This window comes from Marmota marmota, unplaced genomic scaffold (assembly GCF_001458135.2).
Source record: "Marmota marmota marmota unplaced genomic scaffold, marMar, whole genome shotgun sequence".
In the NCBI taxonomy this organism is placed as follows: domain Eukaryota; kingdom Metazoa; phylum Chordata; class Mammalia; order Rodentia; family Sciuridae; genus Marmota; species Marmota marmota.
Genome location: NW_025999870.1, coordinates 2,309,116 through 2,381,204, shown reverse-complemented (window position 1 = coordinate 2,381,204; position 72,089 = coordinate 2,309,116). Strand labels below are relative to the sequence as shown.

At 40.6% G+C, this 72,089-nt stretch overlaps 1 protein-coding gene and 1 pseudogene across 2 annotated transcripts; one reads left to right on the top strand and one right to left on the bottom strand.

Moving 5' to 3' along the window:
- Positions 1–12,541: 12,541 nt before the first annotated feature.
- Positions 12,542–46,088, top strand: Pmp22 (peripheral myelin protein 22). Of its 2 annotated transcripts, none has more exons than XM_015506110.2 (5): positions 12,542–12,695; positions 16,938–17,046; positions 18,257–18,356; positions 37,075–37,215; positions 44,752–46,088. In XM_015506110.2, exons 2-5 carry the CDS (start codon positions 16,969–16,971, stop codon positions 44,913–44,915), a joined length of 483 nt encoding a protein of 160 aa, XP_015361596.1. In that variant the 5' UTR covers positions 12,542–12,695; positions 16,938–16,968; the 3' UTR covers positions 44,916–46,088. The 2 variants fall into 2 exon arrangements, with proteins under 2 accessions (XP_015361596.1, XP_015361595.1); XM_015506109.2 differs by lacking the exon at positions 12,542–12,695 and adding an exon at positions 15,099–15,271.
- Positions 46,089–49,176: 3,088 nt separating this feature from the next.
- LOC107159498 lies at positions 49,177–71,211 on the bottom strand (annotated as a pseudogene).
- Positions 71,212–72,089: the final 878 nt, after the last annotated feature.

The window sequence follows — 72,089 nt, the reverse complement described above, 5'->3', positions numbered from 1 at the left end:
CTGCTGGTAGATACAGTGTCCGGCAGCCCTTCAAAGGAGAAAGATAGGTAAAGGTCGTTGGAAGCCCAGTGATGCGGGGCAGGGTGAGGAACAGGCACACAGAAATACTAAGATGGGATTTGACAGTATTTGGTTGACATACCAACATTGTCCACTTTAAGCATTAAAAAGAGTTAAGGGAAAAAAAATAAAGTATTTCTAAAATCGGATCATTAGTGGTTAAAAAAAAAGTGATTTTGTTGGGGATCCATATAGTAGTAGTTCTTTATAAGCCTATAATAACTGCATGACTTTGGTTATCTCATTGAATTTCTCTGAGCCTTCATTAATTTGGGATTATAAGGTTACTGTGAAGGTACATAAGAAACTGCAATAAGCATTTGGGACCTGGGACATTCTGGTGCCCATTAACTGCCTTTAGCGTGTCTTCTTTCTGCTTGCTCTTGGTACCCCTCATCCAAGCACCAGCTGCCTCCTGGTATCCCCTGACCTACCAGACTGCCCCAGCAGCAGCCTGCACTATCCCAGGGAACTGCCTCCTTCTAGAATTCTCTCTCTTCATCTCTTGTCCCTCTCTCTTATACCTGGGCTCCTCCTCTAGGGAACTGCTTTCATCTGCCACCACTAGGAATTTTCTGATAAAACTATGCCTATTTTAACACTTGTAACCTAAATAAATGAATCTCCAACTATGACTTCGAGAAGTACCAAAAAAAACTTCAGTGTGCAAACTAGGCATTTGGATTGTGAAAAAATAGCAAGAGGTGAAGAGAAAGGAGGTTTATTGTAAAGAACTTGTGAACTTGAACTGGGAACATAAAGGGACTCAAGAATCTTTACCTCTGTATTATGGTTTGGGTGTGAGGTGTTCCCCAAAAGCTCAGCTGTAAGAAAATGCAAGAGAGTTTAGAGGTGAAATGATTGGATTACGAGAACCTTAACATGATTAGTGCATTAATCCCCTGATAGAGATTAACCGTGGCTGGAAGAGGTAGGTCATTGGGGACGTGCCTTTGAGGTATATATTTTGTCCCTAGTGAATGGGGTCTCTTTGCTTCCTGGTGCCATGTCTTGACCTGCTTTCCTCTTCTCCCACAATGTTCTGCCTCATTTTGGACCCAGAGCAATGAAGCGGAACCCACTGGGAGCTGGGCCCAGAGCAATGGACTGGGACCTCTGAAACTTTGAGCTCTAAATAAACTTTTCCTCCACTAAAATTGTTCTTGTTGGGACTTTTGGTCACAGCAGTGAAAAAGCTGAATAAAATACTAACTTCCAGTCCTCTAGCTAGGCTCACCTAAAATAGCCTGAGGTGCCCCCATCCCATCTGTCAATAACTACCTCTGCATGAAGAACAACCTGTCACAGTTTCCCTGCCTCCTCAGGCAACAGGATTACAATCACATTTACGGTTTTGTGTTGTGAGAGCACATTCGGAAAACAAAGCAAAGCAAAACATTTGGTGAAAGATTCATGCCTGGGACATGCTGGGCCACTTACCTTCTGCTCAGAATTATAAGTTTAACATTGACTTTTTTTTTGGTGGTGGGATGAGTACGGGGGATTGAACTCAGGGGCACTTGGCCACTTAGCTACATCCCTAGCCCTATTTTGTTTAGAGACATGATCTCACTGAGTAGCTTAGTGCCTAGCCATTGCTGAGGATGGCTTTGAACTCACAATGCTCCTATCTGAGCATCCTGAGCTGCTGGGATTATAGCCACTGTGCCCAGCTAACATTGCTTTTATTGTTCAACCATTTTAGTTGAGTCCGAAATGGTGCCATTTATAACTTTATTTGACAATCAGTCGTCAGTTCTCATCTCCATTGACTGTAGATTTTTGAAAGAGGTACAGGGACATAGGTCACCAAAATAAAGAGTTGTTTGGTGAAACTTCATCCTCATGGCACTCCTGGACAATTGCACACAGGAACAATATGGGACAATCCTGATTCCTTTGACTTAGCTTCCTTGAGCCTAGAATTCATGCATGCATCTGGAATTCCATCTCCTTCACAGCAAATCCCCAAATCTCTCTGAGTTACCGAGAGGCCTGCTTCTCGAACGTCACTCCATGGATATGCTTGTGATTGTTGATGATGTATTCTTGGATCACCGCTACATTGATGGAAGAACAGCCCTTCTTCTCACCATCCTCTATGCAAGGCCATTCTTCCAGGCCCAGTGAAAAGGAAGAGTACCAGAGATCATGGTGCTTTTGCCCAATGGAGAAACCAGAAATGCAGAAAACAGACAAATATAAAGGCAACCCAGATCCAATAGATTGTGCTATTTATAGGTCAGAAATGCCAGGTAGCAACCCATCTATCACCCAGGAAGGAAAGTGTTTAGGGTAATAGGTTCTTATTTTGTTCTTATTGCAGGACTTCTCCGTTCCTTTAGAATTCTTTTATATATCTATTATGAACTCTCCCTAGGACTTTCCCCTGACAGATATTGTACTTGTTCTATGGAACCCCCAGAATGCAATGCAGTTTTGGTAAAACACTCAACTGCAGCACAGACATCAAGGTGAGATGTTCCTACAGCTCTTTTCAACTGCACCCAGTGGTCCTTGAAGCAGTTTTAAGGGAAGAATCAGCATCCATTGAATCAATGCTGCCAACAACTCACACCTGGTTATAGAACAATGCTTCCTATTCCAACTATTTTTTCCCCAGCCAATAAGATGCTAAGTGTGGAGAGTTCTTATTTTTGTAATTTAGCACCCTTCCTAAAGAAAAGTTCTATTCTTCATATAAGATTTCCTGCTATTTTATTTTTCCATAGGCCTTGCACTGGGGATGGAAGAAACAGCATTTGGATAAGTGTTCAAAGAAAAGTGTTAATAGTCAAACTCGTGTCATAGATGGGAATTCATGGTACCAGGCCTGGGACTGCATATCTGTAGGGCTGATCTCAGAGTACCCTATAGCAAAGTTACTCAAAGTGTAGGCTGCACAGCAAACCATGCTAGTTTGTAGACTATTACTCGCCTGCCATGAGATAAATGTAGATGAAGAGAGTAAGAATTTAGACAATTTTATTGCAATGTGATGTTCCAAGGGCATCCAAGTGCACTATCAGTGGGCAAGTCTATCTCCCATGACCTGTAGATCATGATGAATTAGACATAAAGAACAAGCCAACAAAATACCTCACCACAGTTAGTTTGAGAAAGCCTGCTCTACAATGCAACTTAGAATTCTCCAAAGTCCTTAGGACTCTTTTTAGACTTATAGGATCAATTCTACCCAGAACCATAAAAGTCTCAGAAAATGCCTGAGTCTCCCGAGTCAAGCAATTCCCACAGAACCTTAGGAATCTTCTCAGTCTCTCTGGATTTGCACTCTCCTATTTTGGAGATGCTGCTAAGTCAACTATTAAATCAATGTTTTCAGATCCTAGAAATGCAGAAGCGAGTGGGAGTTAATTTGCTGTGGCAGGGGTCATTGTCTCTGCCCCAGATGGCATCGAGTCCTTTTCTAAATATAATGATTGGTATCTAATCACAGTTCTAGGAACATGAATGTATCATCTAGCTTCTGCTGTGTAACAAACCACCCCAAATTCATTGATTTAAAGCAGTAAATTATCGGATCTCATAATTCTAAGGGATGGATGGGCTTTCTTTGGCAACTCTTCTTGCCCAGGCCGGGCTCTTAGGTTGTCTCTCTGGGTGGTTCATGTCTAGAGCCTGAGCTTTGATGGCTAGAGTGGTTGGGATCTCTCTCAATGTTGCCTACCAATAATACCCAGAAACTTCCCTGGGCTTGTTCAGTTGATGGTGGAAAAGTCCCCATCATCAAGAGAGCAGGTCCCAAGGAGTAAGTACTTTTATAGCCTCTACTGTGTCACATTGTTAATATCACACTGGCCAAAGCACGGCCAGGTCCAGATTCAAAGAATGGAGGGAGAGACTCTATGTCTTTATGGAGATTACAGAAAAGTTACATTGCAAGGGGCCATGCATATGAGACCAGGAAGTATTTGTGGCTATTTCTGCATTCTAATGAAGAATGAAGTGACTCCTGGCCTATCGTCCTCACTCGGTAAGTATCTGTCGAGTGAATATTATATTTAAAAAGGGCTTCAATTTCCCTTCTCTTCCCAGAGATGAGATTAAGATGGTCAGCATACATTTCTCCCCGAGTTTGGTTCTGCCTGAGGATCGCTTTGGGTGCCAAATACACTTAGTCATCTTCTGTTTACTCTTGCCTCATGGAAGAAGTCAGCACAGTCCAGTGACCTTAGTAAGGGAAACTGCATGGCTTTTGTTTCCTTGATTTAAAAACCCGCTTGTAGAGACCAGGAACTAATGCTGCAGTGTGAAGCTGTTTAAGGCATCCACACAGCATGTATGGAAGGGAGAAGGGTTGAAAATTGGGACCTGAAATTGTAGAATGAAAAATGGCTCCCTCAGTCCCCAATGTGGAAGCATACGTCTTCCACTGTCTGTGTAGTATGCTCGTGGACTACCACCAGGCTTACACACCGGTTTGTGTAACAGCTGATTATTTGCCTCAGCACCATAGCTGAGTAGCCCGTGCATTCCGCCTCATTTTGAGTCTTCCCTCTTAGCTTGATGGTATGAAGACTTTTTTCAGAGGCTTTCAGCTGAGGAGGTCTGTAACTGGCAATCCACGTCAATCACTTTCACCCTGGGTTCTTTGGAAGAAATCCTTCATCTGGGTTATTTGAGGAAGCTGGGGTGGCCTGTGGCCCGTCACCACCAGGATGCTTCTTTTCCTCTAAAGGATAAATGATTTCCTTCATGTCCCTCTTTGCATGCAAGAACACTTGGAGCATCACTGATTTTTCTGTGCCCCCCCCCCCAGTTCCACTATTCCTCTGCATTCATCTCTTTCTGTCTATATGTGGAGGGTCATTCAAGGGACTTTGGGGACTAGTAGAGGAAACAATGTGACAACAAGGGGCAGTAAAACACAACAACTTTTTTTTTGGGGGGGGGGCAATACCAGGGATTGAACTCAGGGGCATTCCACCACTGAGCCACATCCACAGCCCTGTTTTGTATTTTATTTAGAGACAGAGTCTCACTGACTTGCTTAGCGCCTCGCTGTTCCTGAGGCTGGCTTTGAACTCGTGATCCTCCTGTTTTAGCCTCAGGAGCCTCCACAACAACTTTTATTGGTGGAATAAAAGGAGGAATGCCCTTTGTGGCATGGCATTTTTTTCAGGGGTTACAGCTCAAGAGCCACTAACCAAAAGGGGAGGAGGAAAAGGAATACCTAGGGGGAGAGAATATCAGAGAGCGGGGCCTCTATTCCCAGGTGGCATCAATGCCACTCAGCAGTTCTCTGAGTCAGAGAACTCTGAAGGGCTGTAGCCACTGGAGTTCTTATAACCATGAGGCTCTATCTTATCCATGGGTAGAAGATATGGATTGAGATTTCACGGGGTACTTTAAATAAATAAGTTCTACAGGTCTAAAAATATGAGGTTTTTGTTTTGAAATTCCTTTAACAATAACTAGAAGTATAAAACATTTGAATCTGACAGCATTCGACTTTTGAGCTAATAAGTCTCAGCCTGTAGTAAAAGAAATAAACAATTCAATATGCAGAGGCCATCTTGGGCTCATTTATATAACACCTTAACTGGGTCCCAGGGAACTCTTCCAAAGACCATGGGAAGGATACTCCCGCAGTCAAAACACTGTGTTCTTCTCCAAAATACGACAAGAGAGCCCGAGCAGCCATGGGGGGAACAATGTGGCTCTATCTTGGAGCACTGTGTGACCTCAGACCACATCTACCCAATTCCTCACCCCGGGATCACAGAAACAAATCTCTTTGGGATTTCTGCTCAGTGTTGGCCACGACTGATGTTTTCTGTTCCCTGTCTGGGGAAAGTTAACTGGCCCAGAGTCCTTAGTCAACACCTCCTGCCTTCATATATGCCTTTTCTTTTTCTGAGATGACAATAGTCTTATTTCCTACCTTGATGAAGACTAGAATGTCAGGGAAGAAGGCCACTGAAGCCAGCAGGGAGGTCCATGGAACCCAAGTCTTGGTCATAACCTGGGAACAAAGTTTCCAAGGCTCGGTACGTTTAGGAAAGGCTTTGTAATCCAGTCTCCTTCTAGGGAATCACCAAGGCATAACTGCATATCAAGTGACTGAAGTATATAAGAGTGAGACACTGAAAGAAGTCTTCCCTGGGGGAAGACTTGTGAAAATACCTTGGTGAGATGAAAAATTAAGAAAGGTCCTGAGGTCTCCCAATCATTGAGACTCTCACAAGGTAGTGGAACTCAGATATTAATGTTATTTTACTATGGGTGCATACTGTGAGGCTGGGAAATGTGAGAGGGGAGGGGGTGAAAGAAGACAGAGAGGAAGAAAGAAAGAGCTGAGAGAAAGAGAGAGAGAGAGAGAGAGAGAGAGAGAGAGAGAGAGAGAGAGATTGATTCTGAAAAATAAGATGATACAGTAGTAGGTGATGGACCATTGGTATTACACAGGGCTTTCTCCCTTGGTTAAACTGACCATAGTTTTCAGGGTACTTTTACTTATCTGAATCACATGTCAATCATGATTTTGCTGTGGGTAATAAGGATTCTAATCTTCAAAATCACATACCTAAACCAATAAACTTTTGGCACATTAAAAGTCTCTCGAGATAAAGGAAGATCTAGGTCACTTGTTTTCTTTTGAGCATCCGGATATGATTTTAAAAGGACAGAATAAGATTATCAAACTCTAAGTCTACATAAATGCTTGCATTTTACCATCCACATTGTGAGACATACAACTTAGTTCAATAGTGTCATCCTCCCTCTGTGCCTGGATGTGAGACTCCAGTTGAGGCAGTGCAAAAGATGAAGTAGGGCACTTGCCGGTGGTCCTCCTGGCCACTTCTTGGAGTGGACCCAGTGTGTACCTCCTCCTCTTAAGCCAGAAAGTCACAGATTTGTTGTAATGGAGGCCTGAGATGCATGATTATTCATCCCAATTATTCCCATTATATGTTCAACTCCATGCAAATTTGTTTTTCCCATCCTATATCAGAACTTGGAAACAGTGTATTAGTCAGTCTTCCATTGCTATGACAAAATACATGAGGGAGATAACTTATAAGGACGAAAGATTTATTTTGGCTCATGATTTCAGGAATTTCAGTCCATGGTGGGCTGGCTCCATTGCTTTTGGGCCGGAGGTGAGGCAGATCATTGTGGTGGGAAGCACATGGTACAGGAGAGCTTTTGACTTTATGGAATTCAGGAAATAAACAGAGAAAGGAAATGACATGCCCCCAGAAACCTAACTTGCTTCCACCAGGCCTCACCTCCTAAAGGGTCCATCGCCTCCCTATTGTGCCAAAGGCTGAATGCTAAGCCTTTTAGCATATGGCCTTTGGGGGACCCTTAAGATCCAAACCACAATGTGTAGTGTTAAAAGAACACAATTTCATTGGTTCTCCCGACTTTGTAATATTTCAGGTTTTGCTTTTATTATCACATATATATATTTTATTAGCATATATATATATATAATATATATATATTGTCACATGTATATCTGAGACTATACATCTGAGAGAGTTGAGTGGTTAAGAATGCGGTGTCTTGGCTTCCCATGACCAAAGTTCACATTTTGGTTCCGCCATTTACCAGCTTTTTGGGTGTCTTAGAGGGTCATAGCTCTTTCACTGTGGGATTATTGTAGGTATTAAATGAGAGGTTTAGCACAATTTCTGGCCCATAGCAAGTGCCCCCCAAATGATAAGTGTAATGTATCCTCATTTCATTAAATATATTTCCTCCACATTATTTTCAAGACTTACATAGTATTTCATCTCATGACTACACTAAAATTTACCTATTCATTCCTCTAGAGTTTGAGATTTTGGACATTCACATTTTTCTTCATTATAAAAGGTTTCAATAATATCTTTACAGCCATTTTTTTTGCATATCCGTGACTATTTTAAGGTGCATTTCTAAAACTTTAGTTTCTGAGCCCAAAATTTTAAAACAATTACCCCAGGAGGCCCAGGCTCAGCACTGAAGTCCTCTGGATTAGATATTTCCTAGTCTTTAACAATGAAGAGGAAGCATGCTTGAAGCTTTGCCCAGTTTTTCTTTGAACTCTCAAAAGGATTTGACCTTTGCCAGTGACCTTCCATGCTTGAGCTGAGGTTTCACACTTGAGAACTAGTTCGGAGACTTAAAGATGAAGAAAACATCTGCCCTCAAGTTCATTCTAAGTGCAGCTGCTGATCCTCAAGCCAGAGGATCACACAGAACACACATCATGGGGATAATAATGGGGCTGACCTCCCAGATTCTCATCTAAGACCATTTGTGTTCATGCTGTTCTTCTTACTGGAGTTGAATGCTCCATTTCTTGGTATATCTGAATCAAGCGTTCCCTTGCGCTATGTTAGACTTTCCTGTCTACCTTTCTCAACTGCCTTCCCAGTAGTAGTATCCTGGTTTGCAGGGGCCCAGGAAATCCATTCATTCCTATTCCTCTCCTTGCCAACCTTATGTGGCAATACGTGACTCAGCTTTTCCACCTCTGCTAGAGCAGAAGCCTGTCACTTGGGAGTAAAAAGAGTTTTAGAAAAGTTTCAGAGGCTGCTTTCCCAAATACAAATCCATTCCTCACCCTCTCTTGCTTAAATGTAAAATGCTCCATCCTTCCTCCGCTAGCTCAAGAGATGTGAGAGAAAAGACTGTGTTCTCCCCCCTCCACTTGCATCTCTGGAATCCAGCTTCCCTAAGCAACAATGCATTGAGGAACAAAGAGTTCTTTGTACTTTGTACTTGTTTAAGGGTTTCAGTGCTGGGACATAATCATTCTGTGCTTTCCCTCTCCCACAGGTGAAGAGACTAAAGATGCACTTTATCCCGAGATGAAGTTGTGAATTTTAAATATGCCAGCTAGGGAACGGCCTGTGCCACTTTGTGTGTCTGTATGTTGCTTTCTGCCTGTCTTTGTTTATCGGGACTTAGACATGACATAATGTATAATTTCAAACTTAATCTATTTATAGAGGGGTCTGTCATGGGAAATCAAACTAGCTCCTTCTGTTCCTTTCTTTCTCCCTTCTCCTCCTCTTCGTTCTCTCTCTCTCCCCCTTCCTTCCTCTTTTCCTGCCTTCTTTGCTTTCTGCCTCCCCTGCTTTGCTTACTCTTTTACTAAGCTGCTCTCACCCGTGGTCAGAGAAGCCTAGGATGCATCCAAATGAGGGAGAAACCTGACTTTTGAGGACCCTTTCAGACCAGCTGCATCTAGGTCCAGCCAAGAACTCCCACGCAGGCTGCTGGCTTCAGTGAAACAGGAAAGGCTTCAACTGGAGCGTAAACACTGTCCAGATACATGGAGAACCTGGTGTGATAGATGCTTCGACGACCACTTCATCGCCTGGATGACTGCCCAATTCAGACTCGTTTCTAGTTTGCTCTTGGAGGAGTCCACAGAATGGAAAAATCACAGCTTAGGGAACTGAGGATCTGATTTCGAGTTCCTCCTTGGCCTTCACTTGCTGGTCCCTGGAGATAACCTGGTAAATTTCTCAAGCCCCACATCTTCATCCCATGAGATACTATATGCAATAGTATTTTACAAGCTACAAAGTGCAGAAAGGACTTCCTCCTTCTCTGGAGTCTGCTTGGGGTCTTCTCTGCATGGATGACAGTGACAGTCTTAATGACATCAACTGTTTCCCACAAGCAGATTTTTCCCCAGTTGTGGTGTTGCACCCATATGTGAATCGTCCTTCCCACAGGAAGGCATGATTTTGTTGACCGGAAGAGGCAGGATGCTGGAAAGTGGCACCCATGTGATTCTGTGCTTTCTCTCTCCCACAGATGAAGAGGCTAATGATGCGATTTATCCCAAGATGAAGTTGTGAATTTGAAAGATGTCATTTAAGGAATGGTGTAGTCAGTGGATATTCTGGGACACATTCTTGCCTTTTAATGGCAAAGGATATGTGACCACCTAAATAGGTACCCTATGTCAGTATCTTTCATGAAATAAGAAAATTAAATTTTAGAGTCTATGGAAAAACACAGAGAAAGAAGATAGATGTGCTGGACACAGGTAGGAGCGATGTAGGATGCAAGACAGCAAGGGCACTGTAGCAATGTCTTGAGAACATTATTCAAGGTCTTGCTGTGCCTCAGTCTCCCCTTCTTATAAAAGCATTTGACAGTGATGTCTATTCCATAAAGTAAGGATTCAATTATTTGATTCATTGAATTGTTCAGGGTGGTGACTGACTCTTAATGGGCACCAAATAAGTATGGTCTATTCTTAGTATTTTAATCAATAACTTATGGATAATGTGTTGTTACTGCAGCAGAAAAGCACAAAAGTATTAGAATTAACCAATCTGGCTTAACCTATGTTTCCTCAGGGAAGTTTCATAATTCTAATTTTCCCTATGTGTGAGAGGAAGAAAATATTAATGATAAACGTGATTGATTGGATGACTGTTCTATGTGATCATTATATAAGGAAAGTGGCCCAGAGGAATATTCTCCATGGCCCTGCAGACACATTACTCAAAGTAGATGTCCAGGATAGGTGTACCTTCCAGCTAAGAGGGCTACTTGAAACAGAGAGAGAAGACCAGAAAGGTATTTTTCTTATTTGGCTCCATGGAGGTGTGGGGGAGAGAACCCAACCCAGAAGGACTTTCAGGGTTTGTCTTCTAGGGATAGAGGAGAGCAAAAGGGTATGGAAAGCGGGTTCTGGAAAGAGAAGCTCATGGAGGTGGGGGGGAGGGGGGTGCTGGCTGATTGGAACAGTTCTATTCAGTTAGAAGCAAAATCCATACCATCAGCCTTCACCTCACCCAACGCTCTTCTTCCAAATTCTTAGCTCTTGGAAGAGGAATGGTCTTCTCAGATGTGTCCATGTTTGGTCCTGGCCTAAAGGGCAGCAGCCTCCATCATACAATGTTCAGGTCTAATCATGGGGATGCATTTATAGAGAGGTTGGAAAAACCATGATCCTTGGCTCCCACGTGCTCTGTACAGGAGGATTGAGGAGTGCTCCCTTCTCTCTCTCTCTCTCTCTCTCTCTCTCTCTCTTTCTCTTGCACGTGTGTGTGCGCGCACACACACACACACACACACACACCCTGTTTTTCTGGGCAAGGCTAAACCTCAACTTGCGAAACACTGCAGCCCACACTGATCCTTACCTCAATTTGGGTCCCACCGCAGAAGGGAACTGGAAGGAAAACAGGGACATGCTAACTCCCGACAACCTGGCTGGACAATGAAACATTCTGGGGAAGAAGAACCTTACAAATTACCCACACTGAACCCCTTCCCTGACCACCAACAGCAGCATCTCTGGGCACAGGTCTAGGCTAGGTCATTGGTGAAGTTCTTGGGTGGTTCCAAAGAGCAATCAGGGCTGGAACCTCGTTGGAAAAAATAAAGATGACTTAAGAAATGGTAAAAAAAAAAAAAAGTGAAATTGTTTCATTTGGACTGGAAAGAGGCTGGCTATGAGCAGAATAATTGAACAGGGCCTTTGAGACTCACTTCTAGAAGATTAAGGAACCTAGCAGACAGGGACCTCCCCAAATTCTATGGGTAGCTCCAAATTGGGGATCCCTGACATAAGATATGGGAAATTGCCAGAATTCCATGAAATTTGTTCAATGGAACCAAATTCCTTTGTCTTAGAGCACCCACCTAGGAGCTTTGCTTATTCTTTTGCTAAGCTGCTCTCACCTGTGGTCAGAGAAGCCTAGATGGGAATGCTTTTTGAGAGCCTGAAAGAGTGAGAAGCTAAAAAGAAGATCGTGCCTTTGTTTGCCAACTTTTTGTGGCTATCCAATTGCTCTTTCAGCCTACCCTGCCTGACAGGTCAGAATGTTTTCTGTAGAGGTTTGTTTAATTGAATTGAATTAGCTTATGAAAGTCAACATTTAATAATTACTTGATGAAGGGCTCATTAAAGACAGAGCTGGAAGAGCCATTTCTCTGAGCTTTATTCTAATATACTGCCAGTGTGGTATATTGGGGTGGGGCAGGTAGCAGAGATCTTTGCCAACTGAGCAAATAACCTGATTTGGTGATTTTGAGACATTTGCCTCCCTGGGGTGATACTCTGAGAAGTCATCTGTGCCATGTTGGAGTGCTTAAAAGGATGTTGTTGATTTAAAATGAAACTTAACTGTGCACATATAACACGACACACACAGACCCTCACAGAGTAGATTTCATCCCTGCAGAATTCTCTGGGAGTTGAGGGGAGGTGCTAAGAATTGTCTGAACTTCTCTGCTAGGATGCTGGCTGGCTCTCTCAGGAAGAACAGCTGTGGCTCCTGGGTTTCAGGCATACCCTAAGCTCTTGTCTCAGTTGACTGCAGGCTCTCCATTCCCTGCAGAGCCTCTGGGGATCATGCTGTTCTAGAAGGTACATAAAGCTGGACACTGTCTCTTTAAATTGTAGAGACTGAGGCCTTCTCAGGCCACCATGACATATCCCAGCATTGGACCAGCCCCTGAATAAACTGGAAAGACGCTTGGTCTGAGTTCAGTTGCAGGGAACATCTCCAGGAACCTGGTTGAAGGCAGTGGGGCTTAATCTGTCTGTGGGTCACTGGCTGCCCAGTGGGGAGGGCCTTGCCTCCCTATCCTTTGCATTTGACTGCAAAGAAATCTGCGTGGAGGAAGGGGTTACGCTGTTTGGTCTGGTGAGTTTAATTGGCAAATTGTTCCTCTGGGTGGTGTGTTTATTTACAGAGAGTTACCTGATTCCCTAACCCCTGCAAAATGTAAAAGGAAGGAACTTCAATGAAGACAGCACATTTGTGTTGGAATTGACTGGAGAATCAGAGGATTTTTACAAATTTTGGTTAAGAGTTGGATATATACTCTGGCTGGGGAGGAGGAGAATCATCTGAGAGAATCTAGGAAACCTACCACATCCAGACTGAAGAGAGAAAGAGGGCTAGAGGCTTTTTCCCTGATGGGAAATAGCTGGCAAGGGATCTTGGCAAGTAGGTTAGGAAGACCCCTCCACCTGTAGCTGGCTAGGTCCTGGGTGTGGCCTGGTTGGCACTGTATTGAGCAGCATTTCTTCTCTGCTACTGGGAACCAGGCAGGAAGTAAGAGGCTGTAAGAGATGGATGGGTTCACCAGTCTGGAAGCTTAAGGTGTGGCTGTGACCTGAGTAGTTATTGATTAAAATATTGGGTTCAAAAGAAAAGAAGCAGCAAGCTGTTGTGCATTTATAATGCATGAACTTTTCTAGATGTATAATTTATTAAAAAGTTTACTTAAAAAAACAAAAAGTATAGGAAAGAAAATCCTGAGTTAAATATTGCTAATATTTATAAAGCACTTAGAATAGTACTGGATAGGTAGTAGTACATAAATACTTGTCATATAAATAAAAGGCAGAATAGCACAAAACTAGGCAATAATTTCTAGGGCAAATCTGGCTTATAAAATGACCCATGAAGTAGAAAAAAAAATACTTCCATTTCTCTAGTCATTCCACTTGCATATGCACTCTCATGTAATGGCTTTATAAGCTATTTTAGAGTCATGGTGGTTTGGTGTGCATTGAAAAGGGTCAGTGTGAGGGTTAAATGAGATATTATAATAATAGTGGTGACAATTTGGGGTCTAGGTCCTTATTTTATTCTAGATAACTATGCTGACTATTTGATACATGTGGTCTCCTTTAATTATCATCATTTTTGAAACAGGCAGTATTAACTGTCTTTGCAAACAAGAAAACTGACACTGAACTGAAAGCCCTCTTTATAAACAACAAAACTGAAGTGAACTTCAGAAATTGCCCAGATTCACAACAGAAGTAAGTGGGTGATCAGGTTTGTCCAAGTCCAGAGCCAGAGTGCCTATCCAATGTACCACACTGCTTCCCACGGACCCTATATACCAGCATCTGGCATTTAATGGGAATTGAATAAAAGTTTTTACAAGTCTTATTTTTAATCTGAAAAGTTTTTCTTTTAAACCACTGAAAAAAAATTTGCATTTATTTTTACTCAAAGAGTAAGGATATAAGATTAGTTAAAATAACAGCTACTTTCAAATGACAAAATAATATGGAATTCTTTGAGCCATTTAGGGTGATGAGGCCTCATGACACAGGTAGGGAGAATGTGGTGTAAACTGCTGCATTATTAGCACGCGAAGACATTTATCAGCCACGTTCTGGCTCCCTGTTTGGTGCACCAGGGCCGGCTGGAAAGCATCTTAGATGGGCGCACCTGCACAAAGCCAAGTGCTAGCCACTCTCTCCATAGAGCTGGGCGGGCCACACTCAGGCGGCTATGCATCAGCTGATTTCCCTGGCTGCTTTTCCCCCACCTCAAATGGCCGCTTCCCTCACACCCCGTGGCCAGGACGCCGGCCAAGGATGGGAGCCAAGCCAGACTGCCTCAGGCAAACTTCGCCTGGAACTTATTCGTTGGTAGTCTGGTTTTGCCTAGGCTAGGAGCAGCGGGATCCCAACGTAGTGTCCCATAGTCAAGCTGGTTCTTCTTCCTCCCGCTAATTTTCCTCCAAGCAGGGTCCTCTAGATTGGTCTCCAGGAATTTTAGAAGTCAGCACACTTCCTAGATGCAGACACAGAGGGGACCAGTGTGGTGGGGGGAATGTCCAGCTAAAGCGCCAGGGCTAGCCAGGCATGCCTGGGCTCCAGAGGAGAGGGAAGTCTTCCAGCATTTAAGCGCAGGTTCGCTGCTACAGGGAGCAGAATTTGGCCTCAGCCCACGCGTGCGCTCAGTTGGCGCCAGGGCGCCCCGAAGCCCCGCGTTGGACACCCTTGGGGCGACATCTGGCTGGCTTTTCCAACGTGGACTGAGGAGGCCGAGGGGCCAATTTATAAGTTTCCATGAGCACCGCGGAGTCAAGGAGAGGTGGGAGGTGAGAAAAGTTCAGCGGCTTCTAGTCTCCAGTAAAAGTCGCCTTGGTTTTGCAGAGATCGGCTTTTTCCCCGAGGCGCATTAAAGGCCAAATAACTGTCCCCCGCCTGCCCTCCCTTACTCCCTCCTGCCAGCTCTCCTCCCTGAATCCCGCCCTCCCGCACACGCTGACCCAGAGACACACCCTGGTGCCGCGACGCAAACAGGGCGTTGTTCCGGTTAAAGGGGAAAGCCAGGAGCCTCCCACTGCCCCCTTGCTTCGCGCCCGCAGCCCCGCAGCACAGCTGTCTTTGGGGACGCCAGCAACAGAGCATACGACTCAAGTCTGTGCCCGAGACCGCTCTGATCCAAGACAACTATTCCTTTGGGCTGTAAGTAATTTGGTGGAGAAAGCGAGGAGATGGGGAGAAACATGGGCATCTTCTGTCGGGAGTTTGCCAGAAGGCTGACAGCAGGCAACCGACTCTGGCCAGGTCCCTGAACTGTCTGTCAGGAGCTTGCAGACCTCTGTCTGTCTCATTTCCTTCCTACCTGGGAAGTAGACCGTGAGGAGTGCCTTTCTGGTCTGCAGACCACCATACCAGGCGCGGGGTGTGGTGGTGTCTGGATAGAGGCTACTTAAGGGCGGCGCAGGAAGACTCGCTGGAGAGGGGTGGATTCCAGGACGCATTGGTAAAACATTCCCTAGAGTAGACATTCTAGGGTTACTGGACCCCTGTGGTCCTCCAGGTTCACGCCACATGCCCCAGCGAGCATCTTCTTGCTCCTGGGCACTAGGAAGCATCGCATTTAATTTTAACCCCTCTGAAAGACATCAGAAAGCCTTGGTTATTTCTTCTGTGCTTTTCAGGGTTTCTTTGGATGTGTGGCTTGTGAAGAGAAACGGAGGCTTCAGGGATTTGGGGTACTTTTTAAAACACTGAAATGCCTCTCTGGCACAAGACTCTGTCATTGACGGGTCCTCAGAGACACAATCGTTCTAACAGGTCACCCCAACCTTAAAGTCTGTAAATGAGTCTAGGAGCTCACAAAATCGGATGGAAGACGTTCTTACTGCCCGCTCTAACCAACTGGAATTCTTCTGGGATTCCAGTCAATTCTTTACCCTCTGTCTTTCCTTCCCGCCAGACATCTACACCCCTGAGATCAAGCTCCTGGGCTCACGATTCCCCGCCCCGCCCAGACAGGACTGGGTCTGCGCTGGTGTTCTAAGTGCCTGGGGCGCAGATTAGATCCCCCTGGGGATCACAGGGGCTAGCCCGGGAGCAGAATGTCCCCCTCCCTCAGGGGCTGCCCGGGGAAAGCGCACCATGGGCGGAAAGCTCCAGGTCTGGGCAACCCTCCCGGGCCATTCTTTCCTTTCCACACTCCCCCGGCTCTGCTCTGTCTCTCCAGAGCCTCCAGTAGATCTAACGCCAGGCGGAGCTGAGGCCAGGACGGCTCCCTGACGCTGGCAAAATTGGGTGGAAAGTTGGAGACCAACAGACTGCCGAGAACTTTGGGGTCTGGGAAACCATCCTTCCTGCTGCGCTCTCCCTCCTAATTGGCTTCTGGTGACTCCAGGCCCTTATAAATCTGGAGCTAACTTTTCCCTTATCCCTACTTCTACCCTAGAGGGGTATCCCCATCTAAATCCGAGTTTAGGAAAGCGTGGTCTCTCGCCTTTCCCGAGTCAGGATGTCCCTGGGAGGCTTCCGGGACAGTTGGAGGCCTCCAGTGGACTAGTCATTCTAGAAACTCCTCCTGGGGCGATTGAGACGTGCACACCGCTTGTTTTGTTCCAAATGCAAAAGATGTTCGGTTGCAGGCGGGCCCAGCTGCCGGCTGGGCGGGGATCTTACAGTCGGCTGCCGCCCCCTCTTGGCAGCGGTGCGGGCGGGCAGTCGGGCAGCGGAGCTCAGTGCCAGGACGCGGCATTCCGCTAGCACAGGGATCCTCCCTCGGCGCGCTCCTCCCTCGCTCCGCTGCCCGCGCCTCTGGCCGACCAGTGCGTTCGGCCTCTCATCCAGTTTGGGCTCTCTCTCTCTCTCTGGGCAGGCAGGAACTCCGCTGAGCAGAACTTGCCAGAATGCTCCTCCTGTTGCTGGGAATCATTGTCCTCCACGTCGCTGTGCTAGTGTTGCTGTTCGTCTCCACGATCGTCAGCGTGAGTGACCAGCGGGCAGGGGAGGCTCCCTGGGTGGCGGGCAATTCCTCACCTTGATGCCCAGCCAGTACCCCTCCTGGTTCAGAGCGGGGTTGTTATTTGCAGACAACTAGAAGTCTCAGATGTCCCAGAGCGTTTTTTTTTTTTTTTCTTTTTTCTCCTTTTCTTTTTGTTTCTGGCAATCTGCCTCCTTTCAGTTGTTTTGAGAAAATCCGAGCAGATTCTGGGGTAGAAAGCAAGCAATCGCTGGACTAGATTAGCTGCTTAGGCTTCAATTTATAACAAAATAATTTCAAGGCCCATCCACTGTCCCGCAGGCTTCATTTGATAAGACTGTTTAGCAATTTTTTTTTCTTGATGCAACCTTCTAGAGGAAGTAAATGGAGCATTTAAGAATTTTTTTTTTTTTTTATCCAAACCGTAGGTCAGATGGGTGGCTTACTTTATAAAACACCTCTTGAATTTAGAAAGTTAAAATTGGCTTTTCCGGAAAATGTTTGCAAGTTCCACATCTGCTTTATGGGTGTTAGTCAAGCTCCCACTGATGTGAACAGGTCAGCAGAATAACTTGTTACAAAACCATCCGACATATTAGATTTTAAACTTTTTCACTTGCCTGTGAAGATGAGCAGCAACTCAGGTAGTTACATGCCTGTGACTTTAACGTCTTAACGTAAAGCAAGCTGTACACATGATTTTCTAAGTCTATTTGAGAAACAATTATGTTAGAGATTTGTGAATTGCTTTATCACTTACAGACATCTTTATAAGACCTTAATTATGTGTGATGATAATCTTATCAAATTGATAGGAATTGTAAGTAAGGAAACAGGCTTAGAGAGGGGGGTGGAATCACTTGGGGAATGATACCCAGGACATGAAGAGGGTAAAGATGGTTGAATGAAGTTATGTTGGGGTGACACCATAGCTCCTCCTTCTGTACTACTCATCTCTGCACATAATTTGTGTGTGTGTGTGTGTGTGTGTGTTACTTTTCCATTTGCAAAGTGCATGATGTCTGTACTAGACTGTCACCCCTCTTATTTTCTGATCATAACTGTGAACTTGACCAGTATTATACTGGGGAGGGCAGCAGCAGGCCAGGCAGCCAGGTGGATAGGGCTGCTCTTTGCCATCCCTCGGACTGCTTCTTGTCATTCCCTTTACTCCTCATTACCTCCTTTGATTCAGGATGTTTAATTCTTTCTAGCAATGGATCGTGGGCAATGGACATGCGACAGATCTCTGGCAGAACTGCAGCACATCTTCTTCAGGAAATATCCAGCACTGTTTCTCCTCGTCAGCTAATGGTGAGACTGGCTTTTTGCTCCACAAGCTTGTCCTTCAGTGTCTGTTTCTCAATTTAGACCTGGAATCACCTCTTCTTGAAAGACATCAGCTAAAAAGTGATTGCTGGGGTGGGTGGAATGTGACCCAGCCATGAATTCAAGGTGGAAGGAAAAGGGGCAGTCGCCTCACTCGGGAAGCTAAGATCCTGGGTACCATTGTGATTCTCTCTGCCGAGAGAAATGCCCTTGAGTTTCCTCCTGATCATTTAGTGTAATGCTATTTGTGAGTCAAGAAACTGGGATACAGGTAAGCAATAAAGGTGGTGTCATGGCCAGACCTTTAGCAGATTCCACTAGGAACGTGATCTAAAGGGTGTCTTTGGTTTGGTGACTGTCTGTATTCAGAAATGCCTTGCCTCTTCCTGCTGGAGTGACAGCAGGCTGTCCTGAGGATGATTGGACCCGCTTTGGGTTCCCTCATTACAAAGTGACTTCCGAGGTCTTGGGCCTCCATGGTGCCACCCAGTATCAAAACCTTTGAGTGTTTCCTTATTGCAAGCTGGGGACTTGAAGCTGTCTGCAAAACCCAAAGCTAAGCCTGAGGGTCCTTTATCCAGAAGATTGCATTTCTCCTCTTGAGCACAGCATCTTTGCCTGTTAGTTATTTGAAGCCAGGTTTACTTAGGGTCAAGTTAAGGAGACAGTTATCAGGGGAAGCACCCACTAGATCCCCCCAAGAACTCAGAGGGGGGTGAATGCTTAGTAGGAATCTTGTGTTTCGAGATACACAGAGGCAGAGGCGAATAAAATGTGTTGTTTGGTTGCTGGGTAAGGTTATAGTAGTTGGTATTGAAATACTGGTGGGCCTGGTTTGACATAGTCTTGAGTTCTAAAGGAAGTGTCCTCATCCTGGAGAGACAAGTAGCTATACATAGAACAGAACTTTCCTGGGTTTGAAAGGCCAATAAAGTACAACTTTAAATGTTGTAGCAACTACTCATAGATCCAATATTTATGCTGAAGGTGCCGCATCTGATAAGGGAAATCAGTTTAGATCCAACTCAGTAAAGCAGGCAGTGAAATGGCACTTGGTACTAGCTTTGCACCATCTGATTTCTTTGCTAGATTTTCCCCTCCCGTGGACTCTGTACCCAGTAGTCCCGAAACATGTTACAACCAAGTGCCTTGATCCTCGGTATAAATAGATGCTGCTGACATACTCGTTTAAAACCTTACATGGGGAGAGTAGACAAAGAGTAGAAAACTGTACTTCATGTTTCCACCTTCCTGGGGGAGGGGACAGGGTAAAAGACCCTAGTCCCATTGAAGTGAGCAGTATGTCTTTTCTCTGAGTGTGTGAGAAACATGGAATAAAGCCATCCTAGAGGTTGTATGGTGAGTTTGCATGGTAGGTTGGCAAATAAGTAAATGAATGCCTGAATTCATGAATGCCTGAGAATGTGATGATAGTGCTGCTTGTCCCTAAAGCCACAGCATCCGGTTTCTTCCAGTTCAGGGTCTGGCCCAAGTTCCCTGACAACTCAGGACAGGAGTCTTCCTACTCGTTATTGACACCTGGTGGCCACAAGTGGCAACTGAGCCACAGGCTTTCTGAGGCTCTGGTCTCTGTGTCCACAGGCGCTGTCCCCAAGTGGCATCTAACCACGTGGGGTTGGCATGGAATCCTGGACTCTTAGGCCCGGAAGGGGGAAGTTTTGGCAGGCGTGTTAAAGCCCGGCTGAGTTTCAGCAGAAAGAGGAGGCCCAGGAACTGCTAAATTGTGCTGCAAACTGTCTGCAGGAAGGAGAGCGATACTGCAGTGTAGCCTGTTGCTGACCTGCTTTAAGTGCCTGCCGAATTGTAAATAGCTGTCACTTGGTGCTAGAAGATCTCAAAGAGGCACTGTCATTAGTTAAAACAGGAAATTTCTTATCTCTTAACTTGTTCCTTGTGTGCCAAGCTCAACTTCTTGGATTCACTTACAATGACTTTGAAGTCCTGAGTGTTAGTTCCATATCCACTCAGTGCCTTTCCATGTAAACCCCAGAATATCCATTATCCTCCACATTTGCCTTCTTGGTTCTCACAATAAGGACATTTTAATGAAATCTGGACATGACCCTAAGCAAGCTGGGCTTGTTTCCACTTGGGCTAATTCTAAATTAGAAGTTTCCGTTTAAACTTCTCCAATAGTAATTATCTCTGCTGACATCTTCCTAACATGCTGGCCTGTGTTACAACTTTAGCAGTACATAGTGAATCCTGGGAGGCCCCCTTTGCTTTTTTGATTGGGTTTAGCAATTGCTTTGAAAAGAATAAGGTGGAAAAATACAGAATTTTAAAAGCATCGGACAATGAACTGCTACTATTACAAATCACTTACCTTGTTTGTGTTTGTTTTTAGAATATTTGAAACATACTTTATTAAGTGATTCAAAGTAATTGTTGATATTTATTTGCAAAGATTGTGTTGCAAATGTGCAATGGGAAAATACTTTGGTTTACATGACTTCTTCTTTTTCTTCCTTTTCTTTTTCTTCTTCTTCTTATTTTTTTTTTTTTTTTTTTAAAGTCAGGGATGTTGCTATATTGCCCAGGCTGGCCTTGAACTTCTGGGATTAAGTGATCTTCCTGTCTGAGTAGCTGGATCTATAGTGCCCAGCCACTGCACCAATGTACCTGTGGCTTTTTTTTTTTTTTTTTTAAATGAAGGGACTCTCTTTGCTTTGAATGGAGCCCCCTGGTGTTTTGAGGCAATCTAACATTTGTGCTATAGAATTTGATGGAGATGTATCAGATCTTTCCCCCAAGCTCCCTCTTTAAATGGGAATAGTTCTAAATTTCTTACTAACTGCCTTCCACTCTTCCTGTGGTTGTGGTAGTCTTCTTCTTCATCTTCTTTTTAAAATTTATTTATTTACTTTCTGTCTCTCTTATCTGTAAGGCCTGTAGGCAGAGGTAAACAAAAACCAACCAAATAAACAAACAAACAAAAAATCCCAAAACACCCCAGAAGGCATATTCATTTGAAAGCCTCTCAAGTCTCAGGAATACATGCAGGGACTAGGACACCATGGGGACCATGCCTTTGATGATATGGAGCCTCAGTGAAGTGTCAGGGTTAAGTATGGAGAGTTGAATCACTCACTGTGAAGGCACAAAGGTCAGATGCACAAGAAGTGGGGGCAGGCGGACGGCACCAGAGTTCAGGGGAGGAAGTGGTAGGGAAATCTCCAGTGGGAGGTGGAATTTGATCCACCCTCCAAAGGATGGGCAGGATTTAAGTAAATACAAGCAAGGGGGAGGATATTCCCTTGCAGTACAAGCAATGCATGGGATATGGTAGACCCGTTGACTAGTGTTCTGGTTAGGATTAGAATTGACTGTTTAGGATGATATATCTTCAAATGGCAGTGGCTTCAATGGACTTATTTCTCTCTCTTTTAAATGAAGTCTGAAAGTAGGCAGCCTGAGAGAAAGAGGATGATTTCATGAACGTGTTAGACACCCAGGTATTCTTTAGCTACTTTCTTTGCCATTTAGGTGGTGGTGGGGAGTGCTTGGTTCTTATCCTCATGGACAAAAAGGCAGCTAGAGTACCAGCCATCTTATCCATGATCTAAGTAGTAGTGTGGAGAAAGGAGAGAAGAAAGAATATATTCTTTTCCCTTTTAATGGAATGCTCTAGATAGACCCACACACATTCGCTTCTATCTTTTACTGAAATTTAGTCACATGACCACACCTACACTTATTTAGAAGGGAGCCTGAGAATTTAGCCTTGTGGGGAGCATAGCTTCTCAATTTGTAGAAACTTAAAAGCAAGTACCTCCCTGTAATCTTGTCTTAAAATGAATCTCCTTGAGGCTTGACCACACCCAACACATCCATTTATATTCTTTTACAATAGCACACCCAGGTCCTCTGAGTTTCAGGGCAGGACCTAATTATTTTACCATTCTCCAGATATTCTATTGCTCATCCTGGTCTCTGTCAACACCAATACCAATCTTGCACTCACCCATATTGAAAACTATGGGATCTTAACATCTCTCTATTTGTCTCTCCCTTCCTAGTCATGAGCAAAGTCTTGTTATGCTTAATGATGTCTCTTGTCTCATTTGTGAGAGCCACTGAGGCAGCCTTTGGAGTAGCTGGCTTGAGCCTTTCTTGTTTCTTTGTGATTCATTTTTCATATTGAAGCCAGGGTGATGTGTTTAAAAATACAAATTTAATCATATTATTCCTGAAATTAAAAAAAAACCTTTCAGAGGTCTTTCATTGGTCTTTCTCTCCAGATGCAATCTTTAACATGGCCCATAGGATTCCACCTGGTGCATCTCTTCTGGCTTCTCCTAAATCTCCTCTTACATCTCATCATCATCTTCTCTTTCCCTCCTTTCTTTCTTTCTGTTCTTTCCCTCAGAAACTATTCATTACACATCTATTATGTGACAGATGCTATTGTAGACACCAAGGACACAAGCGTGAATAAGAGCTTACAGGGCAGTGGGCAAATCAGTCAATAAACATGAACAATTTGGGAGTAGTTCCAGGAGTTATAAAGAGAACAAGATAAGGTGATGTTTTAAAGAGGGATTGCAGTGGGGAAGGAAGGGCTCTTTGAAGAATGACTCCTTGAAATAAATGCCTGGGACTCAGCTATATGAAACATCTGGGGGAGGTTCCATGCAGGGGGACCGACCATCAAGTGCAAGATCACCAGGGAGAGGAGGAGCTGGGCTTAGGTGAAGAGGAGAGGGCAGGCCAGAGTCCTGGGAACAGAGTAAAGGGGTAGAATCGCAGGTTGTCTTGAAAGTCCTTCCAGACACTAGTAAGGAGTTTGATGCCTGTGGATGCATTTCCAATTTTTCTGATTACATTTAGAACTGTTTTAAATTCTCAGTGACCTGTTTTATCCCCACCTGTAGCAATAGTCCAGAAACATTCATAAGGCAGGATATTTCAGAAATCCTACAAAATAGAAACGCACCGATGTATCATCATATGATGATCCCAGATGATACGATCTCTTCCACTGTGTTCTGTGACTTTGCTCCTTTCACATTTCCCTCATTGATGACAATTGGTAAATAGCTACAAACAGGATTCTATGTTAGAAAATAATAAAAAATAATAAATAATAAAAAAATTCTCTTTGCTTTAAGATATGGAACCTTGGATGAATGCAGTCAGGGCCCAATGGGTAGGGGCTGTAGCATCCACACAAGCCAAGGGGGCAGAGGGGAAGACACCAGTTTCTAGGCTCCAAGGCTAATAAGATCTGTGAAGCTCTGGTTTGGGTAGAGGATGTATCAATCCTCATCCCCAAGTCTCTGTAGGCATGTTTAAAATCTGCTGACACAGAGCATATAGACAAAACACAGCTTGGTATTAAATGATGCTTTTTTGTTTTTGATTCTCCAATTTATTTAAATATTAATTCCAAGTCCACATAAGCTTTCTTCCATTCTTTATTTCATCTGCATGAACCTAGTATGTAGCAGAGTGGGGCAGATTACTGGAATCAGGTCATGGGCTAATTGGTTACCTGAGAGATAGAAGGGCATAGCCTGGTCTTGCCCTGTCCCTTGGCATGGTCTTTATCAGCTTCAGAGAACCACACCGAGACAGGGCCCAGGCAGAAGTGGTCTTTCATCAAACCAGGCTGCTGTGCCCTGTGCTCATTTATGAAGGCCTGTCTTGTCTTGCAAACTTTTTTATGCTGAAGAGTTATGGCACATGAAAGGGTAAATGTGTACATTCTGGAATCATTTTCAGTTTTAAAGACAAGGTCCAAAGCATGAAGGGAATAACTGGGCCCTTCTTGAATCTGTCCTCAAAGCATCCTTCACCCTTCCAGTTTATAAAAGTAGTCCTCATTTTCCAACAACAATAGGCAGGTCTGCTCCATTGCCAAGTGTGTACTGAGACAGGGGCCTCAAGCTGAGAAGACACCATTCCTTATTTATTCTTTCCATCCTAACCACCAACAACAAATTCATGACATTGAATAGGTTGTGGGTAGCATTGGATCAATGCTTTGGATTGAAAAAAAAAAATCCTACTAGCCTCAGCAGCCCCCAGTATGAAGCATTGTTGTTCTCCTTGGTCTCCATCTTCAGAGTGATCCCAGACTGTATCTTGCTTTTCCATTTGGTGACACTGTCCTTTTGGCAAGGATGCCAGACCATTTCCTCATCTGTGGCTCAGCTTTGGGTCAGATTTTAGAAAACACAGGAGGCCCTCTGCATTTATGGCTTCATGTTTTGCAATTTAAAATCTTTGTGGCTCCCTGGGCCAACCCATAATTTCTACCCAAGGAATGGCTCTTGATCTTACAGGGCCCTGTCCTGGGATGCGTGCCCTATAGGGGAAAGGGCAGTATAAGATATGGGATGTTGTCAGATACTGTTATCTTAACCCTTCATTTTTCTCCTGAATGCTAATATCTAGGAGTAATGTGGAATGCTTGTTGGAGCCTGTGTTAGAATGATGACCCCAAGTTCATAGTTATTCTTTGCTTTTCAAAAATTCAGTGATGAGGTTGAGGTGAGAGGATCACTTGAGTCCAGGAAGAATTTGAGACCAGCCTTGGCAACACAGTGAGATTCCCATCTCAAAAACCAAATCAAAACAAACAAACAAAAAACTTTAGTCACATCCCTGGGATTTTACTAGAGCTTTTTTTTTATATGTTTCAGGAACAGGGAAGGACTGGCAGTGATGTGTCCTAAGGTGGTAGATCTTGGCTTTAGAATGAGGCCTTCTGAGTGTGCAGTTAGTGACCCACAACCCCTCCCAGCATTTTTAGGTTTTTACCCACTGGAGCAGTACAGCTGTCTGCAATATGCCTACCACTTGTCCACCCTACAAAGGTGGATATGGACCCTTCTACCTTTCAAGAGAGCCCTTTTCATTTCTGAGGAGATAACAATGAGATTCACTCATTTATTCTTCAAATATATCATGCTAATCCTTTGTACTAGACTGTGTTCCATAAATTGGGTATACAGAGGTGAACGAGAAAGACCAGGACCCTGCTCTGTGGCGCTCACTGTTAGTTGGAGGACAGAGGCAATACATAATCAATAAAGATTCATGGAGAGTGGAAAGTGCTCTGTAGAGTGAAATAGAGACTCATCTCTGGGGAGGAAGGAGCTGATCACAGAAGGCCTCTTCCTTTCATAGAGATTTAGTTGTGGATTGTCAGGGAAGGACCAGTCACGTAAATAACCATGGGAAGAAAATTCCAGAATGTAAAGAGAAGAGCCATGAAGCAGGAAAGAGTTTGGTGTGGCTGAGTGCAGTAGCTGGAGGAAGGTGGTGAGGTGAGGCAGGAGAGGGGAACTGGGCTAAATATCTAGAACCTTCCAGGCCATGTTATTGAGGAGGATCATTGGGACATGCCGCAGTCTGGCTGGGCACAAATCACGAGCCACTGAAGCAGGAACAAACTTTATTTTTAAACTGCAGGAAAACACTTCACACAGCTCCCGGGAATCCTCCCAAACGCCAGGAGGCTTGTCCAGGAACCCCCCAGCCGGAAATATCTCTCCCCGAAATCCCTCCTCCTGCACTTCCCCAACCAATGGGAACTCTCCGGGAATCCCCGGAAATCCCCACGAGAACTCCAAAATAGTGCGAGAACTCAAAAGTTGCGGCAGAGGCGGATAGTAATGCCTCGCCTGTCAATCAATACTGTTGGCAAAATGCCAGGGGCCATACAGACTCAGCAGGGACACCATTGAAAGATCTGAAGCAAAAGAGTAGCAAGATTTGATTTATGTTTTAAAAGCTCACTTCAGTTGTTTTATTAAAAAACAATTTGAGGGGAGAAGCAGAAATGGAAACGGGGGACTGATGAGCCCGTGGTAATGATCTAGGCTGGGAATGACGATGACAATGAGATACTGATGTCAGTGACGGTGATGATGGTGGTGATGATGATATTCACATAGGTGCCAGGCATTCTTCTAAGGGAAAGATATTTAATTTTTTGTTAAGAACCCCAGGAAGCAGGTGGTGGCTTGGCCAGCCGGCTAGGTGAAGAGAAGGAGACAGGGCTGATGTCAGGTTTTGCTGCTAGTTAAATGTAGGGGGGTTAAGGAAAGGTGACTAGTCATGACTTTTAGGTTTGGGGCCTGAGCAACTAGGGGTGAAATGGGGGTCTTTGACTGAGCTAGAAGAGATAGGAACAGAATGTTTCAGGAGGAGATGTAAATCAGTATTCAGGTTTGGGCAATCGGAGATGTCAGCAAAGAATCTCTTGGATTGAGATATCTGTAGCTTGGTGGGGAGGGGAGGTCTGGCCTGGGATTCATATTTGGGAGTGGTTAGTCTGTATGGAAGGATATTCGATGTCATTGTGCTAGATGACATTATTTGGGGAGCAGATCAGAAGGGAGTAGAAGGAAGGACACAGGGCTTGGAGATGAGTCTGGGAGACTGGGGAATGGGGCATCTGAGAAGAAGCGGAGACTGAGGAGGAGCAACCAGTGATGTGGAAGGGATGCTTTGAGATGTTGTCGGTTAGAAACTCCCTCATTAGACCAAGTCGGCCTCCTCCTCGACTGGCCCAGTCACTACTGGTTGTCTTCATGAGGCCTGATGTTCTAGACTGGGGTTTACCAAGTCTTATTATTCATCCTCAAGGAGATTGAACCTCTGTAGTGGCCCCTGGATCAGCACAGGATGACTGTGATTCGTCCTCTGTATAATAGCCCTTAAATATTTAAAGACTACAGTTTTACCTTCTCTTCTATTGATGCCTCCTTTCCTCTTTCAGTGTCTTCTCTGGTGCTAGTCAGATGCTGCTGGAATCCCCGGCTGCATAAAATGTGGTCTCTAGATAGCAAGTACGGACCTCTTCTTGCTCTTCTGAGGTCTGGTCACTGGTTTGGTTCAACAGCCTGTGAAGGGAGAGCTGAGGGGCTCCTCTCTCCCTGTGCCACACCATTCTCCCTCCTTCCTCTCCACGTTTTGTGGATTATAAATCTAACAAATGCCAGTTGGATCATTTAATTCCGTATATTTCAAGCATATCATTGAGCTTCCTGGCACTCCTGGTGTGCTGTTGTGGAAATCTCGTGGAGTGGACATCAGGAGCCCTGTGTTATAAAGTAGGTCTACCTCTAACAAGCTGCATATCCTGAGGCACATACTTTGTTTCCTTAGTAGAGTGGGAGTTGAGGTAGGAATTGGAGTCAGGGGCCCTTTCTTGCATGGGTTTCAGGGCCACTGTGCATATTTGGGACACAATTGTGGCATTGGAAGATCCAACAGGGAAATTGGAAATTGGGTAGAATCAATCACAGGCCATCTTCTCAAGGCATTCCTCCCACATCACTGGTTGCTCTTCTACCAGGGCCTTGGAAATTGGGTAGAATTTCAGGAGGCCTGGAGAGCAGAAGGGCTTTGTGCTCAGGGAAGCACCACTCTAGATTTCCAGGATGCTCGGCCTTTCTGTATGCCTTGGGCGGGGCAGCGCGGGGGGGGTGGGGTGTCTCTGATTTTTTTTCATACAGAGAATTTCTTTCAAACCCCAAAGATCTCCACAGCAACTCAAGTATCTCCTTTCCATTCTCCACTTGTGCAGCTCACAATTATGCACTTACAGGTGCCCTTTCCCTCTGTAGTTCATTACTGTGGCCAAATTCTGTGTTTGTACTTGGGATGTTTTTTAAAGAGAAATGGTTCCCCAGTGAATCATGTAAAATAAACATGAAAACAGGAAATTTTAAAAGTTAAGTGGGTCCTCCTCATCCTCTCACCTGCCCATCCTATAGTACCCTGGCTTAAACCCAGGGACACTCTATCACTGAGCTACATCCCCAGCCTTTTTTAATTTTTATTTTGAGGCAGAGTCTTGCTAAATTGCTAGCTTGGGCTAGAACTTGTGATTCTCCTTCCTCAGCCTCCCAAGTTGCTGAGATTATAGGCTTGCACACCAGAAGGCTGCTTTTTTTTTAATGGCAAGACTTCTCATAACCTTTAATAAGCATTGTACACTGTGAATGTCCAAAGAAAGACTAATATATTTGATCGTGCACCTGATACTCCCCTTTTTATATCAACTAATGGGATAAGTCTTCTAAGAGCAATTCTTTGAGAAGCACAACCTACCCAGATTTTCCCGATTCTATAGTTTAGCTTTCTATTCTCTGATAAACTCTGCTACCACAGGGCTACATGTTACTCCCTTTTAAAGTCTAAGAACTAGTTAGCAGAACAAGAATGTGGGTATCAAATCACCAAACTAGACTAAGAAACTAGTTTGTGTGCCACGGAGCCTCTTAATTAGGAGTGCAATCAATTGTACAGGTTGAATGTTCCTTATCCAAAATGCTTAGGACCAGAAGTGTTTCAGATTTTGATTTTTTTTTTCCTTCAGATTTTGGAATATTTGTATGTACACAATGAGATATCTTTAGGATATTAGGTATTCAATTCTAAACATGAAATTCATTTATGTTTCATATACATCTTATATACATAGCCTAAAAGTAATTTTATATAATATTTTCAGTGCACCTGCATGGTGACTACAATCTGTCAAATTTGGCCAGGTGTAGAATTTTCCACTTGTGGTATCATATTGATAGAAAGTTTCAGATTTTGGAGCATTTTGGATTTTCAGATTAGTGATGTTCAATCTGTATCAAGTTGAACCGGAATACCTTGACATGAAGCTTCTTTTCAGCTACTGAGTGGTTTGTGTTTATTAGTCACCAGCCATATATGTTTGTTGTAGCTAATGCACTTCTCATAATTACCTGTTGAAAGAGCCTCTCATGTGATCTTCATTATCTTTGTGAGCTCTGAGAACATGGGGTAGCTTTTCCATTTGATTTGATTTCTGCATGGCTCACAGGCAAAGTTAGCCTGAGAACTAAGCCCATTTCATAGTTACCAGCTGGTCTGTTGAGCGCTGGGGCAGGACCCACACTGGGCTCCAGGCATGCCAAGCTGGTGGGTAAGCTGTAAAGGCAAAGGTCACATTGTTTAGGGTGGGGGCCTCTTGGAAATTCATCTATTTCTAGAATGAAGTTCATCCTGAGAAATAGGGAAAATGGTGATTTTGGTGATGGGGTAGTAGGTTGGGAGGTTTGGGGGTGGGGGTCTTGGTCTTGGGAGGTTCATGTGCATTTTAAAACAGTGCAGCACTATACAAAGGGGATTTATTCATGTTTGCTTTTGTGATTCACTCCTCTGTTGGACCTCTTCCTCATGTCCTCCCAATTTATGCTCTGTCTTGCAATCATCCTTCATTTCACTTTCACTACAGCCTGTTCTCTTGAGTCAGACAAAATTTTATGAGTTTCCTGAAGTGGGAGTAGAGATGGGGCAGGGGTAAGAAAGGGCTGCTGACCATGCTGATGACGTAAGGTGCAGATGAACAATTCACGTTTTCTGAGCCCTTGGCCCACTAGATTGTAGGCCCGAGTTAAGAATACAGCTGAGGGGGCACATGTATTTCCTTCATTGCTCAGCTGCTCCTGTGGCAAGAATCTGACCTTGAAGGGAACTTTGGTCATTGTGCAACTCAGGCTTCCCTTTATCAGCTGGGGGAGTGTCCAGCCACAGCCTGCATCAGAATACTGCCAGCAACCCCTGTACCTGACGCTCTCTTTGGAACACTAGGTCTGCAGGGACCTGCAGGGCTTTCAATTCTAGTGCTCAACACCGAGGTTGGAGATTGACTTAGAATACTGCACTGTCAGTTCCACAAATTCCTACACTGAGTGAGGCCTAGAGAATGACAGCAGGTGCTCGACATGGACTATGTTAAATAATTGCAGACTTGCATTTTGTGGGGGACAGAGTATCCCAGCACAAGGGCTTGTGTAGAAATCCATGGGTTTGCTCCTTGAGACTGGCGTTATATTGGGTTTGACTATGTAAAAAAGATTCACAATTAACAACTTTCTCCCTTACATGCAATTTCTCTCAACTCTAATAACCATTTTCTGTATATCTGAGTTGTCTTGCACAGGTTGGCAAACTATAGCCTGCAGGCCAAATGTAACCCACTACTTGCTTTTGTAAATAAGGTTTTTTTTTTTTTTGGATGAATGGGACATGCCCTTTGATTTACATACTGGCTAGGGCTGATTTTGTCCTACAAAGGCCAGCAGAGTTGAGTAGTTGCTACAAAAATCCTATGACCTCCAAAATCTGAAATGTTTGCCAACTGACTCTTTTACAGAGAGTTTGCTTATCTGTACTGATGTTTGGAGAGTATATATGAATTGCTATCAAAGTTGTATCAAAACACTTATTAGAATTCTGGTAGGTGCACTAATAATCTGGCTTCAGTGAAATACTGTGTCCCTATTATGACATTGCTTGGCCCATCTTCCCCAGATGGACATGTGCCAGAAACTGAACTTCCTGATGATTCATAAGTGCTTATTTACACTACCCCTCAATATTGGCCTTAATGGAGCTATTTTGCACATATTTTTTTCTTTTTTTGCAATGATGGGGATGAAGATAGAGGAATAGCGGGGGAGCCAGGGTCTCATGCAAGCTAGACAAGCACTCTATTACTGAGCCACACCCCCAGCCCTGCTCTATTCTTTAAGAGAAATTTTATAGCAACTCTTTTGTTTGATAATCACAACAACCCTCTGAAATATATGTTAGTACCTCAAGTTGGTGAAAAGGAATCCAGACCAAAAATAGGTAAGTGGCAAGTTAAGCTGGTGGTCAGCAGAACCAGGCAACAGAGCTGTTCCCTGCGCTTTTCTAACCACAGTACATGCACACGTCTTCTGGGTAGAGTCTGGCTTTACACATCCTCTTCTGAGGTCCCAGTCTCAGATGGGATCAAACACCTGTCCTTTCCAGAGTGTGTGATATCTGCTCTCCATTACCACCCCCCTGGTCATCTGTCTATTCCAGTTCTGAAGAATGCTTCTGGCTGGGGAGTAATGTCATTTGAGCTTAGGAATCTCCTCAGGGCCTTGCAGGCTTCCCTTTGAACAATGACAACAGAGCTCTTGAGTCTTGAGCTAGCCTTCGGGGCTGGAATGGGCTTGGCTCTGTTTTCCTTTGCTGCCCGTACAATACAGTCAGTCTTCCACGTACCCATAGCCCCACATGTTCAGATCAAAAAAATGCAGATTGAAAATATTTGAAAACAAAATTATGTTTGTACTGAACATGGACATACATTTGCCCTTACTCCCTAAACGATGGAGTATAAGAACTATTTAATAGTATTTATAGTGTATGAGGTATTATAAATAATCTAGTGATGATTTGAAGTACATGGAAGATGTTCATAGGTTAGGATGTTCATAGGAAGCTTCTGATGGATGGCATTTGATGAAAGAAGTCCCTTTTCTTTTTGTGTATGGGAATTCAACCCTGCCCGGGAATTCAACCCTGCCCAGGAATCCGAGGGATTTTTAGTTTGGAAGCCTAAATATTATTACTGATTGCACGTCTTTTTTACCTTTTCATCTTTTAAATTGGTTATAATTTTTTTTTTAGTTGTAGTTGGACACAATACCTTTATTTTATTTATTTATTTATTTATATGTGGTGCTGAGGAGCGAACCCAGGGCCTCACACGTGCTAGGCAAGTGCTCTACTGCTGAGCTACAACCCCAGCCCTGGTTTTAACTTTTCAAATACTACCTATAGTTGTTCTTGTTCTCAGATTCTTCCATACCAAAATCCTCAGATGCTCAAGCCTCTTATATAAAACAAGGTAGTATTTGCAAATAACCTATGAACATCCTCCCATGTACTTTAAATAATCATTAGATGTTTATAATACCTAATATAAATACTATTAAGTAGGTCTTACACTCCATTGTTTAGGGAGTAATGGCAAGTGGATGTCTACGTTCAGTTCAAACACAATTTTGTTTTCAAATATTTTAATCTGCATTTTTTTTATCTGAACATGTGGAGCTATGGGTACATGGAGGAATGACTGCATTGTGTGAAAATATCTTCCCTATTAAAAATAAATCAAAGGATATAGATCAATTAGAAGGTTTTCTTGACCAAAGTCTTCTTTATTCCAATTCCAGTTCCTGGGGGACCCAGGGATATTAGTTTGATATACTTTGTTTCTTTTTTCTTGGAAATGAGCATGCATAGAGATGTATGTATTCACATACATAGATTCTGGTATGCACTGACATAAGGATATACTGTGTGTACACACACCTTACTGTTTTGATTATAGTGTGATTTTTCAAAGGCTCTTCATTTTCCAGACCATGATTTTTTTAAATGTGGCAAAATATTCCATATCATGGAGATATGCTATAATATATTTTCCCTGATAAGAATGATATACTACCATGAATGTACTTATTCGCACATTTCTGATTCAAGTATTTAATGTAGTGATTAAGTTGTTGACTCATTATGTTACAAGCATTGGGAATTTTAAATATATCCTGCCAAATTTCTAATTACAAAAGGATTATTATGTTCTTCTTATTATTATCCCTATGCAGATACTTAATAACGCATTTACTCTGTTGATATAATCAGTTTTTTTTTTTTTTTACTTTTGACAATCTGATGAATAAAAAAATGATATCACATTCTTCATAGATTTCATTTGTGTTTTTTGTTTGTTTGTTTTTGGTTCCTGGTGAGGTTGAGCACCTTTTAATGTTTCCTGTCTATTCATATTTTCTCTTTGCCAATCACACACCTTATGGTTTTTTAATTTTTCATTAAAAACTTTATATGAGCCAGAGACCTGATTTTATTTTTCACAAATGGCTAACCAATATCACTTATAGTCTGTTGTATTTTTTTCCTTAATGATTTGTAGGCTATGTTTATTGCATAATAAATTTATATGTATACTTCCAAAATCGTCATTCTGTCCCATTCTGTTTTCTTTCACAACTAATACTACATTGTTTGAATTGCTCAGACTTGATCAGATAATACAAATAAAAATATATAAATTAATTGGAATAATTACTCATAATGAAGATATAATTTTGTTAATTTATTATATATTTAATATATATCATTCAAGATAATAGACACAACCAATATATGTCTGATATCTGGTAGGTCACATGCTATCTCCTTGGGTATGTTTTTGTGATTTTTTTTCATTTGTTATTGTTGTTTGTGTTTTAGTTGTTGTTTTTGTACTTGGTTCAAATTTTTTCTTGGTTCTTATTGCTCATTGTGTTTTAGATGAATTTTTGAATCACTTCATCAAATTCCAGTTGGGATATTGATTAAAATGGCATCTAGATTGGATAAAATTGGTATCTTTACAAGTTTGAGTGTTTTTATTTTCTAAATTCCTTTAGTTATATGTTGTGCCTAAATCATTTCTCCCTTTTTTTTTTTTTTTTGAGATTGGAGAGCTATTTTTGTTGCCTAATACATAGTCAGTTTGTAAGATTGTCCCATGTGTGTTTGAAAATAATTTATAGTCTTTGTCATTTGGACACAAATTTTCTATGTATCTATTGGATTGAAATTGCTGATCTTATTATACGAATAATCCTGAAGCTTCCTTATTTTCAGTCTTCTGATTTATTTCCTGAAGGAGGAGCTAAAATCTTCCACTCTACAGTTTTCTCAATTTCTTCTCATATTTAATTTTTTTGCTTTCTATTTTTTCTAGGCCTGGTTGTTATATGTGTATGTATATGTTATTATTTCTTCAATCTTAGATCAAGTAAACTAAATCTGTGAAACATTTCTCTGGTTATTTTTTTTCAACTTAAATTCTGCTTTTTTTCCAGATGTTATCATTACTTTATCTGCTTTCTTTTTGTTAACATTTGCCTGGGATTCTTTTTAAAATAGTTTTGTTGCCAATCACCATTTGTTTAGGTGTATCTCTCAGACCAGAAAATGACTAGAATGATTTAAATCCAAAGTGATATTGCTTGTCTTATGAATAAGTTGAATCTATTTCACATATATTATAACTGATGATATAGTTGGACTTACTATCTTAATTTATATGTTTATTTATTGTGCTTATGGTTGAAAACTGCCTTCTTTGTCTTTATACCCTGAGAGCCAACCAGTGGACTTGGCCCAAGACAGTAGACATTCAACAAAAGCTCATTGAATAAAAACATCCTTGGTTCCTTAATTCCAGTCTTATCTGGGCAACAGCTTAGAGAAAGATCACTTGTTTGTAATTGGGTGAAGACTAGAGTTCAAAGCATTGGCAAAAGAGGTTTCAACAAGGACTTAGGTACATTATTAAATCTATGGTACTTTTCCTATTAGTGTACATTTAACATATAAAGATTTTAAGTTTTCTTTCTCTGTGAGACCCAGTAATAGCTTACGCTGAGGATGAAAGTGAAGGGAAAATAAAAATCCTGAGATCCAGACTGTCCTCTCCACCAGACTTGCCCCTCATGACATTTCCCAGCCAGAGTGAATCACACTGTTTTCGTTTCAGATTTGGGTTTCAGATTACTTTGTGCTTTTAGCTGCTTCTAACAGAGTGCTAGATAACATTTTTTAAATGATATTATGGCAACATTAGTTTTCCTGCATAGTGCTTATCGGGAAGAACCATGATGCTAGATAAAGATAAACATTTAATTAAGGCTACATTAAAATGAAATCAGGATGGCTCACAACCCATTAGACATCATCTTCTTGTCTTAATTGACCTAAAGAGAGAGAGGGAGAGAAGGGTAGAAAGAGAGAGAGAGAGTACTAGATTGGAACCAAGGGCCTTCCAGATTTGGCTGTGGCACTTAGGCTCATCAAAAACATCTCCGGAAATTTCTCTCAGTGCAAAGGAGCTGGATTAGTTGATCTCAGGTTTCTGCCAACTCTAAAATGCTTCAAGTCTGAATCTGGGGGGAAAAAAAAAATCTTTGTGAAGCCTAATCAGCATCTTTAAAATTCTTTAAAATTCTACTTGGAGCTCAAAACAGGTTTAATTGTATTCAATTATAATTACAGGTTTAGTATCCCTTATCTGAAGTACATGGGACCAAAACTATTTCAGATTTAGGACTTTTTTTTTTTTTTTTTAGATTTTTGGAGTACTTGCATGTATATACTGAGATATCTTGTGAATGGAACCCTAAACACCAAATTCATGTATTTCATTATATATCTCATGCACATAGTCTGAGGTAATTTTTATATAATATCTTTAATAAGTCTGTGCATGAAACAAATAATTTTGTGAAGGAAACAGAGTTTCACGGTGTAGAATTTTCCTCTTGTGGTATCATGTTGGCTCAAAGAGTCTTGTGTTTTAGAGCATTTTTGCATTTTGGATTTTGGGGTCAGGGATGCATAACCTGTATAAAACCATCCAGATTACTTAGCTTTGAATATTGTTTTAAGCATTGATGGATGTGCATTTTTAAACCAGTGCACATTAGCTGGGAAGATAAAACCCTGTCTCCTTCAGATCATCTTTTCCACTGGGAGCAAGGCCTGACCCAGTATCCACCCAGGGTGGGCAAGACCTAATGTAGCCCATCTAGGTGGATACCATGAGCTTCCCCCTATTGTGAACTAAGATTATTTCCTTGTCTCCCCTTCCCTCCTGAAATGACATTAATTTGAAGCAAACTGTGAAATGGAGAGACCACAGGGGGGACCTGTTTTCTTGTTTGAATTTCAGCTGGAAGCTTAGAGGTTTGATTGAAGGTTGGGGGTTCAACAAAGATGAGAATATGTAACCCATGAACCTATCTGGTGATCTGACTGGGCACAAACTGCTCTGGGCTGAGGCTAAAAACCATGATCAAGATTGCCCAAGAAAAAGATACAGCTCTGCCAAGCAAGTAGGTTTCTGTCCCTATATAAAGTCTAGCCATCACCTTCAGCATTATTTTTTTTCAACTTCCTACAAAATTAGTTTGGGCTCTAACAACCATCCCCACGACCTCTTTGGGAGATGCTGATATTGTGAACAGTGGTTTAAACTCGTCTTATTGGAAAGCAGTTTAGGGGTTCCTATAAGCCCTTTAAGATCCATGAAAGCAAGAATTCCAAGATTGGGTAGGGCTCAAGCCCTCTAACACATGTACATGCAGATGTTTCTTGACTTATGATGAGGTTATGCCCCAATAAGCCCATCATAAGCTGAAAATATTATATATCAAAAATGCTTTTAATATACCTAACCTTCAGAACATCACAGTTTAGCAACACTGTAGACTGGTTGGTTGTTTCCGCTCATGATTGGATGGCTGACTGGGAGCTGTGGCTCATGGCCACTGCCAGCATTGTGAAGGTGGGACAATACTGTATACTGCCAGTCCAAGAAAAAGATCCAAATTCAAAATCGGAAGTATGGGTTTTACTGAGTGTGTATCAATTTTGCACTATTGTAATGTCAAAAAAGTATAAGTTGAGCCATTATGAGTCAGTGATAGTCTGTATATCTCAGTAACACACTTGGTAGAAACACTGGAAGGAAATTCAGTATGTTTTAAATTGATTTTAACTCTGAGTAACAAGACTGTAGTTTTCTTATGGCCCTTCCCTACAATGTCCAAAGTTAAACAAGGAGAAGAAAAAAAAATATATATATATATATGTAGTACATATGTATATATTTTTTTCTCCCAAAGAAAACTATGAAATGAAGAAGGTCTTTTTAAAGTGCAAAAGTAAATTGTCTGAGTTCTGCTAAGGGAAGAGGACAGTGGCACTCAGCAGTCAGGGTCACATACCTCATGGCAGGTGCTCCTCTTTCTGGCCACGTCCACCTTTTCTAACCAAGTATTTCTTCCCCCAGAATGGCTGCAATCCGTCCAGGCCACCATGATCCTGTCCGTCATCTTCAGTGTTCTGTCCTTGTTCCTGTTCTTCTGCCAGCTCTTCACCCTCACCAAGGGAGGCCGGTTTTACATCACTGGAGTCTTTCAAATTCTTGCTGGTAAGTTGTAAAGTCCATGTAGAAGCGGGGCCTGTCCAAGGGTGTAGCCCTGGAATGATGGGTATTCATGAGTCTGAACGTTGAATGCATTATCATAAAGTTCAGTGTGTGTGTGTGTGTGTGTATGTGCATATGTATCCTTGAACTTGAGAACTCCCAACTTCTCTATAGATTGAGGTGCTCATGAAAAAACTTAGTAGCTCTGGAAGGAAGTTCCCCAGTCAAGCTAGAAGCTACAATCTGGACACATCATCCAAGGTCAATATGGAGGGTAATAGTAGAGCCAAGCCCAGTCTTGAGGGCTACTTTCTGTAAATTATATTAGACTCCAAGAAATCATCTCTGCATCAGTGCAGAAAATGGCTGAGTGCTGGCAAGGTAACTCTCAGGTATGTGTCTTCTACCTGTAAGTAGGGATGAAATTATGCAGACACATTTTGACCCTCTGTTCTCCAGTTCTTAGATTTCATTAGACTTTGAGTTTTTTCTTGTCATCTTATCATGTCTTCATTTGGGCAACCCTATGTACTATGCCATCATTCAAATATGGGACCTTCAAATAGCAGTCTCCCCTTCTTCTCCTCCCTATATGGTCGTCAATAGGTTATTCACAGTCACAGTATACAGAAGCTTCTGTTGTAGATGGAGGCATCTTCCAACATTTTCTCTAGATTCTGGCCAGCGTCTTGCTTCCAATTGACTTATTTTCCGTCTGCTGACTGCCAGTGGAGTGAGTCTGCAGGGCATTGGAGAGAAATAAAAGAGGCAGATATCATGGTAGATTCTATAGTCCCAGTTCATAAATCATGAACTTCATATTTACCAGAGTAGGTCTGGGTGCTGTGTGATGTTCTCACTTATGACTTTCTACGTAGGCAAAGGACGACTCATCTCATGTTTTTATTGATGGTCAGAAAGCCCATGGTGCTCTCTCGTCACCCTGTGCTCAGTAGTGACTGGAGGGTTGGAAACTGCGCACATGGGCTTAGTGGTTTAACCAGCAGACGTGAGTCCTCATAAAGGGTTTTACAGAAAGACTGCCTGAGGTTGAATGCGATGACCTTTTCTAGAAGCCAGAGAGTTCCCAAGAAAGTAAACTGAAGAGGCCCCCCTTTCACCAAACACTTCAATACATTTCAATACTCAGGATCTCAGGATTTTAAAGCCAAAGAGTGTTTTGTTGTTGGCCCTGGTTTTATTGTACCAAGCCAACTCCTAGAGTATCACCAGCTTTATGAAATGGCTAATTATGCAATGGATATCACTTCTAGGTATATGAAAAGCAAAGAGTTATTATTCAGTTTCCAGACATAATATAGAAAACTGTTTAATGCCTTCTAGGGTTTCTTTTTTTTTTTTGCTCACTGATGACATAGCTGGATATCAAATGAAATGATCATACCCATTGCATCTGTAGCTCAATATCAATTAAAATACACTTAGGAACCAGAAGTTTCATTTTATTATTTTTAATTTAATTTATGGAAGCTTATTGTTTTGCTGATGAATAAACTGAACCTAAGACTGAACCTAAGACATGAAGGTCACCCCACTCATTGCAGGGACTGCCAAGTGTTATAACCCCTCCCATACCATGTGGACCGAATATAGTTAGGTACCTCTCCCGCCCCAAATTATCAGAAACATAAAATCAAAGGCATAATCGCTGCCTTTTTATTATCTTTTATTAAAACTGACTTCTGGTGCAATGTCAATTCATCTGCACCATTTATTATTCCAAAGTTTCTAAGCATCTGTGATGAATAAGAGCTGGCATCAGCAGAACTCTTCAAATAAAAAAATACTGAACTGAGGACTAAGTTACTGTGGAAGTGCTTCTCAGAATAGGCAGAACTTCCACCTTTATTCTTTGCACTGAGATATTTCCACTTTAAACCCTCTAACAGTGTCTTTTTAGCAACATCCTGCTAGGCCAGAACAAAAAGTCCAGAGATAAGAACCCTTCACATGTCACTGCGCTGCGGGCTAAAGTATTTCTGTTCAGCTGAACAACTCTGAGGTCTGGAGATTTTACAGTCTTCCAAAGTACTTTACTAATCCACCCTTGCTTCATGGCTTTGCTTCCCCCCCTCTGAACTCAGTACAAGCATTTCAGAGCTCTGCCATAAATATCTCTGAATTTAAAAGCACATGATTTGTTTCTTCTTTATCCCCTTCCAATCTAGTTGCTTATCTCTCACAAGACCTCATTTTCAGTTATGTTTGTCGGTTGAGTGGTCCACATTTAAATGAGAAGTTATCTGAAGTAAGCAATGTCAAACTAAAATAGCAGTTATAATTTTGAAATCTGAAGAAGGTTCTGTGCCTGCTTGTCAACTCCAGTCAAAATGACCTGAAGATTGGCCTCCTAGGAACCAAGGATGCTTAGAATGTGCATTTGAAATGGCTCTAGGGTCTTCCCACCAAAGCTGAGAACTAAGAGTTAGGGAATCTACTTACAGACTTCCCGACTCCTTGAGGCTGTGATAATTCTAAGTCAACCTTGTCAGGTTGTTCCCCAACTCGTGGCTTATTAAGAAGTTAGTAATTGGAGCCAGGTACAGTAGGGGGAGGGTGAAGCAGGAGAGATCATAAGGTCAACTTAGCTAGACTGTGTCTCAAAATTTTAAAAAAAGGCTGGGGATGTTGCTCAGTGGCAGACCCCTTAGTCCAATCCCCAGTACTGGAAGGAAAAAAGAAAATAGTAACAGGAGAGAAAATTAGGGGTAGGATAGCTAGAGTTAAGAACTAGTGCAAACTTGGAAAATGATGGCTTGAAATCAAGGAAGAAGTCAGAAAAGCTAAAATAATCAGGAGGGAGAGAAGAGAAGAAGGAGAAGGAGAGAGAAAGAGAACAAAAGGAATGAGGGAGGGAGGGAGGAAAGAAGAAAGTAGTCCTATGATCACGGGACTCAAAATCTAAGAGCACACCTACCACAATCTGTAGATTCCATGCAGGGTAGATGACTCTTCAGAGCACTGAGGCATTTTAAGTGGAAACTCCCAGGATCTCTGCTGAGTTTCCCAAGAGACTGGTTTATGTGCATAGCTTCCCTTTGAAGGGCCCACTGTGATCTTTATGGACACTACACTCGCTCTTGCAGGAGAGGCAGATGGCAGGTGGGTGGGCTCCTTGGGCTGGTTTCTGTTTAGGAGACCTCTCTGCCCTCTTCTACATGACAGCTCTTGTGGGGTTAGTGGTCTCCCTGGTTTTCCACATCATCACCTCTCTAGTTCACACTGAGCCATAAGCCTCACATTTAAGAACTGTCTTCCTGGATTCCATATTTCTTAGGTGTCTGCTTTCTGAAGGCATACCAAAAGGCAGCTCCCTCCAATTCAGTGCTTTTCAATCAGAGCTGCACATTGGAATCAGCTGGGGGTACTTTAAAACAAAAAGACAAAGAAACAAACAAACAACACCAATGCACATCCTTGGAGACTTTCATTTAATAGCTCTGGGGTGTGGCCATTCCCTGAGTGACTCAGATGTGCCCCCAGGTTTGAGAACTATTGGTATAGCCATTGAACTGTGCGGTCTTCTAGGACATCTTCCCACAGACAGTTAATCTCATTCATAAGCTATAGATTCTTCTAAATCCCTTTTTATAGAGAGGGAGTGTCCTGATCCTATATGTGGATTTTGTAGTCTTTCTTCTTTTCAGAACCTATAGTCACCTATTCCTAGATAGTAATTATCCTTGCCTTTGCTCTGTTGGGTTGGATTACATGAGATGGTGAAAAAAAAATCAAGAAATTCATATAAGATACAGGACCTAGAGAGAAAAAAAAATCTGCTTGTTTTGAGTCATTTGACTACTTTAGATCCACAAACTAGCACCACGCAGGGCACATAGAAGCCCCTGAGTAACAATTTCTTTGATGATTGGATAACTGTGTTCCTATGGCAGAATCTGACTCAGATTAAATGTGTAATCACTATGATTAAGAAAAATGAAGAAGATGGCAGAACTCGACTCTGGAGCGAGTCTCACCTTTTCCATCTATTTTGTTTCTTTTGTTGTAGACAGATTGATAGAACATTGAGCATTTGGACTGGGATGTGGCTCAGTGATAGAGCATCATCACACCAATACCAGGTGGTCTTATCTTTCTCAGCCAACTTCACTCTAGTTTCTGTAGCTGCCTCTGCAGGAGTCATCAAAATATACTGTAAAGTATTTATACTGTAAAGTCTTTAATGTAAGGTCACTCCATTATATTCTATATTGAATATTCCGTCCTTGAAATTGTATTCCTTGGGCTTCCAAAATATTCCTTTGTTCCCACCTGCCTTTGCACATGCACTGGGTGGTCCTGCTCAACTCTTCTCTCTCCCTCAACCCAGATTCAGTCCACTCCTGAGTGAAGCCATTGCATCATCCCCCATAGGTACTGCACCCCTCTAGGTACTTTTCTCTTTACTCATGAACAGCATGGCAAATATGCAAAAGCTTCCTCAATGTACCTTCTGGCCATCTGCCTTGTCCCTGCCCCACACCCATTTTTGCATTGCCGCTAGAACATTCTTTCTAAGACATGCATCTGATCATATTTCTCCTGTGCTGAGTGTTCCTGCAGGGTTTCCCTGAACATGCCACTGAGGCCCTCAGTGAGCTCTCCAGCCTCCCTAACATGGGATACTGTTATCCTCATCTGCTGATAGTTTCTGTCTTCTCAGACTCACTCTTGGTAAATAGTGGAATTCTGCCTAGAATTCCCTTCCCACCTCTCTTCACCTGGCCACCTCGTATACATCCTTTAGGGCTAACACAATTACCATCTCCTCCTGAGGCTCCTCCAGTGCCCCAGTGGGGACTCCATGCCCACCTGTACTCAGAGGGCATCTGACACATTTCTCTCCTTCTAAAATTATATCATAAGTATGTATGGATATATCTGTCTTCTGAACAGACACCCCTAAAGTAAGGGCCTCACCTCATTTATCTTGATGTTCTTAGCATCTAGGACAGTGCCTGCATACAGTAGGCACTCGTTACACATTTACTGAACCCAGGGGAATGGAAATGCTAAGGAAGTATGGAGAATTACTTTAGTTGTTTTCTCCATATCCATCTCCATGGTGGCTTCTTTCCAAAGGCTCTGTGCTCTGAAGGGACTTGAGACCTTCCTTCTCTTCCAAAGGACTTAATAGAGAATGTTCAAGTGGCTGTTGCAGAGCCAGCCATCCATAAACAGGTAGAAACTCTTATGAGCTGAATGCCCAGTACTTTTATGCTATTTGAATAAGATCTTTGTCCTGCCACATAAAGCTGCCCTGTGTCCCCAGACTTGGGACCCTCCTAAGGAGTCCCAGTCACTGCCAAAGCATAGGTAGCTCGTCTGTGACACCTCTTTTGTCCCTGGGGACCTTGATGACACATCTCCACCTACTGGTTGCTGGAAAAGCAGGGAGTCACATCACTTATTAGGAGGAATGTATGGCTCAGGGGATGACTATTGTCCGACATTAATTACCCAGGGTTGCAGACAGAGGGTACCCAGCCAGAGTCCATGTTTTATTCCGTTTTTGTTTCAGAACACTCATCTATTGTTAACGGGCAGAGAGCCTTGAAATAGGAATATATCCTCTAAAACATCAATCTCCTCCTAACAGTGCTAACTGTGTATCTTCATTTTGGCTTTCAAAGTGTCTAAGCTTATTGCTTATTGAAATGGAGCTTAGATTCACTCCTTCCTATTAGGGTGAAGGGTGAAAACTGGATCATCTAGTTAGTTGCTACACTTGGGCGTCCTGCCTCTCTCTGTCCCTCTTGTTCAAGGACAGAACCTGATATTTTTCTCTGCCAGTGATTTCGATCCATAGCTAATCCATGTGGCTACCAAGCACTTTTTCATGCCAGTGGCTGGTGAAACTCCCCGTGCAGAAGCCCTACGCACAAGATAAGCAATTTCCTTGCTCTTTTGCTCTCTGTTAACACCTTGTTCTCTTCGGTGGGCAAGCTTTCCTCCTTATAGCACTGTTTTTGTTAGGTAAGTCACATATAGCTTAAGAGACAACTTCCATGTTTCTTTTTTCCCCTGGTGCTGGGGATCAAACCCAGGGCCTTGTGCATATGAGGCAAGTGCTCTACTAGTGAGCTACCTCCCTAGCCCTCATCATTTCTTGAACACAAGGATGAACACTTTGTAGTGGTGGGCCAGGGATCATTAGAGCAAAATAATTGAGGATCTTGGATCTTAACACAAATCAAAACTGCTCTTTTCCTTGACTAGCAATCCACCAGCTATAGTTCCCATCTGACATATATCTTTGCAATTTCCTGAACTTTCTGTACATAGCAGGCAGCCCTGGACCCAATCCCACGATAGTTTTTAAGACTATTGTGTGGCTTTCCTTCTGGGGGTCAATTTGTGTGGGCATTTTTTCCCCCCTCTGAACTGCAGAACAGCAATCTTATCAGGATGGTTAATGTGACACAGTCCCACTTCTGCACTTTGTTTAAACAAAGTTGCAGTGTCCAGTAAGATGGTAGCCCAAATAGCAGTGAGGTTAGATGTAGGTGGTCTGGGGCCTTGGGAGCTTTGGAACCACATGAATTCCACACGAATACTGGCTTTATAATAGAGTCACTCAGAGCTTCTCAAAGACCCTGTTTTCAGGAGGAAACAGTTCAGCCTTTGTGCGGCTCCAGGCTGGGGCGTTGATGTCACCCGACCCCCTCCCTGCAGAGGGATGCTGCCTGTCATGTGGGCATGGACCACTGGGTTTGATCCTGATTGCTACCCAGGGCCAGAGGTGGAGGCTTTCTTCCCATACCAAAGAACTACATTGGCAGGCCAAGGAGGGCTGGCCTGACTTATCTTTTAAAAAGGGCCTGACTGGCCCTTTTATCTGTGTTTGGGCTACAGGCCCAATCTTGGGGCCACCAAGTGAAATGGAGCTGGTCCTTGATAATCTTCTCCCTTTGTAACATTGCTTCTCACCTGTATTGTCTTCTCCTTCCTCATTTCCTCCTCACCTCCTTTTCTTCTTCTCCTATGCTTAGCAGTGCCCATAGCCATCACCAGCTTACTTTCATGGGGAATCCCTGCTAAGGAGACTATGTAGACTCCAGAGGTCTGAAGAAAATTAGTGCCTTTGCCGTGCCATGACACCAGTCATGGTACCATGTCATTTCCCTTCCATGGGCTTCAGGTCACGCCGCTGTAGGGTGGTTCACAGATTTCCGGGAACCTCCAGGCCATTCACCCTTGGAAAGGGACATATAGGTTTCTCTTGCAACCCTCATGTTCACTTGTGGCCTGGGAGTTGACAACGGTCAAAGAAAAAAAGAAATGGGATAGAAAATATGCAGAGGACATTCATGACCTCAGTAGCCTGGATTGGAACCAGAGAATAAGTCTGTTTTGCTCTTTCCCATCTCATCCAGCTGCCTCCTCTGGATTCTGAACCTGGAAGCAGATTCCTTCCAGAGTTAGAAATGGTCTCCCTGCACAGGGTTGGGGGTTGGTGGTGGAGAGGGGGTTGTCCCAGCATGAACTCTCCTTCACCTGCCTGTCCCTCTTTCCCAGGTCTGTGCGTGATGAGTGCGGCGGCCATCTACACGGTGAGGCACTACGAGTGGCATCTGAACTCTGACTACTCCTATGGCTTTGCCTACATCGTGGCCTGGGTGGCCTTCCCGCTGGCTCTTCTCAGCGGAGTCGTCTATGTGATCTTGCGGAAACGCGAATGATGTGCCCTGACGGTCCGTCTGAGGCTCTGAGCGTACACAGGGAAGGGAGGAAGGAAACCAGAAAACAGGAAAAAAAAATAAAAATAAAATAAAATAAATAAAAAGCTAGCCAAAAGAACCCAAACTCAAGCCAAACCAAACAGAAAACAGTTGAGGGGGGTGGGGATTGCTGTTGATCAAAGATGTATATAATATCTATGGTTTATAAAACCTATTTATAACACTTTTTACATATATGTACATAGTATTGTTTGCTTTTTATGTTGACCATCAGCCTCGTGTTGAACCTTAAAGTAGCTAAGGAACTTTACACCCTAACCGTATAATTGAGCGCAGTATTTTTGTTGTTGGTTTTCAATCTTTTGTTTTGCCCAGAAATCAAGTAATTCGCATCTGGCCCCTTCCCTTTCATCTGAAAGAAGATACCTCCCTCCCACTCCACCTCACAGAAAACCAAAGTGTGGGGCTTGAACCCCAAATGCCCCCAAGCCCTTATATTGTGGGTGTCCCAGTGCATTTAACAGAAACATTCACTGCCTAAACCTCTGTGTGAAGCTCTAAGCATGCACAGACCAAACGCCCCAGACCGGAACCCTTGGCCAAAATACGGCCTGTGGCTTTAGAATACTTGCCCTTGCAGGTGGAGTACCTTGGTGGCCCGCATAAATGAGAAATCAGTGACAACAGACCTGTGAAATGGTGCTATGGATTTACCATTCCTTATGATCACTAATCATCTAAACGACTCACTGGAAATTCAATTAACAATTTTATGACATAAAATAGAAATGGAGATCTGAAAAATTCTGTGTAATATAAATGGTTTATAACCGCTTTTATACCTAGCTAGGTTGCTGGTATTACTATAATTAATAAATCTTAAAAGTCTTCATCACTCCCACATTTTTTTCTTACGGTCGGAGCATCAGGACAAATGTCTAGACCTTTGGGACTTTGAATTCCCAGGGCTTGGCTGGGTCTAGAGTGTTCTATGCCTCCAAGGACTGTCTGGCAATGATTCGTATTGGCCACCAACTGTAGATGTATATACGGTGCCCTTCTGATGCTAAGACTCCAGACCTTTATTTTTATTTTTTTTTTTGCTTTGCTTTTTCTGATTTTATACCAACTGTGTGGACTAAGAAGCATTAAAATAAACATCAGAGTAACTCACTGATCTCTCTTGGTTTTTGTGGGGCCTATGTATGGGGACAAGATACACGTCAGGGTGGGGTAAAGAGCTTCAAGGTTGAGATGGTGTCTGGGGTTGTAGTGTGGTGTTAAGGACCAGGATCACAGCTGTCCTACAGGCTAAGGGAAGCACATGATGCCTTCAGATGTCTGTGCAAATGTCTGCTAATTGAAGAGCTGGGAATTGTAGCTGAGACGAAGGCTGTAAATGGTCTGGAATTCCATTTTATTAAGTCCTCTTTCTGGGGGAAAGGAGGAAGGAAACCAGAAAACAGGAAAAAAATACACAGAGGCATAAAATGAACTGGCCCAATATATCTGTGCTCAGATCCCTAATGTTGAGGTATGATACAGTGAAAGGTCTGAATTATGGCCACCTGGGGCCAGACTTCTGGATTAAAACATTAGTCAGTGCCAACTGAGCTCCTAACACCATCCTGAGACAGGGAAAAGGCAACCACGTCATCTGGCTCCAGGTTTTGGGGCTGTATCTCACAATTTTTATTTGTCAACTTTTATTGTCCTAACAGGTAGCCCAGGGAGCACAGGCCTGTAATCCCAGCCAATCCTGGGGCTGAGGCAGGAGGATCAAAAGATTAACGCCAGCCTCAGCAATTTAGTGAGGCTCTGAGTAACTTAGCAAGATCCTGTCTCAAACTAAAGCAAAAAAATCCTCCACATCTCTCCACTCGGGTAACCCTGTTGCACTTTTAAGAAGTAATTTGCAAATAGGAATATAGCATTCTAACATCTCTACAGAGAATAAAATCTGAAGCCTATTTCCTACCTCATATTGACTTACCAAAGGCCAACTGGTCATAAAACATAATTTCTTAAAGGAAAAAAAAAAAACAATGTCCAATACATATGCATCCATGTAAATACTTCAAAAAATTTATACAAAAATGATCATACTGCTCACACCGTTCTACATCTTTTCTGATAAAAATTGGAAATCATTCTCTATTAACATATACCTTATTCTTTTTTAATGAACCCTCAACTCATTCTTTTAAAATTCTATAGAATATTTTACTATATAGCTACACAAATCTTTACTTACCAGCTCCCAGTGATAGACACTTTGGTTGTGTCCTGTTTTATATTATTATCCAAAATGTTTCAATGAACACCCTTATAAATGAATATTGGTGAATTTTTGAAGTATGTCCAAGTATTACATTCCTGCTAAGGTTGTTGCCAAGACAAAAGGATTTTTTTTTTATTTATTTAGTAGATATTGACAGCTTAGTCTCCAGAAAAACTGCATCAACTTCATGTTCTATTTAGACCTGACTTTCTGCATGTAACTCTTGGGGTCCACCAAGAAAAAGGACTGTTCAAATAAAAACACTTGAGTAGAAATAACTTATCTGTGACCAGTGCTCTGATATGATCTCACATCCTGAGACAGTTTCATCACCCTGGGAACCTGTCTACTATAGCCTAGTCTAAGTGTGGTCTAGTTTCTGATAGGCAGCAAACAATCTATTATGGCGAATATCACCAAGGAACTGGCATTTAGTACTCTAACTGTGGGTAATGACATTTTTACTCTGTAATAAATACCATTACCCACAGCTAAAGTGCTAAATGCCATTATGCATCATTTTCCTTTTACCAAATCGGCATTTATTATTTGTACAGATACATAAAAATGATTCCCATGTTTAAAAATATAAAGTACACATTAACCACTAAAGTACTTACTCTTGAAAGAAAATGAACATTAGCTATTTTCAAAACACCAGTAAACGCAAGAAGCCAACCTATGTAAATCACGACCAGTGTACATTTCGTTTTTGACAAAAATAAGTTCTATTTTTACCTTAATGCTATTATCAGCTTCTATGTTAGATCCTCCAACCTTATTTACATTTTCTATGAAATTTCTGTTGGTACGTATAACTCAAAGACATTTAATTCAGAGGTTAAAGTAATGAGCTTAAGTATGAAACAGGATTCCCAACGAAAATTTGAACATAAATAATTGTAAACATCAGAGATGATTAAAACTTTTAAAACTGTAATATCTGGAACATAAATGATTCATAACCTAACAATAAAGTTTTACAGAATGTCAAGGACAAAACAATATAAGGCAAAATAATATACTCGGAGTCAAACTGATTTTCCCCTCTTGAGTTAATTTGAAGGTCTGAAGTGTGTTTTTTGTTGTTGTTGTTATTGTTAAAAATTCTAGGAAAGCTAAATTATATTTAAAAAAAGAATCATGAAAATACTTATTTTTAAAAAAAAACATTCCTACGCTTTATCTCCTCAAACCACAAAAATTGTATTTCATAATTAAACACATGTAGAGATTGAAAGGGATTAGACTATATGGAGGAATCAAAACGATCAGTTGAAAAAAATTAGCTTTAAAGTCAAAGAGTATTTGTAATTGGCCATGCAAATTATTTCTTTAGCATTGTTTTAGCAAAATAAAAATAAGTCTATAGATGTATAAATGAAGTTCACCAACATTAAGCAGCATCAATTTTAAGCTAAAAATTAAATCTATATTTGGCAGCAAAGAGATGAAATTTACCCACAGCAATTCTCTACTAATGCTTAATTAAAAGCATGAGGTGACATCTTTATAACACTCTTGTTTTGTCAGATACTTTCTTGGCTTTAAAATGCTTTTTCACATATGCACAGAAATATAACAAGGCTAGGAACTATACTCTGTATTTTCTGTACAAGACATAGGGCTTTTGATATTGCCACCTTAGGAGTGAATATCAGTAGGGCCGTTAAGTTAAAGCTGGCCTAAAAAGTTTTCTAAATGCTACTGTTTCTAACTGATTAGGATCCTCGGGGTTTTTATTTATTTATTTATTTATTTAAATTTTCCTGGGTAATGATTAGTTTCAGTTCTTTTTTCTGGCGATATATAAGAGAACTTACTGCGGATATATAAAGGGAGTATCAGAAGCCTGCTGTCCAAGTTCATTACCAGTTGCTCTGGATCCTTTTCAAGTAAGTGTTAAGTATTTGAAAATCGGTTGCTCTACTACATATTAGTTTCCCACTACTATCAAAAGAAGCCAAACATAATCTCACTTCACTGTCTTTTCTGCCAGAAGCATAGAAGCCACTGATGTTTACACACAGAAGATGGTTATTCTGAAGGTTCTAGAGAATCTCATTCAATAACCCTTGCAGAAGCCAGATCACTGGTAATACACAGTAACCTTAGAAGTCTGAACACGGATGCAAATGGCTTTCCTTTCTCAGTTTCAAGGAAGTTAGTGCCTTCAGATATTTTCTCTGCTGGGAAAACCAGACATCTGTTTCTGTCAAAAGCTGTTTTAAAGATATGTTCCAAGAAGGCTTATTTTAGAGCTATATGTACATCCACGTCTACTGGCATCCCAAGAAAGTTTGATGAACCAATGAGCTGTTTCATGATGTTGATACCCAGCTCTTTAAAAACTTTAACATTCTGTTGAGTCATCAAATTGTTTAGAAGATTTTCACGGCACTTTTTCTTTATAGAATCTTATCCATAAGTCCCTGCTGATGTGTAATAGCCACGATTTTCACATTAATTGCTTCCTTCATTGTCTCACCACAATGCTGTGTTAAACCATCCAACTGCAGCATACAAGCTGCTTCCAAAATGGGAATAACTCAACCGGGCTTTCTTAAGACATCCTCCCTACATAGTAATCCAAAGGCAACCTTCAGTGCTTCTATATCAATATTCTGCTCAGGAATCTCCAAGTTCAATCATATTCAGTGGATTCTTTCCTAGGACCACTGAACATACTAGAAAAGTAGCTCAATTGACACATATTTTGTGTAAGTTCCAGTCCTGGAACATAGATCACCGTTTTCACCATTCAAAAATAATGTTTGATAAATATATTTGGATGTGCTGTTTTATTTTCACCTCGAAGGATATGGAGAAGCCCCTGCCGCCTGTCATCTTCCTCTTATCCTCATCTGTCCAAAGTGACAGAGGCAAAAGGCCCTTCTGCTCTGCTTTCTGCTGGGCTTAGGCTGGCCGCGGGTGGCACACCACTGGGATGCACAGGGAGCCCATGGGACATGGCTCCCTGATACTTTGTGGAACAGGGTTCAAGAATCCCAGAAGAGAGGGCTTCCTATCATGGCCTGTCTATACCCAGGCTCCTCCCAGCCCAGGTGCCTACACCACCACTTTCTCACTAGCAGCCCCAACCCCTCACACTACAAGCTTCCATCCTGGGTCCTGCCCCGGTGAGGGCAGGGCCACCTGCTCCCCCTCCCCCACCCTGCTTTCATAACAAAGCCAGGCTGTTGGGTGCTTAGGCTCCTGGCAATGGTTCTGTAATGTATTCTGTAGTCATCTCTGAGTCTGTTTTCTGTTGCAAAAACAAAATACCGGAGGCTACATATTTCAAAGAAAAGAGATGTATTTTAGTTTACAGTTTGGGAAGCTGAAAGTCCAAGATCAGGTGGCCCAGAAGGGCTGGTAAGGGTCTCCTTGGTTGCTTCACATCGTGGTGGAGAAGCAGAAAGGGAAATGGTCACATGTAGAAGGGGCCAAATGTGTGAGGTGAACTTGTGTAATAACCTACTCTCTTTAGAGCGAACTTAAATCTTTGAGACAGACCAGCATTGATCTCTCCTGAGCGTAGCATCCCCAATAACAACCACTTCCCACTAGGCCCTACCACATGTAGCTTTGCCTCCCCAACAGGGCCTCCCCAACAGGGACATTCAAACCATAGCAGGTTCTCCAGTTTTCTCAGCTATTTACTGAGCTACAGGACATATTTGCAATATTTGCCCTGAGCAGAACCTGGCACCAGATTAGTCATCCAGGGCTGCTCTCTCCTTCACCACTGGCTCTAAATTAATTGGGGAACAAAAAGAGGCCAGAGAGAATATCCTGCATTACAGATGAACATCCACCCATCCGTGGCCCAGTGAAACTGGTGAAAACTTGAAAAAACAAACAACTAAACAAACACACACACACACACACACACAAAAAAAAAAAAAAAACAGAGGAAAAAAAGAAAAAGACTATTTAAATCCTCAGATAACATTCCTAAGGACAAAATAGCAACAATTCACAATTGCTAAACTATGGAACCAACCTAGATGCCCTTCAACAGATGAATGGATAAAGAAAATGCAGTACATATTCACAATGGATTATTACTCTGCCTTAAAGAATGAAATTATGGCATTTATAGGTAAATGGATGGAGCAGGAGAATATCTTGTTAAGTGAAATAAGCCAATCCCCCTAAACCAAAGGCTGAATGTTTTCTCTGATTCATAAGGGGTTGGGGTAGGAAGAATGAAAGAACTTTGGTTTGGGCAGAGGGGAGTGAGGGGAAGGGAGGGGGCATGAGGGTGGGAAGGATGGTGGAATGAGACGGACATTATTATCCTATATACATGTATGACTACAACACCGGTATGACTCTGCAGCCAGAGGAATGAGAAGTTGTGCTCCATTTATGTCCAATGTGTCAAAATGCATTCTACTGTCATGCATAATTAATTGGAACAAACTAAAAAATAAAAATAAAATTTTAAAAAAAGGACTCACAGCAAATACCACCGGCACAACAAGTACTCACCCATAATCCCAGCCACTCAGGAGGCAGAGGTAGAAGGATTGCAAGTTCAAAAGCCAGCCTCAGCAACTTAGTGAGACCCTAAGCAAACTAGTGAGATCCTATCTCAAAAATAAAATACATAAAAGGCTGAGGATGTGGCTCAGTGCCCTTGGGTACAGTCCCTGGTACCTAGATAAATAAATACACAAAATAAAATAAATAAAACCAGCAAACACAGAAACAACTGTGCCAGAACACCTGTGAAATTTGGTACTATTTGAATCAAGATTACTCTCCTTCTTTCCTCCCAGTTCAGTGTGATAGAAACTCTATCCAGCCGTTCCAGCCAGTGACCCAGGGCTCCCTATCCCCAGCTCCTAGCCAAAGGGCTTTCTTCCCAGGGAAAGCTGGACTCAGCATTTTTCATTCTGCCCTTACATACCTATTGCTGAGGCTAAGCCCCAGATGAGTGCAATTAAGAAGTGGCCACTTCCTTTTTCTGTCTAAACCCCATTTTTGGAATGGAGGCTGTACTTTGGGTGCATTGTGCTCAGGATATGGGAGCATTGATTACTCTTGCCCTGTTTATGAGGTGAGGATTTCAACCAGGAGAGATAACTTTATAACCAGACCAGCCGCCCACCCCTCTCCAAGTGTGCAGCGAATACAGTCAGGGTGCCTGAGAGAAGCTTGCTGTTTTCCCCACCCCCATTAAACTTTGGCTCAGATTTTGCCTGAGTGACATAACAGTTAGCTCCTAATCTCTTCCTAAGGAACTGACTTCATTTAAACAGAGGGAAGAAGTTCAAGGTCTAAGGCATTCTCCAAGGATAGTGGAGGTTTTGGTGAAAGACAATTGGGAGGAAATCCAAGATACAGGCTGAACTCTAGGCATGCTACTTGGCAGGAGAGAACCAGGGAATAATACAAGCCATAGAAATTGTCTCCTGGGGTCTAAACTAAAATCAAACACTGCAGAAAGTATAATTTGAAAGGAGTCAGAATTTGGTTGGATTTGTTGGTAGAGTTATTTATTATGCACAGCATTGTTGAAAACAGTGGAGCAACTCTGCAATAAGCAGAGTTTAATAACTGATGAGTAATCAGGGAAAGAAGAAAAGGAACCCTACAAAAATCACTGTCATCCTGAGTGACTATGAACATACTCAAAGCTCTGCCTGAGAAATGATATCAGAGGTCTGTAAGGAGGAAATAGATTTATTAAAATAATCCAGCCAGTCAATAAACAAACAGGAAAATAATAAAAATAAACCCATGAGTAGGAAAACCCAAACCCAGAGTTGCTATCATATATATAATGTAAAAGATTCAGTTTCCTATAAAAAGGAAAAACTATGAGGCATGCAAAGGAAAAGAATAGAATGACCCATGCACTGGGAGGTAGGAGGAAGCAGATAGAGTGATCCCTCTTATCCCTGGGTGATGCATTATAAGACCGCCTAGTGGATTATTGAACTCTCTTTATAGTATAATCTTTTCATATATATATATATATATATGCCTATGATAAAGTTTAATTTTTAAATTTGACATATTATGACATTAACAACAATAACTTAAAGTAGAGAACTTATTATAATATACTACAATAAAAATTATGTAAATTTAGTCTCTCTCAAAATATCTTATGAATCAATATTTACTCTTCTTTTAATGATGTGAGATGATATGCTTACAGGTTGAGATGCAGTAAGGTGAATGACACAGGTATTGTGATGTAGTTGGATTAGTACATAGGGATTACTTGAACCCAGGTACTGTGATACTGTGACAATTGAACTAACAATCAAAATGGTTACCAAATGACTAAAATGTGGGTAGCATATACAGGATGGATACACTGAACAAAGATATTATTCGTTTCCCAGGAGGGACAGAGCAGGACAGTACAAAATTTTATTTCACTGTTCACAATGACACCTAATTTAAAACTTAATTATTTATTTTTTTAATTTTTCATTTAATATTTTCAGTGTTCAGTTGACTGTAAGTAGCAAACTGCAGGAAACAAAACTGTGAATAAGGGTGACCTGTGCTATCTATGAGAGAGAACAACCAAATGTTGTATTTATCAGAAAAAGACTTTCAAGCAGGCATTATAATCATGTTCAAAAACTAAAAGAAAAAGAAGTAAAGGAATTATGATAAATGTTGCATTGAACAAAGAATTTAAATAAGAGAATTTATTTAAAAATAAATGGAAATTATGTTGTGGCAATTATAATTAATTTTTTTTAAAAAACCCATCAAATGTATTTAATGTTAAACATGAACTAGTAGAAGAAAGAATAAGTGAACTTGAAAATAGATGAACTGAAATGGCACATAAACTGAAGAACAAGGAGAAAAAAAAAGAATGAGCAAAAAATGAGAGTCTTAAAGATTTATTCAAGAATGAATGCATTATATATGACTATCCAGTTTCCCTCAGAAAGAAAAAACTTATGAGCCATGCAGAGAAACAGAAAAGTTATGACCCATGCACTAGGGAATGAAAAGGAAAAAAAGCAAGCAAGCAACAGATACAGTAGTTCCCTTTCTCCTTGAGTGTTACATTCCAAGACCTCTAGTAGGTGCTTAAAACTGTGGAAACTTATATATATATATAAAGAGAGCTGGATAGTATCTTCTTCCTGAAGAACAGGGAGAGAGAAACACCATTAAGTTCATGAACCGTGAGAGAAAAATGACTCCTCAAATACAAGGGAAACCCAATGAGATTGACAGCTGTTTTCCTAGAAGAAGTGATGAAGGACAAGAGGTAGCTGGACAATGTATTTAAAGCACACAAAGAAAAAAACAAGTGTATGAGAATCTTCTCTCCAGTAATGCTATCTTTCAAAATTAAGGTCAAATGTACTCCCAGATAAACAAAAACTGAGAAATTTGTTCTGGCAAGCCCATTTTTACCAAAAAAAAAAAAAAAAAGGCCAGAGAAGTTTCTTAACTGGTTTTAAAATCAAGTGTATAAAATAGCATGTATGTAATGTATTACTGAGCCTATCGCATATAAGGTAATAGGTCTATGCTATATTGATCAATAATAACACAAAGGGAGCCTGTGGGAGCAAAGTTGTTTTGGGCTAAAGCAATGAATACCAATGGAAAAAGTAATTAAACAATATATTACTGGATTATGACATTAATAGATGCACTATGTATAATAACAATAAGACCACCAAAAAAAGGGGGAAAGAAAATAGAACTATATTGCACTAATTTCTACATATCACTGAAATTAAGGTAGTATTTTTTCCCACACTAACCATTAAAAAGTTTAAAATGCTAATCAGAAAATACTCCTTGAATGGCAAAAGAAAGCAGTAAAGAAGGAACAGAGGAAGAGAGAGAGAGAGAGAAGTAAAATTGTGACCTAGCCAAGAGAGAAGTAAAATTGTGACTGTTTCTTTAACCTTGGGGATCAGAGCCAATGATCACACCAGATGACATTGGACCAAAGAGGCAGGACTTGATTCAGAGGCCAGTGAAGGAAGGAACAGGAGTGTAGCTCTCAAATCAATCCTCCCCACCTCCAGTAAGCAAAAGTAGTTTATATGTCTTCTTAAAATAGGAAGGGTCAGGCTAATGTAGTTAATGCAAGTAGAAAAAAAAAACAAAAACACATCGTAGTAAAAATCCTGAACGTAGCCAGGCACGGAGGTGCACCCCTGTCATCCCAGCTCTTGGGAGGCTGAGGCAGGAGGATCACAAGTTCAAAGCCAGCCTCAGCAAAAATAAGGCACCTAGCAACTCAGCGAGACCCTGTCTCTAAATAAAATACGCAAAAAAGCTGAGGATGTGGCTTAGTGGTTGAGAGCCCCTGAGTTTAATCAAAAAAAAAAAAAATGCTGAAAGTCAAAAATAAGGAGGAAATGTGAGCAGAATATTTATAACTATTCCAGGAAGATGACACCGTATCTCTGAGAGTTTAATCACCCCTTCCTTTGACCATATTTGTTACTTCTAGGGATGCCATAGAAATTGTAAACTGCCATGGCATTAGAAGGAGGGAGCTCTACTAAGGAAAAGCATTAAAATTAAGTTTGGAGGGCAAAGACTGGTCAAGAGGACATCCAAATCAGCTTAAACCAGTTCGGTTTTGCTGAGTCCAGCATCCTGCTCAGCCTTCCCCTTTTAAGATAATGGTAGTTTCCTGTTTTCCTCAGAGACTCTTCATTGTGACATAAATCGTACATTCTTGGTGCACTGATCATGCAGAGGTGTTCAGGTCAAGAGCCAGAGACAGAAGCAAAGAGAAAGAAAAAAAGAGAGAAAAATCCATTGTAGGGCAAAGCAAAATATGACAGACTGAAATTCAAATATATCCATAATATTAAATAATTATAATATAATTATAATAAAGCAACCAACATTCAAAGATTGTCAGACTGGATTTAGAGAAAAAACAAAAAACAAACCATGATCCAAGTAGATTTTGTCTATGAGACACATTTAAGACTCAAAGATATAGGTTGAAAGTAAAAGTGTAATACATCATGTCCACAGAATAAAAAACAAAACATCACATGATTGTTTCAAACAGGCTCAGAAAATGTATTTGACAAAATCCAACAGATGCAAAAGTATGAATTGACCCTTATCTAACACATATGCAAAAATTAATTCAAAATGGACCAAAGACCTAAAAGTAAGAATAAAGACATAAAAAGTTTAGAAGAAAGCAAAGGTAAGTCTTGTTGACTTTGGATTTGGCAAAGGATCCTTGTATATAACACTAAAAGCATGAGCAACCAAAAAGAGAAATATCAATAAATTGGATTTCATCAAACTAAAAAGAATTGTGCTTTAAAGGACATCATGAAATTCTGGGTTTGGGGGTGAAATGGAGTAAATTAAATTCCATTTATGGGCTGGGGATGTGGCTCAAGTGGTAATGCACTCGTCTGGCATGTGCGGGGCGCTGGATTCGATCCTCAGCACCACATAAAAATAAAATAAAGATGTTGTGTCCACCTAAAACTGAAAAATAAATATTAAAAACCTCTCTCTCGCTTGCTCTAAAAAAAAATCCATTTATGTATAATTTTGTCAAAATGAACCCAACTACTATGTATACTTATAGTGCACTAATAAAAGGGGGGAGGGGACACACCATGAATAAAGTGAAAAGACAATCTACCAAATAGAAGAAAATATTTGCAAATTACAGATCAAATAAGGGACTTATGTATAGACTGTGTGATGAAGACTTACAACTCAATAATCAAAAGACAAATCAATTTAAAAATGGGCAGACCACTTGATTAGACACTTGTCCAAGGAAGATATACAAATGGCCCGTAAGCACATAAAAAGATGCTCAGCATTACTACTCATCAGAAAGAGTGCATATCAAATCCACAATGAGATATCCTTTCACACCCACTAGGCTAGTTAAAATCAAAATGCCGATGAGAACACATGTTGTTGGTGAGATTGTGGAAGAACGGGAGCTCTTTATATTACTCACGAGAGTATATAAATGGGGCATCCACTTTGGAAAACATTCTGGCAGTTCCTTAAAGGATTAAACATAGATATGATCCAGAAGTTCATCCCTAGATATAAACCAAAAGAAACAAATACAAATGCCCACAGAGAAACTTGGACACAGATGTTTATGGCAGCTCTCCATTCATGGTGGCTCCAAAGTGGAAACAGCCCAAATGTCCATTAACTGATGAATGAACACAATTGTCATAGCCATGTTGTTATCTATGAAAAGCATCAATGTATTGCTACATGCAAGGATTAAACTTGAAAATGGGATACTTAGTGAAAAAAAGCTGGTCAAAAAGAACTACTTATTATATGATTCCATTCATAGGAAAGTCTAGAACAGGGAAATCCACAGAGAGACAGAAAATAGATTAGTGGTTGGTTAGGGCTGAGAGGTGGGTAGGGACATAGGATTGTAGTAGCTAAAGGGCATGGCATTTCCTCTTGAGGTGGTGAAAATGTTTTATTAAAATTAAAAGATGTGGTTACACATCTTTTTTGCAAAGGTAAATGTGTTCAGAAACAACAAATTTTATGCTTCGAGTGGGTTAATTGTAAGGCAGTAAAGATGGTCAAGAGGAGACAGCTGCCTGCTCCAGCTGTTCCCAAATGTCTCATTAAGTCTGTTCTTTCAGTGTAAAAAAAGATAACACATCTTTTATTTTTGTGGTTCCGGTCAGTTTTTTAAAAAAGGAATGAGATACTTGGTCCTTCTGAGCACTATCAAACAAAGCAGGACCTTGGACATGAACAGTTAACACATTTCTTCACTTGCAAAATCTCGTACTTTCTCAGGGGATTGTTTGGATGACATTTATTTTCCGTCCTTGAGCGCTTCTGAGAAATATTTCAATCTTAGGAATTTACAGAAATGGAGTTTTGATTAGAAACTGTACTTTCCGCAGCTACATTCTGCGCTGCTCTCAGACTCTGGGAGTGCATTGTTTACAAAACACTGAATGCTCTGAGGGAAATAGCTGCTCTGCCTGGTAGGAATCGCTTCTTTGCATGTCTCTTTTCTCTGGGATCTTGTACCCTTATCTTCCTAGTAGCTTTGACTCTTATTTTGCCTCTCCAACTCTTTTAGGTTTGTAATACTCTGTTTATTTTTTCTGCCCTATTCTTCCAATGCATATTCTTCTGGGACAGGTTTTTCAAACCTCTTATTTATTTATTTTACTTTTAGGTGGACACTGTATCTTCATTTTATTTGTATGTGGTGCTGAGGATCGAACCCAGTGCCTCACGCATGCTAGGCGAGCACCCTACCACTGAGCCACAACCACAGCCCCATCCAACCTCTTGATCTGCTGTTTATTAGTTGGTAAATTCCTTGAAGGAACATTCAGGAAGAAGTGTTGGGGTCCTTTCAACGGGTTTTCTTCTCTCAGAACTGCTGGATTCGCAAGTGTCTTCCAATGCTCTCAAATTATGTGTTGTTTGTTTTTAGTTTGGTTTTTGTTTTAATCCAGATTTTCTGATAATTCTCAGCTAGACAAGTTTTTATGTTATAAGAATTATACAGGAAGGCCTTTTTATTTTGAAAGCAAAAATTAACTTTTCATTTTGAAAGAGAAAGTCAATTTATAAATTAACTGGGGGACATTGAATAATTAAGTGTTGCTGATTTTTCTTGAGGATTTGATACAACTCTGTAATTAAACCTCCTCACTCTTGGATAGTTATCCTGTCAACCAAGGATAGTACTCTGGCACCTTTTTAAAACAGATGTTCCCTAATTTGTGTCCTCTTTAAGTATTCAAATTCCTAATTTATTATGATAATTTATTTTCAAGAAATCTTATCTTTTATTCATAATTTCAATTTTATTTTCAGATAATTAGGCAAGCATTTCTAATAGTTTTTCTAAATTCCCCATACTATGTTTCCTATTTCTATTTTTTCATGTTTATATTTTCTCATTTTTATTTATTCATCTTGGTAATGGTTTGTTTCTCTTATTTTACTAAAAATATTGTATTGTATTTATCTTTTTCACATGTTTTCTAATCCATTAGCATTTTTATTTATTTTTATTTTTTGCCTTTCCCTTCAGTCTTCATTCAATTTGTTACTATTCTTTGCCAACTTGTCTTCTGATCTCTAATAATTTGTTGCTAAACACATATAAAAATTACAGATTAAAATGGGATACTTTTCTGGGTACTACATTGGAAAAGAAACATTAGTATAGATCATCAATTGATAAATTTTGTGCATAGATACCCAAATTATTACATATGAAAATATCCTCTGACTAGAAATTCTATCTTTAGATCTTACTTTAAAGAAAAAACCAACACCACATGAAAGATTCAGTTAAATCAAAACTATTTATTTCAGACTTGTTTAAAAGAGGGAAACACAGAAATAATTGCAAAATGTTTAAGGAAATGAAGCTGCATCTATAAAATGGAATATCAAGAAGCCAATAAAAATGTTGCAGAAGAATATTTATTAAAATGGGGCTGGAGCCGTGGCTCAGGGGGTAGAGCACTTACCTGGCATGTGTGAGGCCCTGGGTTTGATCCTCAGCAGCGCATATAAACAAATAAAATAAAACATTCATTGACAACTAAAAAAAAAATCTTTAAAAAAATGGCAACACAATCACAATATATCATAAGATGATTATGAAGGATTAAAAACAGTATTTCATATTTAAAATTCAACTTTATCAGCATAACAATTTGACATATTTATGAGAGAACAATGATGTTTTGGTACATGCATACATTGTATAATGATCAAATTAGTATGTCTATCAGCTTAAATATTCACCATTTATTAGAACATTTAAAATCCTCTATCCTAGCTATGAAAATATATGATGCATTGTTGCTAACTATAGTCACCCTACTGTGGAATAAAGCACCAGAGCTTATTCTTATATCTAAGCTGCACTTGTAGACCAAGCTCTCTTCATTCCTGTCCCTCCCCACCCTCCCCAGGCTCTGATAATTTCTATGAGATTATTATTAATCTTTTTAGATTATACATATGAGTGAGGTCATGCAGTATTTCAATGTAATTCTTCTTATTTTGCCTAAACTCACCATGCTTTTGTTGATTATCTACAATACTGCAATGAGTTTAGTGTATCCAACTTTGACCAAGCTACACTCCCTGGGAGACACAGCACTTCTCTAAATGGGATTGTAACAGAAATCAGAGTTTTAGTAGAGTCATGGATCTCTAGTCACATGTGAAAAACAATAAAATCCTTAGGTCACTTTAAAAAAAAGTTTATTTGTGAACATATTCTCTTCCCTTTTAAGAACTTTTAGATATGGTTCCTTCTTACAAATCTCCCATGGAATCCACAGAAGGTACTCCTGAGTATTGCTGATGAATCTTGATTCTTAACTTTGATGTTCAACCTGCTCAGGTGGCTGGACTGTGTCCGTGTTGTGTGTGTGTGTGTGTGTGTGTGTATTGAACTTGAAAATGTGGTATGAGCTCAGTCTCTTTAGTATAATAAAAATGTCAGTTTATTTTATTGATGACTATGTGGAAGTAGTCATTTTCTATACATTTGGCAGTTTCACATCATGCACTTCTTTGTAAGTGACACTTCACATTCACTTCTTTGCAAGTGACTTCTGTGAATTGCAAGACAATTCACCATAGATGGGAACTATTGATTTCACATGATTGATAATGCCTTTTGGATTACATCACTCATGATGTAGTTTGTGAATTCCAAAATTTAAATCTTCAAGTTTAGAGTTTCAAGAGATATTATTTGGGGGATTTTACTGGTCCTCTTTTTTTTAATTTTTGAAATTCCAAATGAAGACAAAAGCAATGTAAGAATTTAAATGCCTAAGTTTTATTAACACATCACAGATTTAGAATATAAAATTTTCAACATGTGGATTCATCTTATCCAGGTGTGTAGGTTCAAGTGTTGAAGGGGTCTGGCAATCACCTTGAGACATCCTCCTAATTAGTTACAACCTAAATCTCTGAGAAATATATGGCAAATCCACATTTCAGACGAATTCCAGCCAAGAAACATTTCCTAATTGGCCATTATGGTGTTGAATAAAGAGTGATTCCATCTACGTTTTGTTCTTCTGGACTCCATTAGGTATTTCCCAGGATAATTCTATTGCTCTGCTAAATTATGAAAAACAGCAGAAGCAAAATCTGGAGTATTTTTGTGATACATGTAGCACCGTCTAAATTCATCCTCTTCATCCAAAAGCAGATAAATGCTTTTCATTTTAGCTCCTGAAGCATTGGAAAAGCTTTCATTACCTATGTAGATGGGTGATATGGGTCTGAACAGTTGAAATTATAGGTGTTTAGATTTTTCACAACTGAGAGGTAATTCAAGAAGGCATTATTTACAATTTATGGGATTCAAGATATTTTGAGCCAGGAAATTCCCTTTGGCCAATAACGTGGAGGGATCATTTGCTCCCTTGTTCTTCTTACCTGACTTGAAACTCATAAACTCAAGATTTTGAATAAAATTCATTATCTTAATTTCTCCTTCCCCAACTATTCTTTTGCACTAAGTACAAGATGTTTTTCTTGGGGGCTAAAATGAACCAAATTACTGTTTCTATCTCTAGATCCCAGGGCAGAAGGACCCAGAGTGCCATCCTTGGCTTTAGTGGCTGGTCATTGACCAGGAAGCACCTGAGAGTGTTCGGAATTTCTTCCTTTCATCTTTGGAGCCTGTTGGTCCCGCTGCACTTATATGCATTAAGAGACATACTTATTCACAGACTGGGAAGCATTAAGGGGGCGGGAGTCTGGTATGCAAGTTTGCTTACACTCAAAGTCTTTTTAACCATGCTTTCAGATGAAGTCACAGATGAGCAGAGAGAACAGGATTGATCCTCCACAAGGACTGAAAGGAAAGCCTCATTCTGGGCTTCATCTAGTTCCATGAGGGTTGGAACATTCAGCGACCTGTCTAAGCAAAGAAAAAAAAAGTGGCTTCTTAATGATTTCTCTGACTTAGGGATAAAGTGTCCTTGGTGTTCATAAAATTAATCCCATCGTTGTATCCACAATTACAACAATGGTGTTTCCTTTTTTATTTCCCAGTTTTTAATAGACTGTTTTTAGGAACATATTTATCTTGCCATTAAAATCCATGAAGACTGGGCTGGGGATGTGGCTCAAGCGGTAGCGCGCTCGCCTGGCATGCGTGCGGCCTGGGTTCAATCCTTAGCACCACATACAAACAAAGATGTTGTGTCCGCCGAAAACTAAAAAATAAATATTAAAATGCTCTCTCTCTCTCTCTAAAAGAAAAAAAAAATCCATGAAGACCCTGGAGGCAGCTCTAGGTGAACTGGAGGTTAGAGCCTGGGGTTCAGGCATCCTGCATTCAAATTACAGCTCTTTCACTGACTGACTGTCCAAGTTCAGCATAACCAACCTTTCTAAGATGATGAAAGTATCTGTATCACAGAGTTGGGTATTGTTTGACATAATACTGGCAAATAGCAAGTGCCTAATATATGTTAGTTATTATTATTGTTGTTGTTGTTTTCATTAGAACCAGTTTGTCTTTGAGGATTTAAATTCTTTCATTTCAGTCCTTTAACTCTCTTCTCCTTGTTTCTACCAGCTCTGACTCACCCTTACAGCTTGATGACAACTGAAAGATGCATAATTAGGCAATTTTTGTACTCTGTACATGATAGAAATATTATACAATCATTCCACGCATTAAATCATTTAATCATTGATCATTTCATGTTGTAAAGTGTAATATTACTAAAATGTAATTGGTTAGTGTTTTAGTCAGTTTTTGAGTCACCGTGACCAAAAGATCTGCCAAGAACAATTTAGAGGAGTAAAAGTTACTTTGACTCATGGTCTCAGAGGTTTAGTCTATGGTTGGCCGACTCTGTATCTCTAGGCATGAAAACAGAGCAGAACATCATGGAGGAAGGGAAGCACCTCAGGACATGGCAGTCAGAAAGCAGAGAGCTCTGCTCACCAGGGACAAAATATCCATCCCAAAAAGCATGCCTCCAGTGATCTACTTCCTCCAGCCACACCATACCTGCTTACAGTTACCACCCAGTTAATCCACATCAGTAGAGGATTAGGTTCTTACTCCCAGCATCTAATCATCTCACCTCTGAACATTCTTGCACTGTCTCACACATGAGCTTTTGGGGGACACCTCATATCTAAACCATAACAGCTAAGGTTGGGCAGAATAAACAGCCACATTGTTTATAAACTAATGTTAATTTATTTGTTCATTTGTTAATTATGCACAATAAAGACCCTCTGGAAGATGACCAAAATGACAGCATAGTTCTTCCTTTAAGAAGTTTACAGCATTGGGGATGCAGTTTTTGTGGAGCAGTTCCCTAGCGTGTGTAAAATCCTGGGTTCAATCCTCAGCACTGAAAGAAAAAGGAAGGAGAAGCAAGAGAAGTTTATAAACTTGTTGTAGATAGTGCTTTAGACTGCTGAGAATGTATTGGTGTAATAAAGGGGTCATATAACATCAGTCAGAGAACCAGCAATACTTGAGTTTTGCCTATAAAGCTCTCTATTCACAAAATAAAATGTGCGAGATTTATCACAGCATTATATCATCTTCCTTTGCAGCTCATTTTATCATGTAGAATGGCTCATCATCTCATTGGCAATTGATAGACCTTAGTGTTACAGACCTGGGGCCTTCAGAGACCCTGAGGCCAAGTGAAGACCCCTCTGTCAAACCCTGATTCTTGTGATCAAGTCAGAAAGATTTCAGACAGGTCGGTCAGAATAATAAGAGTTTATTGAAGGAATAGGGAAAGGGAAAGGGGATACTCTCAAGGGAGAGAGTGGGTTCTCTCAGAGAGGAGAGGGACAATGTGCCTGTCTTGCACTCAACTTTCGTTGAGGATCCCGCAGAAGTTTCCAGAGAGTCTCTTGACTTTTGACTGACAGCAGGATGACCTCAGACATTCATGTCCCTACTGCCATGAATGTCACTCTATGTCACCTTGGCCCATGCTGACTGGTTCTAACTGGATTCTTAAATTCACCATGAATTCTTACATATTTTATGGTGAAGAAGAATTACTCTTAACTCCCTGAGTTTCAGGATCTAGTCTGTGAAAAGGGTCACAAATATCTCCCCCTTCAGAGTAACTCATGTTCCTCTTATCAACATTATTTCTGGCCTGCGTTTCTCCTGCACATAACAGGTAGTTTGCTAAGGAATGTCGTATAGCCTGTTCACTTAGGTCAGGCAAAGCTGCAGGTAAATTGCTGTTTTGGAAAAGAAACCATGTGGGGTTCAGCACAGTGGACTCATTTTAAAGAATTATTCCCTTAGCCTCATTTTCCCACCACTTACATATGTCTGTCCCCTATCATTACCACATGCTCCACCTTGGAGCAGATTCATACATGCACCTGAGAGCCCAGAAGATTGCTCCAAGCATATGCTGCATGCATGTCAATAGCTTGCTTACATTTCGCACAACAGCAGTTTTCCTAATGAGTGAAATTTCTGCTAGAACCCAAACCAAAAATTATTCTTGCATATCACATTTCAGGCAGAGCCCCTTTCTGATGTCTGGCTCCTGCAAAGCTCATGGGACAGTTTTACCTTTCTCTAGATAGTCATAACATAGTCATAACATCTTACCCTTTTTTCTGTCCAGATGTGAGTTAGATGCTTGTTCTTTTGCTCCTCAAATGGCAGGGGAATATCAAGTTGTCCCAGTGCTTCTTATGAAGCAGAAGGTTAATTAATTACAGTGTCCCCAATCACCTGTGGTGGGAATCCGAGGGGAAACAGTTGGAATCGGCAGGATGGAGAAGATTCAGGACATTCAAGTGAGATTCAGCATGGACTTAATTCAGGCATGCATATCATGGAGGTCCTATAAGTATACTCACAAGCCCAGATTCACTAACTGGAAAATAACAGGGAACCTTAGGGAAGCATGTGGGTTTAGTTGTTTAGAAATGTGCTTGAATTAAAAAGATAATGTAGATCTTAGTTTTCAATCATTCCTCCTTCCTCCCTTTTCCTTTGCTAGTTCAGGATTCCTATTTCTGCCAACTAGTATCAGTAAGAACTGAGGAGGGCCCATACTGCGCAATTCTTCTCAGAGCCCCAGAGGAGTAGAATGGGAAGAGACTTGTAAGGAGGGGGATGACAGAGAGTGGACAAAGAATCTCATTTTTGTTGTGGAAGGAAATGTCTAAGAAAACAAGGCTCATGGAGATGACCTCCATGACCAAACAACAAATTAGATCTCCATGATAATGATTTTTTTCTCCACTTCAAGGCACAAGAAACTATATATAATTTTTTTTTTAATTTAGGGGGAAAAGGAGAGGTAATGATCTCCAATAAATGTATGTACAACAATGTCAATCTTATAACTACTTGTCAAATACAACCTAAAGAAATAAACATAACCACAAATATCAAATTTCAGATTTTAGTCCATGTGTCTTAAATTGGTCTCTAGATATAAAAGTTACTCTCACTTTTCAGTGTACCAAAGAAAAGTTTGCTGTTGTAAAATTTTATTTTTCCTTTCCTCTTGCTCTTTTCTCCCATAATCTCTTACATAATCTGCCCTTTGTGTGGGAGAATATACCAGAGGTTTGTAATGAAGAGAATGAAAACAGGTTTTGCAAGAAGAAATGTTGTTGAGGTCTTGTTTTTCTTCTTTCTTTCTTTCTTTCTCTTTCTTTTTTTTTTCTTACAACTTTCTTGGAATGGGAGGTAGGAGGGTCACTCTGAGGTTGTAAGGTGCCTGCATAAAACACTACAACATATATTTCAGACTGAGTTGGGGGAACCTGAAATTACAAAACTTAAAGACTGTTCTCAGGGAGCTTTAGAGATTTCCAATGGTAAGGGAGGTTGGGTCCAAAGAACTAGGACCAATTGAACACACCCAGCTGTTCCCCAAATGCCACTTGCAATATCTTTCTAAAAATGAAGTGTTAAGACATGGAGAGGAGAAAAGAGATGACTGCCCCCCTTTTTGTTGCTATATAAGGAAGCTTCAGTCATCTGTCGTAGGTGGGTTACAAATATTTGAAGGAATTAGTTGACCTCTGTTTTGTGCATAAATACAGATGGCAGAGAAACTTCAGAGCAGTCTCAAATGGTCTAGATCTGCACTCTTCCCTCATAGCCACTAGCCACACGTAGCCATTCTGAAAAGTGGCTCATCTGTCTGTGGAGTTGACTATTTAAATTTATTTAGTTATAATTAATTTGCATTCGCTTAAGTACATTATTTTGTTTTTTAAAAATATGTTTAAATGAAAATAGTTCCGATATATGGGGTTAAAGTATATTTTTGAAATTAATTTTGTATTTTTTGAAAATAAATAAATAAACATTTTGTGTTTTTTGAAAATAAATTTATCGAGTGTATGAGTCGATTTTTCCAGTTAATTACCAAGTAGTATTCTATTGTCAGAGTATCACATGTTTATTTACTCATCCATTAATAAGCATTTTAAAGTCATTTCTAGTTTGGAGCTATCACACAGCCGCTTTGAATATTAATACACGAGTTTTTGCAGAAGCATCATTTCCTTTTATCTTAGGTAAATACTTAGGAATAAAATAGTTGAATCCTATGGCAGGTATAAGCTTGACATTTTAGGAAACTGTCACACTGATTGCAGAAGCAGTTATACCACTTACTATCACTGTTGACAATGTCTAAGGACTCCAGTTCTTATATATCCTTGCTAGCATTTGGTTAGTCTCAATTTTAGCCATTCTAATAATTGTATAGTATTATGTCACTGTGATTTTAATTCTCATCCCCGACTAACTAATAAGGTCGGATCTTTTGTTGTTATTGATATGCTTATCTGAAACCAGAATATCTTTAGTGAATTGCCTGTTCAAATCATTTTTTCTCATTTCTTAATAAAGTTTTTTTCTTATTATGGAATTTTGAGATTTATTTATATATCCCAATTGAAGTCCTTTGTTGGATATTGACTCCATAATTATTTTCCTACTCTGTGATTTTTCTTCCTACTTTTCTAGTAGTGTATTTGAGAGAACAAAAGTTTTAAATTTTAGTAAAATCAAGTTTACCAAATTAAAAAAAAAATTGTATGGATTACCTTTTTGTTGTTTGCATCTAAGAAATCTTTGCCAAGTACAAAGTCACAAAAAATTTCTCCTGTGTTTTCTTCCGGAGTTCTGATCTTTCCATTTAGATTTATAATCTATTTTGGGCTGGGTTTTGTCTCTGGCAGGGGAATGAATCAAAAGTATATCATCCATGCGTGTTTTGCATATGGATATCCATTGTCCCAGAACTATTTGTTGGAAAGAGTCTCATCTCCACAAAACTTTCTTTGTGTCTGTTAAAAATCAGTTATTCATTTATGTTCAAATCTGTTTTTGGTCTTGTTATTCTGTTATTTTGATCTACTTGTCTATCCTGATGCCAAAATATAAAGATGAATAATATAGCTTTATAATAAGTCTTGAATTTAGACTAGTCATCTCCACCCAACTTTGTACTTTTGTTTCAAAATTCTTTTGGCTATTCCATGTCTTTTGTGACATTTAGAATTAAATGACATTTAAAATCAGCTTGGCAAATTCTACAAACTTTGTAGGAATTTCGATTAATATTGAGTTGGACTTGGAGATCAATTTGGGGATAACTGATATCTTGATAAAAATCGAACCTTCTGATCTATGAAGGAAGATCTTTCTCTAGGTCTTTTATTTTTTCTGGATGATGTGTTGAATTTTTATTTTAGAGTTTTTACACATATTTCTATCCCTAAGTATTTCATATTTTTGATGATATTATAAATGGCATTGATTTTTGAATTTTTATTTTGTACGCATTTGCGTCAGTATATGAAATTATAACTTAATTTTGCCTATTGATCTTGTATTCTGCCACTTTGCTAATTATGGTAGCTGTTTTAGATTTCATCAGGTTTTCTGTCTAGATCATGGTGTTATCTATGAATAAACACTGCCTTATTTCATTTCAAATCTTGATACCTTTGTTTCTTTTTTGGTCTTATTGTAATGGCTAGACCCTCTAGTAGAATGTTGAATAGAAGTTATGAATATATATATCCTCGGCTTGTTTTTGGTCATGGTAGGAAAGTATTCAGTCTCTCACCATTAAGTTCAGTAGTGTTGACTAGTACATTATATGTCTTTCCCAGGAGTTCTTTATCAGGTTGAGGAGATTTCCTCTATTCCTGTTTTGGTAAAGGTAAAGGGCTGGCTTTCTCTCTCTCTCTCTCTCTCTCTCCCCACCCCATTCCTTCCTTTTTTTCTTTTTCTTTCTTGTAATGGGGATTCAACCCAGGGACACTGTACCACTGAGCTTCATCCCCAGTCTTTCTTTACTTTTTATTTTGAGATAGGGTCTCACTAAGTTGCTGAGGCTGGCCTCCAACTTGTGACTCTGCTGCCTTAGCCTTGGGAGTCACTGGGATTGTAGGTGTGTACCACCCGTGCCTGCCTAAGAGGTTTTGTTGTTATTGTTTTAAAACCAGGAATCAGTGGTGGATTTTGTCAAATGCTTTTTTTTTTTTTCTTCTACAATGACTAAGATGATTACATGTTATTTTCATTTGTTAATTTGAAGAACTATATTGATGGATTACAAACGTTAAGCCCATCCTGCACTCTTGGAATAAACTCCACTTGGTTATGGTGTATTATCCTTGCTATGTACTGTTGGACTTGATTAGTTAACATTTTATGTATTTTATGTTTATGTACATGAGGAACATTGGACTATAGTCTTCTTGTCTTATAATTTATGTCTAGTTTTGATATCAGCTGGTTTCAAGGAAAGAGTTGAGAACGTTCTTCTGTGATTTTCTGAATTGTCATACAAATAGTATTATTGTCTCTTATACAGTTTTTAAGTGTATCCCTTTGTATAGTTTTTTTTATGAGGGGTCTCTTTGGGTATTAAAATGCACATATGTGATTTATTATAACCTACTGATGTCAACATTTTACCACTGAAATATGAAAACTTTATTTCCAGCTAGGCCCTTATACCTTCACCATTTAAAAATTTTGAGTATCAGATGATATTATAATTTTTGTTCAGGTTATAAAAAATGATTTACAAAACTCATGATAAGAAGGATAATATATTATATAGAGCCATATTTTTATTATTGTTTTTTCTTTGTTTTTGGTCATCCAAGATTTTTTTTAATCATTTCCTTTCTGTTTACAAAATTCCCTTTAGCCATTTTATAAGTGAAGATCTTGTAGTGACAATTTTTTGAAATTTCCCTTTGTCTAAGAATGTCTTCATTTCCCCTTCACTGCTGATAATTTTGCCAGATACAGAATTTGTGGCTGATAACTCTCTTCTTTCAGCATTTGAGTAATGTTGCTACTTCCTTCTGCCCCCTGTGGTTTCAGATGAGAAATCTAACTCAAATTGGTGTTTTCCTATAGTGGAAGCGTTCTTTCTTTCTGGATGTTTTCAAGATATTTTTTCTTTGATTTTTAAAAGAGTTTCATTAGAATATATTTTGGCATGGATTGTTTTGTTTTTATATTATTGGTAGTTTGCTTAGCTTTTTGAATCTATGCCTTTTGCCAAATTGGGAAATTTTCTTATTTATTTGTTTACTTACTTATTTATGGTCCATTATAATTGCACGTAAGAGTGGGATTCATTATGCCATATTCACTCATGCACAAACATAATTTGCTCTATCTCCTTCCTAATCTGGGAATTTTTCATTCATTTTGTTTTCTTCAAAGAGTTTTTTAGTTTTTTCTCTTTCTCTTCTCCTTACATGATTCCAGTGATATAAATATTGGAACTTTTGCATTGTTCCACAGGTATCTGAGGTTCTTCTTGTTCGCGTTTTCAATATATTTGAAGTCTATTTTCTCTGTGTTGTTCAGATTGCGTGAAATCTATTGTTTCATCTTCAAATTCAATGATGCTCTCCTCTGTCATTTCCACTCCATTACTGAAACGATTAGCAGGGTTTTTATTTCTGTCATTGCACATTTTTCAGCTCTATAATTCCATGTTTTTTTTTTCTTTTCCACTATTTCTGATTAATGAGATTTTTCTTCTTGTTTTTATTCAAAAGCATTTGTAATGGCTTACTGAAACATTTCTATGGGTTCTTTAAAATTTTTCTTAGATAATTCCAGCCTCTGAGTTATCTCCTTCTTAGTAACAATTGTCTTTTCTCATTTAACTTGTGATTTTCCTAGTTGTTGGTAGAACAGGAAGTTGTTTTTTTTTCCATATTATCCTGGACATAAAATTAGAAAACTCTAATTTTTCATTTTTTTTTTTAAACAGGAAGTCACACTTAATGTTTAGCACTTATGTCTCCGCCTATTTCTGTGAACTGTGGGTCCAGTAACAATTTAATTTCCACAGACTGTGTGATGCTTATTTTGCTCTGCTCTGTTTAGCTGATGCTATGGCTACTGCTGGTCCCTGCTCAGTCCCCTTGAGGGGGTGGTTGGAGCTTCCCCAGACTGGGTCTCCTGGCATCCATGAGACAAAGAAGGCTTCCTGACCAGGTGCTTGGTGTGTGTGGGGAATCCCCTTTTGTGACCATGCCTGGCCATTCGGGGTCTCTTGGTTAGTGGGGGGGCAGGGTGAGTCTCAGGTCTGGGGTGGGAGGTCGATGCTTCTTGAGCAGGGCAATTTGTTATGCACATTTGTTTTTCTCTTTGGTTGTGTACTGTCTCTGGGGTGGGAAAGAGAGTTCTCCAGGCCAGCAGGGAAGAATGGCTTCCCCTGGCTGCTGATGGCTGGGGGTGGAGGTTTCTAATCAGTTCCCTTTTTATATCTGCTAGAATGGCCTGATGTGGTTATTGGGGCTTCCTTTTCATTTGGGGGGAAATGCTGGGCCCAAATGGCCTTTCTCCTGTGAAGGGATCAGGGCAGGAGGTCTCCTGGGCCACGCTCCACTATGTTCCTCCAGTTCTAGGCTGCCAACCAAACTCACCTTTCTCTTTCCACCTATCAGGATTCTCCTTTGGTTGTCCAATGTGTTGTCTCCCATGGTCCATAGTTTTAGTGGGGAGGAATGTGGCCAGAGACATCCACACCATTTTGTCACAACAAAAGCCATTATCTTTTATAGAGAAATATCCTTATTCATCTCCTCACAATTTCTGGTGAGTTTTTTTTTTTTAATCTTTTTATAGCTCTATTTTTCACATGGCCTCATTGTTTCCTGACCAAAGTCTTTCCTTTGACATTTCTTGTCACGTAGTTTGGCTATAGATGAATTCTTTCCATCTTTAAGAGTCTTCATTTTATTTTTATTTTGAAGGGTGAATTTTCCTTTTCAAAAGGACTAAGTTAACAGTTTTGGTACGTTAACGATATTATCTTTTTGTCTACAAATCCATCTGTCCAACTCTGTCTGTGTAGCTCTAGGTAACATATTTCTCCACCTGAGTGGATCCCAGCTGATTTTTCAAAACACTGGTTTTGCTCAATGTGATTATGATATATGTGACTTGTAGTTTTGTTTTGATGTCTTGTGTTTAGGCTTGTTGAGCTTTTTGGAATTATGGTCTTACAGTTTTCAACAATTTGCCAAAAGAGAATAATGGGTTGGGGTGGCATATTCTGAAAAATTTTCAGTCCTGCTCATTTCAGTTACAAAATGATAATACCATCTGTTAACTCTTAAAAACTCAGAACGAGAGGGTTCCATAGAAAGTAGTATACAACAAGGAAAAATGCTTTCCCTCCACCCTTCTATGTTCTCTGGTTGGGTCATGAATTAAATTATCATAAAACAAATCAATGGGAGAAAAAATTTAATTACATGTATATACATGTAATTTCACAAAAATATAAGACTCAAAGAAGGACCAGGTAATTAAAACTTACCTAGAATCCCAAGCTAAAGAAAATAATACATATGTG

Bases quoted from the DNA above. Each gene is read 5' to 3' on its own strand.
- Pmp22 (XM_015506110.2), top strand. From the start codon at position 16,969: ATGCTCCTCCTGTTGCTGGGAATCATTGTCCTCCACGTCGCTGTGCTA. The intron at 17,047-18,256 runs GTGAGTGACCAG...AATTCTTTCTAG, and splicing joins TCGTCTCCACGATCGTCAGC to CAATGGATCGTGGGCAATGG. The intron at 37,216-44,751 runs GTAAGTTGTAAA...CCTCTTTCCCAG, and splicing joins AGTCTTTCAAATTCTTGCTG to GTCTGTGCGTGATGAGTGCG.